Source organism: Amphiura filiformis, chromosome 15 (genome assembly GCF_039555335.1).
Source record: "Amphiura filiformis chromosome 15, Afil_fr2py, whole genome shotgun sequence".
NCBI lineage: Eukaryota > Metazoa > Echinodermata > Ophiuroidea > Amphilepidida > Amphiuridae > Amphiura > Amphiura filiformis.
The window spans coordinates 62,009,548-62,071,500 of record NC_092642.1 but is presented as its reverse complement, the minus strand read 5'-3'; the positions used below and the strand labels follow the sequence as shown (position 1 = coordinate 62,071,500).

The following is a 61,953-nucleotide window of genomic DNA, read 5'->3' as shown; positions in this document are numbered from 1 at the left end:
ATTTATGAAATCTTCATACATATAAATAAGTTTATTAGAGAACAAGCATCACTTCCAAGTCTTTTTGTGGTACTCTAGGGGTTTATCCTCAGAATCTCACATTTGAAAAAAAAAAAAAAAAAAAAAGGGCCTCATCGTTTCCTCGAGCACTGTTGGAGAAGACCGAAAACTACTGACAATGCTAATTTTACATTGAAAAAAAAAACCAAAAAAAAAACACCTCCCTCCCTCATCAATTCATGAAAATCCTCTGGACGAGAACCAAAACATTAATTTTATACGGCCTTATCTGAAAATAAAGTTTTGTCTTTCCAAAGAAAATTGTGTCTTTTCAAAAAGTCGGGTTCTACCTTTTGTTCTACCAAAATGAATTGAATAATTTCCGTTTTATTTTAGGGGCTGTGCAATAATTATGAGCCCTAGGGGAATTGCACATGCCACATTTTTGGGATCCCAATTTGCAAACCTTAAATGCTAGATATACCGGTATGTTGCGAGTGCAGCGAGCAAGAAAATTTACATATTAAAGCATTTCCACAGTTTTCCTGAGCCTTTTTAGAGCGTTTTTTGAAAAGGCGCCCCATGAATGTGTGCCAAAAATCTCTTGCCCCCCCCCCTCTCGGCTGGCCAAAATTGCTTGCCCCCCCCCCCACCCTTTCGGCTCGCCAAAAATTTCCTCCCCCAATTTTACCCTCCCTCACTAGGGCTCATAATTATTGCACAGCCCCTTAACAAGTATCTATTCAAATTTGACAAGCAAGATCTCCAACTCATTATTTGAAAATGTTTTCCATTTTATTTTGACAAGAGTCTGACAAGATAAACTACTCAAATTTGATAAGCTATACCGGTAGTCATTTTTGACAAGGCAAACTACTCAATTTGATTACTTCATTTTTGACAAGCATCTTTCTTTTCTTCCTTTTTTTTTTATCAAAAAGGGAAATCTGGTCATTTGAAACTCCCTCCAATAGCTTTTACTCGGGCTTTCACGATCAATGAACAAAAAGAGAATTGTTCAGTATTGAAGTGAGCCATTATAATTATTCAAGATTATTAGTATTATGATATGCAGTGGTTCACCATATATGGTTCTGCACCATGAATATTTATACTATGATATTTTCAATTAAAGTCCAGGAGCATGTTTCTAATTCAAACATGCTCCTGGAGCATGTACTTTAATTGAAAATATTTATAAGTAGTCAAACATATGAGCTCATATGGTGCAGGACCATAGTGGTGCAGACCATATGGTCCAGAACCATATGGCCCTATATAATCGGGCCAAAATCGCACAAAAGCTGGCGTGTCCAGGGGGGCTTTGGGGGGCTGAAGCCCTCCGCATCATTGTTACCAGCCGTTTGCGATTTTAGCCATATAAGCCCCCCGCATAACTCTGAAAGCCCCTACGGGGGGGGGGGCAAGGGGGCATCCCCCCAATATTTTCATTGCCCCCCACACTTTTGAGGCAAAACCCACCAAATCACGTAAATTTCTTTTTTTTTTGCGGCAGATATATTTACAATAAAAACGCCTTCAAAAAGTTGGTCGATTTCACATTTTATGTTATCTACAGAAGGTGGGAATTATCCTTCAAGCATACATCACTTTAGATCTGAAATCGACCAAGTAATAATGACACACGGGCAATTCTAAAACAACATCTTTTGCACAGAGTTCAATGGGATTTGAAAAGTAAAGTGGCAGTTGAAACTCTAGTGATAACACTTTTACAGTACATGATGGGGCTTCCTTAATTCATCCTCTGGATTAATAATAACATATTTTCAAAATTCGATTATGGCATAATAGTCTACTAAATATCAAGAAACATTATCAAGAAATTAAACATTTAGGCCTCTGAGGCCTATTTCTTTATTTATTTTTGCTATCAGCTGAAGATAGCAATACTGAACAGAACAAAATGATCTGACCAGGGGCGTAGCCAGCTTTTTTGGTCAGGGGGGGGGGGCAAATAAAATTTTTGGGACACAGACAAAAAAAAATTACAGTTGCATCATATACAATAAATAGAGACAAAAGGCTTTATTGGGACGATGTGCGCGCGTAGCGCACAAGAAATTAGTATTTTACGCTATTTTCGCCCATTATCAGGATGGAAAGGGCTTAATCTTAATCTAAAATTGTGTATTTTCGGGCTGAATTACCGCGGTAGAAAATGGCTCCTTGCCCCTTTTCTTTTCCTTTGCCCTCCTGATTTTCCCTTTTATTTTTTGTCAGAGGGGCACTTTTTTCTTTCATTTTTTGTCAGGGGGCTACGCTACTGGATCTGACCATATTTACCTTTAGCTGTGTCATGATATAATAATGCCCTTCCCTCATTTGACTCGTCTAGTCTGCAGCTATAAATGGCCATTTAATAGCCATTTTTCGGCAATTTCCCTATGAGATTTTCTAAAGTTTGATATCGATGGGGGGGACACGTGCCCCTCCCGTGCCCCTATGACACTACGTCACTGAAATTAACAATAAAATAGGTATGCCAGGTGAATTCAAATTTGCCATCAAACTGCATCATTTTATATATCAAATTAAAGCCCTTGAGTAAAGAAAGCCAACACTGAAAATCTTTTTGTCATAGCACTTTCCGTAGCAAAGTTACATCTTGTCAAAGATTGACTTTCATCAAAAAGATTCTGCTAGCAAAATTCCCCAAAACAGCATTACGGGGGTGTTTCTAGATCTTAGTCTCATCATCGGACGATAGCACCTTTTTTTAATGGAACTGCTATCAAAATCTCTCTGAAATTCCATGTGCGAGTCTCTCATCACCAAAAAAAATCATATATTTGGGTCAAGTGAAGTATAGACAACATATTTATGAAAGATGTTTTTGTTATCAGCTGAAGATATATAGTACCGTATTACTTTCTTTTGCTCCCATAAATAAATCGAATAGTTTATTGTTACTAATAATCTCTTTTAGATTGGTTTCTCGCTATTCAGCTGATCAATGAGTACCGTAGGACCTAAATGAATAAATAACAAATAAATCACAGCTAGCGTATTATATATGTGCACAAAAAAGAGAAATAATTAGTTACCGAAATGGTGTATTCAATTCGAGTTATCCAGTTTCCCACTTTCCCCGGAATCATGAATTGGACATAGCTAGCTTCACTAATTCTACAAAAAAATTTACAAGATAGCTTCATTATTTTAATTCTACAAAAAGCTTTTAGTGATTGCCATGTGTTGTCATGGAAATGCTTTTACCTGGCAAGTAAATTAATCTAATCTAATCAACATAGTCACAGCAAATAGCAAGCCAGTGGAAAATGAATCTGAGCTCGCTGCACTGCATGCACTGCAACAAAAGGGAATGACCCTTTAATAACTCCACTGCGCATGTTCAGTTCACACATAGCGCGTGGCTTTCCCGGATTCGCTGAAGTGTCATCGTAAAATACACGTCGTCTGCAGTGAAGGAGTTCCTGAAAAATCTCTTCATTTCTGCTACTCCAAAACCACTCATCAAGTCGTCAATAATATCTTAGTGTTCATTAAGTATCAGTTATCTAATATATGTATGAAAACAATGGCTAAGTGGAGTCAGGAGTTGTTTTGCACACTATTTTCGGTGTTGTTTACATTTGCAGTTTTTGGTCCTGAGCTTTCACTGTGTCAGAGTAAATGGGAACCAGATCCCGAAGCTGATGTCGACCCAGAATCAGGGTTTGCTTCGAAAGGAACGCTTTCTTTCAAAACTCCAGACTTAGATGACGAAGACCACTATTCGGAGCATCTACCAAGCGACTTAAAATGCGATGCATGCAATATTCTTGCATTTACGGTAAGAAAATGACACGCCCAGACTTTTAAGCTTACTTAAAAATACTTCCAAATTCGGCAGACATGCTATTAAATGTTTACATAAAATTACTCGACTGACTAGAGATATACATTGATAATGTTAGGATATTAAAATGGACATGCAAGATAGGGGCCATCTGTGAATAAATTTTCATTGCTGTAAATTGTAAAATAATTGTTTTCCTTCTCGTCCCTTGCCCCCGGCATCATTTTCTGGAATGGATGGGGTCCATGTTTGTTTGTTCTTTATTATTTTTTTTATTTCAAGCTTCTGTAATTCATTATGATGCATCATGAATCACTTGTATTTTTATAGTATTTTACTACCCCTCAGTCTTAAAATAAAGATTGCTTGAGAAGTCGAACACCAGGGGCGGGTGACTTTGCTGTCGGGCATTTAAATTTTCAAAATTACCTGCCCACCTGGACGGTGGGTAATAAATTGATGATAAACTGGTAATATCACAACCCTGAGCTGAACCACCTGAGCTAGCTCTGGGATATGATATCTGCACTTCTCTGTCGCTCTGCCACTGCAGTGAAATCACAGAAATCGTTCACTGTCAGTACAAAATGTATGGTTATATTTTTTGTGTAACTTGTGCTTTTCAATATACCGTACTCTATAAACTCTGGCATTCTGGCAAATGTCAGGCTGGCAACATTTGTGTTGGGCTGGTAACTTTTATGGGTTTATCTGCCTGACTGGCTAGTGGCCACAAATGTTAGAGAATACCCCTGGTCGTATTAAGCGATCAAAATCTAGTAGAAATCGATGAAGCGTGATACTGTGTTGAGTCAATGGAAGTACCAGTAAGTAAGTAAACATGATGGGTGATTTGTATCAAAATGTTGCTCAGATTAAACTTTAACTAAATTTTAGACTCAAAATAGGCATCATTTGCTCTAAAAGATACAATGGACTCATCAAAATAACCAAATTGAAACATCAGCAGAATATTCAACATTGCTAAAAATGTCACTTGTCATATACTTGTCTATTGTATGCAAACTCAAAAATTAATTAAACTCTTCCAAGACTTCCGAAGACTCATCAGCAAGTTTGGTGAAAAATCAATTACAAAAACCTAGCTTGCGGTGGGTGTGTATTAAATACATGTTGGTGGACACCGGAATGTCTCTCTGTCTTAAAGAGGAAGCCCAGTCAGAACATTTGTGACTGGTTATCATATTAATCAGTGCCAAGGTTATCTCTGAATTTGACCTTGCTAATTGATGCAAAAATATTAAAACATCAATTAGCACTTGTCAAATTCAGAGATAACTTGTCACTGATTAATTTGATAACCAGGCAGGTTTGGTTCATCCGGGAAGAACTGCTCTGGTTAGGTTTCATCTTTAGGTTCAGTTTTGCTAACCACTGAAGATTCGACAACTTCAACAACACCATGTATGCTTGATGGTACCGGACCCTGATGCTGCCCATCAGAGAACTGTACACATGTGCATAAATTAAAAATGTGTGTACATCTTAATCTTATGGATTCAAAGTCAATTTTAAAACAAGAATAAAATGTGATAACATTTTCTTTTCCAGTTTGCTGAGAAACTTCAGAGAGCTGTGGACAACCAACCATCTCTTAAAGGCAAACTCCCTGAATCACAAGTGTTAGATTTACTAGAATCAACATGCAAAGATGACTTTAATCAGTAAGTATGTGGGTACAAATAAAATGAGTATACTACTACACTGGAGGGCCGGAAATTTCTTTCCAGGTTTGGTCATGGAAGGGGAGGGAAATTGAATTGGGGGAAGGGGTGGAGCGAGAATATGTGCCTCTAATTCCCCCTTCCCAAATGGCATGAATGGTGGAATTTTGTATGATTTTGGACCAGAACAAAAATGGCAAATTCTCCATTTTAAAGATGGGAGGGGGTAGAGTGAGGAAATGTGCCTAAATTCCTCCTCCCCCTCCCCCCGCCCCCTCCAAATAGTGGAATTTTACATGGTATTGGACCAGAGCAAAATGGCAAATTCTCTTCCATTTTAAAGGTGAACAAATTAACAATCAATATGCATTGAAAAAATGCTGGTACCCCCTCAGACCTTATATTGTGTGGTTGGTAATTCTCCACATTGAGTTTAAAAAACTATTACCACAGGACTTTTACCCACCTAAAATGTGGGTACTGTTTTAGATTTTACTCATTCTAAAGCAATACCATCCACAACTCTGACGATGCATGCATCATACATAGCAATTGCAAGTAAACAGCCTTGAGGGATCATATGGTGGAGATTGCTTTAATAATTAACCTACAAATAAAATGAAATAAATTCACACAGAAAACACCATATTTTATTACGTTGATCTGTGTGGTGTTTTTTTTACAATACCAGCAAAATTAATTTCTATGAATATCATTATCATTTCTATTAGTCATGGTCAACTGATGATAACCCTTCCAGGTGACTATTTTATGACTGTACTCAATTCCCTGGCTCAAAAGATAACACTTGGTAGAACATCAGAAGCTCTATTTTTAAACAGGCATGAGAATTTTCAGATTTTTCCTGTTTTGTCATGAAAATTTATTCTCATGCCTGATTTAATATATAGGACCATTTTTTGCCGCTGTTTTATTTTTTTCCAATTCGACAACACAAAAATCTCACGAAAGATGGCATTGGTTTTTTAACTTTGGAAACCTGAAATCCTACTCAATTTTTCTGAGAAAAAGTAGTGATAAAGTCCTGTGTTTTATAAATGCTCAAACTTAAACAAATTAAAATTCCCAGCATTTTTTGGCATTTTGGACAACTTAAATGATGTATATGTGCATACATTGCTTGCCTGTGAAAAACTACCCTTTTTACGTGTTGAATGAGCATGATATATCGACACCTTGGAATACAAGTAATCACCTGGGCTTTCAGTTGAAAAAGAATGATTTACCATTCAACACCAATGTGATTGATTAACACACTTTATACAATTTTGATGAACACAGAGTCGGTATCAAAGAAGTGAAAGGTAAAAAGAGACTAGCAGGACCAGGTTTGGAGACTAAAGACATACCAGGTATAATGCAAGGAGGCGGTAAATGGCCCGGAAGGTGGGTACACACTGTTAAATTAAATCTTATAACCAATGTACATCTTATCAAATATCTTGAGATGTTTTCGTTATCCACAGAGTCGGTATCAAAGACATACAAGGTGTGAAGAGACTTTCTGGTCCTGGATTGGATATCAAAGAAATGGCTGGTATTCAACAGGGAGGGGGGAGATGGCCCATGAGGTGAGAGGTCGTATGGTTGTGTCCGTCATGATGCATGGATGTAATCCAGCTATAAATCCAGCATGAAGTGTTAGTGATTGTGCACAGCATCATTGATTATCCCGTCACCAGTGACTACCCACACTATAAACCGCAAGATATATTGTGTACATGTGACCCAAAAGTGGCAATTGAGAGTTCACTTGTCCACACAGGACAAGTTGTCCACTCAAGACAAGTTGTCCACTCAGGGCAAGTGCCTGATTCCACTTGAAATCCATACACCCCCTATGCCAATTTTCTCCGTAATTTTGAAACTGCAATGTCATTTGAAATTGGGAGTATGACCTGTAAAAGAATGCCTGATCATTTAAAAAGATGTACAGCACTTTTGCATCCCACTTTGAAATTAAAGTTGATCACAATTTGTGACAGTGCAGATGGTGATGCCTATAGACTAATGGGGCTATTTTAGTTTAAATCCATACCCCTATTCCACACAGGGAGTGAGTATTTCAAATTGGGTTACCTGAATGGATAACTCCATTTGAAATGTACACCCCCTGTGTATGTCTTCCATATGGGTGTATAGATTTCAATTGGAGAAGTCTGTGGTATGTGCACTACAACCTTCACATGGCACTGATTCAATAGCGTTAAGTATTTTCTATCATATGCATGCATGTTGATTAGTGAGTGTTGTAATATTGTGATGAAAGTACTTAACATATATCGTAAAAGGGCAACAAACAAACCATTAGTGAAAGACAAAGGGCCCAAGACTGATGGCTCTGTAACAGTGAATCACAGAATGTCAGATACCGTACTCCATTTGTGTTAGTTAGTACAAAGAACTAGCTCAGTTTGCAGATTGTGACGCCCTTCAAATAATGTGATTTTGGGTCAAGAAAGATATACCGGTCATTACCAGAAACCACTTTACACATACTTTGAAGTTACAAAATAGCCTCACTTCTCCAAATTCTTTTGCCCATGCTAATTATTATAACATTTAAATAAATCCAAGTAAGATAAATCATCCACAGTAAGAGTGTAGGTCGGCCAAGCCTGCTTGCCTGGCCTTCGTTTTCCAACAATGCTTTAATAAACCACCAAGTTCATTTTAAATATATTATAACATTTATACATTTTGGTTCATGCTTTGAATACCATTGTAAGGCTTTTGTATTAAAAGCTGACATATGGCATTAATGATTCACATTGGGAAGTCATTTTTTACAGCTGAATGGACAAGTCATATGTGACACATCTGTGCAGAAGTGAATTGCAAACCGTTTGTACTGTTCACCAGTTCATGTACTCTTATAGCAATGTCTTTTACACACCAGTTGTTATAATTAAATAATTTTGTATTCAATTTGTGATTTGCAACTATGTTGATGCACCCAGCCACAAATTGGAAATCAGGTACTTTACTTACTCAAACATGTATCCAATGGGATATATTCCATTTGAAATCCATACACCCCCTATGGAAGACCTAACCATAATCTTCCACACAGGGGGTGTATACTTGAAATGGAACTCAATTTGAAATACATGCATACTGTATAAGTATATATGTTGTATGGACTTCAAGTGGATTAGCCAAGTGTTAGCATTATTGCACAAGTAGTGCATTTTAAAAGACAAAACAGAAAGAAATAAACAGCACAAATTAACCACGGCTAAAACAAAACAGTACTAACCTATACAACAATAAGAAAACAAAACAAAATACAGGAATTAAAAGAAAAACAAAAGGAAAAAAATACAAGCAGAAATGAAACAAAATCGCAGATTCAAAAATAAAACACACTGCTTACTTTTTGAATCCCTTTCTTCTCACAGAATGCAGCAGATCTGTAGGTACTACCTAGGAGAGCCAGGTGATGAAGAAATCTTTGAAGCGTTCACAGAAGGAAATCTCAAGCAGTTTTTATGCTATGAAGAAGATAGAGATTGCAACAAGAAAACCAAAGCTAAGCCCAAACCCAAGAAAACAAAAACAAAGAAGGGGAAGAAGATTAGTAAAAAGGACAAGAAAGCAAAGGAAGAATTATGAAAATAATTCTGATGAACAAAACTCACTTAATTTTGTCACTGCTTTTGTTTTAAACTGTTAACTTCAGTATATTCATGCTCGGCCCCCAACTCAACACAAAAGTTGACAACCATGCGAGTTACCAAATTGCGCAGAAACTGGGGTATTATTTTTTTGCCAGTAGCAAGGACTGTGAAATTGGCAAAATTGAGAAAATCCAGAAATTTTATGTCAATATTTAGTGTCATTGATAAGGGGTGTTTGAAATTCTAATCATTGAAAAGGGGTGTTTGAAATTTTGGTCATTAAAAACTACAAAAAAGGGGTTGTTTTTGGCCAAATTTTGTCCTTGATTTTGCATGAAAAAAAGGGGGGTAAATTTGATGAAAAATCATTGCAAAGGGGGCTTTTGAAAGATTTGGTAACTCTCTAGGTTGTCAACTTTTGTGTTGAGTTGGGGGGCCGGGTATTTGTGTAAACTAAACACGAAGAGTTCAGATTCAAAATTCAAAGCATGATATACATGTTTCCAATAGCTCCTTTGTGTATTAATGTCATATTTCATCATTGATTCATGTGAAGATGTACTTCTATAAGAGCTAAATGGGAGCCATGCTTGATAGGGAATCATATATTTGTATCATTCTTGATACAATATTGAAAGCTGACTCTGAGTGATCCATTCAATATAGAAAGTGGTGTATGCAAGGGGGGAGGGGCAGCAGGCACAGTCCTCCTCTCTTGTCCTTGAACTTATATTATTACAATATTGATATTAATAATATCACAAGGCAGCTATCACATGGCATTACAATTTGCATCTGAACTTTTTGGTGAACAAACAATACTCACTTTTATTTGGTGTCTTCACTGATTTTAGGATGTTTTAACTAAAGTACCAAATATTGATTTTTATTGGGAAGTGGAATAATGTGTGATGTGATCAAGCAAGATGATTCAGGATAATGACCAGATGTAATTTTGACTGAATAAGTCACTTTTGTAATAGCGAGAGTATTCAGTAATAATAAGCATCTCGCAAACAATAAAAAGGTGACAAGCAGTCTTATACCTAAGGGCTGATGAACAGCAGGGTCATCTCCCACATGGGCTGAGGACCAACCACAGGTGATACCCTCACCCCTTCCTGCGGGCGACCACTTGCTGACATATGCCCAGCAATGGGAGCGATTCTTCCTTCATGTAAGCTTACACCAAATTAACCTATTGTCAAGACTTAATTCTGAGATTAGGCAGCTTTATTTCTGCCAATGAAGTCTGGCAAGTATTAAAGTCTGTGTATAATTACACAAAGGCCAATTACATGCAATAAGTTTGTAGTAGTAGCAAAATGCTACACAATTTTCATCATTCATAAGCATTAGCTCCCGAAATTTGGTGAGCATTTTTGCTACACAAATAAAATTGCTTAATGCGGACCCTGATTACATGATTGCCAGTGTCTCAGATTTAATTTCCACAAAATCTGAATCATTTGCTTGATCACATCCACCATTTGGTAGCCCAATTGGGTGACTTTTGACGATTTTCCTTGCGACTTTTCCAATTTCCTGTCCCATAGAAACCAATGGTTAAGAACAAAATTGGGTGACTTTTCAATGTTGGCTCCGGCGACTTGGGTAGTTAGTTACCTGTCCCCTAAAACCAATGGTTGACAAATTGGGTGACTGTATACCCAAATTCTCTTCACAACTTTTATATCATTCCATTCTTGTGATATGTGCACATGCACAATGAATTATGATATTGTACTTTAAATTAAAAGGACTAAATTGCCTCAAACATTAAAAACATGTTTGCTTATTTCTTTTAAGTTTGTTTTTTCAAATTCCTTTATTATTTCAGCCTTGACAATCACATGTTACTGCCATTTTAGTAAATTTTATGCAGTTCACTTGAATCTAATTTGAAATTTTTAATAATTTACTGTTTCCTGTTCTAATTTTTAAATTCCTAACCACCAGGCAGTTAAGCTGAATTTATACTCGATCGCTTTTGCAGAAAAGCGATTTTCACGCATGCTCAATGTTTACTTACATTTCCAGAGCGTCAAGCCGATCAATCGATTCAAATCGCGGAGGCAAAACGAGCGTCGCTTTTGCAAGTTGAAGAAATCTCAACTTCCCAGCGATATCGCTTGACACGTGAATGCGTCAACCAATCATATACAACCAACTGGATCTATTATTTTGCTAATTAATTTACCTTTCTCGATTTTTAACTTTTGGTGATAAATTAATTCAAAGCAATAATTATTGACAGCAACTCATGTTTTAAAAATGTATTTTGTGGCATTTAAAATATTTTAATTGTCGTCTGCAATCGCTATAGCCGTGATAAGTATAAATGCAAAAGCGACGGGCGATGCATCGCAAAATTCGGCGATTGCAAATCGCTTTTTCAAAAGCGATTAATCGCATCGCTCGGCGATCGAGTATAAATTCAGCTTTAGTCTTAAAATATCTAACTTAAAATCAACACCAAAACACCTTGATATTTGAGCAAGAAATTCTCATAACGTGCACAATTTATTCTAAAATGATTTCAATGGCAAATTTTGATTAATCAAAGAAAACAAGCAAAAACAGAATGTTTTGATTTTACATAATCATGTGTGTTAATTACATTCCTATTTTAAGCTTAGAAGGTGCATTCCTGTTTACAAAAAAAGAAAAGAAATATTACCTATCAGGCTCAATTTCTGAAGCTGTGAGGCCAGTTGCAGGCAACACAGGTTTAAATTTTGTTTCACCAGGTCAATCTCAAATGGCAAGCAATATGGGATGTGGTGTACTACGTGTACAAGAATACAAAATTGTATCCTATATTTTGCCATTATTGAAGGTGGGTGACCAGATTGACAGCCTTAACTCTGCTTTACCCCAATGAGATTTGTTGCATCAGAAGAGAGCTTTAACTTTCCTTGAAACCCTGGTGAAATTTTCTGCCAGAAATATGTTTTGTTTAGATGCTATAAAACAAACAAACAAGAAGTTACAATGGATGTACCGTTCTTTGGGACATTGCGATACACATTTTTTGTACTTAGGTCCAACTAGAACACAAAATGTATGCGATGTGTCTCTTTTGTGACAAATCAGACCATCCACCTTCAAACCCTACACCCTGTAAAACTATGTGATTGGGTACAAGAGACATTGCAAGGTAGTTGATTAAGCCCTGCAGTTGTCCAAAGCATCTTGCCCACTGCCTGTTTGATCTAGGTTATTATGCCTCTGATACAATTTTGTTTGATATTGTCAAAGGAATCAGGAATGCACCTTTGAGCTGATGCACTTCAGGAGCGTAGCAAGATCCTCGGGGGACCTATCCCTTACCAACTTCATTTTCACTATTGCTCGGAGCCCCTGAACCCTTGGGGCCCATGGACTTTGTCCAACCACTTGCAACGCCCCTGATGCACTTGTAAAAATGTTATTTTGTGCCTTGTATGATGGTAATTGTGATATTGATTATGTAATAATTTTTATGTATATGTGTATATGTCAAAGCAACAACATTGCCAGTATTTTGTGAATGTTATTATGTATTCCATTTTAGAGAAAATAGATTAATTTTCTAGACCATTACTGTCATGAGAACATCACATTTTAAGTAGATGTTAGTATATATTATGTACAAGAAGTTGTGAACACTTTAGTTTCAATCAAGTCTTTCTTTCTTCATTCCTAGTCACAATCTTTCTTTAAGCACACATGATTTCAATTTGAGAGTTGAATGCCAAATGCTATTCCATACACTCCCTATGGAAGACATGACCTTAATCTGGAGTTACTTGTTCAGGTAACCCATTTGAAATTTGCACTCCCTGTGTGGAAGGTGAAGGTCATGTCTTCCATAGGGGTGTATGATTGTCAGTTAGAATAGCCCAATAGTGTCCTCCTCCATCAGTTTGATTCCGCTGACTCCATCATCTGCCAATTTTAAAGTACAAAGCTGTTTCTGATTGGCTATAGACGAATCCAATTTCACGCATTCATACACCTCAATGGCTGCCAAAGTTGGGTCCCCGTCGGCTCCATCTCACCTAAAATGTGAAATGATGCGGCCTTGGAGGGTATTTTAAACTGCATTCTATCACCTGTGTTACACGGAGACAAAAGAATAATGACAGTGTACAACACAAAAGAATCTAACATCGAATTTTAAGCGGGTTTAATCCACCCAATTGGGCAGTCACTACACCAGTTTGGTGCATGCCGGGACCCGTCATGGCCGTCCAAATCCTGACCATGACTTGGCTCGTTGGATTCGTCTATACAGATATGTCATGAGAAAGGAACATCCGGGAATGATACTAAAATAGTATTAATAGGCTTTTATGGTTTATCATGGCACATGACTAAGCTAAGGTCGCCAAGTTTCAAGACTCGTAGTGGGCAAGGGTTCATAGCCAGTCAAAAAGGGCTTATGATGTTATTAGCAGATGGTTTTTGTGGAGTGTACAGGATCAAACTAGTGGTGGAAGAGATATGTTCGTAGTAAGTGAATAGCAATCAAAAAGTAATGATCAACAATCCTCTTGCATTAAGTGTCGAATGTAGCAGTTCCAGTTGAAATTCTTACACCCTCTGTGGAAGACATGATCTTTATCTTCCACACAGAGAGTGTGAATTTCAAATGGGGTTACCTAAATGAGTGACTCCATTTGAAATATAGACCTCCTGTGTGGGTGTCTATAAGTTCATGTCTTCCATTGGGGTGTATGAATTTCAACGGGAAGAGCCCATTTGGCTTGCTGCACTTTAAGGTCATGATTTTATCAGGTCTTACAGATAATAGATGGCTGCTAAAATCATGATCTTTGAACAACAATTATGTTTTCATGCAAATTCATTTATGCAATTAGCAAAATATTATAAAATGATTTAAACAGACTTCAAAAACAAATTGGAAATTCAGAATGGTCTACACATCTGTATCAAGAGTATACTGTTTAATGAAGAAGGAGCCCGCTCCTAACAAGAGATAATCAACATTGCAATCCTGAGGAGGACAGGTTTCCATCAAATCTGTTCATTATTTGATTTTCCAATTTCACATTCTGTGTCTGTTTTGTAATAAATGTGTTCAATAGAAACACAAACTTGTAAGTTCATTAGTTCTAAACTTCAGATTTAGATATATCTAGAATATGACTATACTATATGTTTTGTATTAGATACAATAATGTACTAAAATGATTGTACTTGATATTTTCACATTCTTTTTGTAGCACTTTGGTAATAAAATAGAGTATAAATAAATATACTATATGATATATCACACACAATTCAATTTACGCTTCTGCTTATAATTTATTGTTCTCACCTCATATACATTTGTATAATTCAGAAAAGATAATGTCCAACTTCCAACAGTTAGTTTTTGTAAATTCTAGGGCATGGTATCTGAATACTTTTGGGAATTGGGTGAGCAGATTTTTCTTTTGTTGAAAATTTGAAACATTTGCTATGCTGTCAAGCAAGAATTTGTCATGAGCCCCTCAAATTTTTTCTCCCCCAGCATGCCCCCCCCTAGTGTTAACACAAAAATCCAAAAATTAAACAAATTTCCACTTTTTGTGGCAATTTTGTGCAAAATTTGTTGATTTTGCCCCCTTTGCTAAATTCACTATGCCCCCCCTGCCACTGACACATCTCTCACAGTAGTTTCTTTACAAATCAGAACTTTACAATAAGTATTTAGTCAACAAAAATAGTCTTTCCAGGAACCACTATTAACTGCTTATGTACTTTGTCTCACCTGAAGTTCAGGAATGACATCATTGCTTTTCTCGTGAGTGCGTTACACTCTGCACGATTAATTTTACAGGTGCAATTAAATACTGTGATCAACAAAATATGTACCCAAGTCACTACCGAACTTGGGGTGAACCAAAGTTAAGTATTTTTACCCTTGGCAAAGCAATGATGCTAGACCATTGAGGCAGCCACTTCGGTGTGCGTATCTACGAGGCATGTTTAAATGAACATGTATATACACCATCACTTTCAAGATGCTCCAAATGAAATAAATGCACCCTGGAATCCAATTCACTAAACTTTATGAAGCTTTGTCTCCAAATTGTTTGTAACTTACAACTTGTAAGTTCCATATCACTGAACTTACGAATGGTACCCATCGTAAATAATATGGATTTACTACTGGGACCCTTCATAAAGTTACATCTAGTAAAAGGGTATTCGTAACTTACAAATGGTTACTTGAGATACGAAGGGTTAAAAGTTTAGTGAAATGGACTACTGATGTCGCATGGCTTACTCGCAAGCAGTAACAATACCACAGAAATATCTTGGACAGTGTATACTTTTTCCCCAACAATGAATCAAGTTGTTTTGGCAAACACAGTACGACTTCAGAGATCTTCAAATAACCTTGAATTTTCGATGTGTGACACATATCTTCATCAGAAGAAGTCCTATGATGTTATGTTGGACTTGCCCTTTTGTTGACCATTGGCAACTTTTGGTCAAATGGGGATGTTGTACAAAGGGCAAATCCAATACATCATCATAGGACTTCTTCTGTGTGTGACACATCAAAAATTCAAGGTTAGTTGAATTTGTTGTGCCGAAAGTCAGTTTAAACCTTTAGCAGGGTTCCCGCAACATGAAGCTTTCAAAATTCAAGGATTTTTCATGGACTTGCAAGGTCCAAAAGCATGATTTTCAAGGACTTACCACAACACAAATATCATGATGTGGCACATATTAACGAAAGTGACAGCTCCTCTCCACTCCCCAAATTTTGTCAAAATTATACTTTAGGTAAAATTCCAATTTTTAAGGACTTTCAAGGACCTTGTGCAAATTTCCAAGACTTTTAAGGCCTTGAAAAGGTGTTTTCAAATTCAAGGACCGTGGGAACTCTGTTTTAGCAATTGTTTATCACCAGCACATATGAACATGCATCCGAGTTCAAAGATCATGCCTGTTGACAGCAAATTACAATTTCACCTAAAATTTTACAATCCTGAAGATGATTCCATTCCTACTTGACCAGTTTCTTTGAGGTAAGCTAGTAGCTGTTCACATGTTGTTTCTGCTGCGCTTAGACACCCGTCAAAGTTAGAATGTGTGAAGGCATCACCAGTAGCAAGTATTGCACAAGAGGGAAGCTTAGTGAGGAAGACACAACCCGGTGTGCCTTCTACTGGTGTAGACACCTGAAAAATACAAGATAAACAAAGAAGAAAAATTATTGCAAGCCCTGATTCTTAAAGTAGCAATCCACATGTTCAATTTCTGGAAATATTGAGCAAGCAACTTGATGAAAATTGATTATGATTTTCAAAAACTAATTATGCTTGCCAGGTAATAAGGCTAGTAAAAATGGCAGTATCTAAACAATTAAGAACTGCTGTGCTGCTGCAGTCTCGCCTGAATTTAACAGTAACAATGGGAATGTATTATTTGCTTAAAACTTTGTTATTAATTTGGCTATATATATGAGTTGACCTCAATGTTTATCAACAAAGGCAAGGGAATGGCATATCAATATGCTTGAGTGAACTGCATACAACCACTACACATAATTCTCAATAGCCTTATTGTCATGTGACGGTAGTTTTAAAAGCACGAGCCCTGAAGAAATTATGATGTGCACTCATAAAACAATAGAAATTGTGATGATGCGTGCGCATACTGCCAGGCAATGATGTCATAGGTCAACTCATCTATACGGTACATAGATACTTCATGTAGAGCGGTTGTTGCACCTCAAAGCTGGACTCAGCTAGGCTTCCACAGCACGGTTCGCACTTATTACCACCATAACCTTACAGGTTAGGTAGAATTATAATTTTGAATTCAGACACACTTTTTTAATGTTTATGTGTGTAAATTCCAGTGCCCCCACCAAAACAAAAGTTGCAATATTCGCTTACACATTATTTTGTGTATCACTTCTTATATCATGCTTGAATCTAAAACTTTGTTTTACTTTGAAAGAAAGATTTTGTAAAATATGTATAATAAAGATAAATTATCCCCAAAATGGGCCTTTTTAGTTGACATCCATACGTACACCCGCTATGGAAGACATGACCTTGATTTTCCACACAGGGAGTGTGAATTTCAATTGGGCTATACCAATGAGTGATTCCATTTGAAATCTACACCCCCTTGTGTGGAAGGTTAAGGTCATGTCTTCTATAGGGGTGTAAGGATTTCAACTGGAATAGCCCATTTCATGCCTAATACTTACCTGTGAATATCTCCATTTTTGGCATTTGATACTGGCTGGTTCCGGTAGGTTTGGTACCAGGTTTCTCAAGTGTTCCATTACGATACCTTGCACTTCATTCTTGTCTGTTTCTAAGTACTTGATACCAAAGGGAACGCTAGTGTGTACCACCATGGAAGCACCCAACTCACTGGATTCTGATGAAGATAAAAAGAAGCAAAGACAATTTAGGGTAGGACTGGTTTACTCTGGTTTACGAGCAGTCAAGTTAGCTCAATCGATAAGGCGTTCGACTATGGTGCGAGATGTTGCGGGTTCAAACCCTGGTGGTGCCTAGTACACTCTTGTAGAAAATTTGAGTTAGCTCAAAATTCCCCCAGACAAGGAACTTACTATTCATTGTCTCGTTGTAACCGTAACTCGGGGAGCTGATCCTGGTTGCGTAGGTAATATGTGGAATTTCGAGGGTGTGCCCTCTTGCAGCAGCAAAGTCCCTGTATTGTTGTTAAATGGTTTACGGAATGATGTGGGGCCGTAGTGGTCAGCAACAACCTGTAAAGTGTGCTGATCGAGGATTGTGGATCAACGTCTATAGGCATTGTGTAGCACACTATAAATCACTGCGCTTTTTTTGGTTGCATGGTATTCTGGAAGGAGGTGTAACTAACATGAACGTGTCTACAGGATAATCCTGATATGGCAAAATGGTGTATCAAAAACTTTGCTGCACTGTTCTGACAAATACACATTTTATATGGGTCTCCTAGTCACATAATATGTATGTAACATTGTGTCAACTCATAATGACCCACCTTTAACCCCTCTCTTCCTGTTATCTACTGCCAGCCATCGTATACATGGGTCTCCCGTCACATATGTTGCATCCCATGGTACATCGATATCACTGCCAGGACTGAAGAATAAACCCAGAGCATATCGACTGGAATAACAGGCAGATTCTAGTTGCTGTTTTGTGTCTGGATGTTGAGCTGTTCGAAGAGAGAAAAACAACACGGTATCACTCTATGAAACAAACACAAGTTTTCTATCTCCCATTCTCAGACATCTGTTTTACCCAATGCCCTTTGAGCAGTGGCAAAGCCAGGACTGTGTCCAGTTTGGATAGGAAGTGGTCGAATTCTACATCATGGGGATCGAGGCAACACTCTGGGATACACATTGCACAGCCCCCATGGGATTACTGTTTAACAACTATACTTCTTGTTGATAGATTTTTCGGTTTTTAAATGTATCTCAGCAGTACAAACCTAGATATTCCTGGGTGGTTCCCGGAAGTTTCATCAGCTGAGGTAATGGCATAGTAAGAATGACAGCATCAAATGGCTTGACTGAGTCCCATGTGGCATCTGGGCTCCCTTCCTTATGACCACTTGCATATAACTTGACATCAGACAAGGACTTGTCTTCTACTGTGTCTAGTTTGGATAGGAAGTGGTTGAATTCTACATCAATTCCTGTATGTACAGAAAAAATAATGCATGTTTATTAGTTGAAGTGAATATGATAATGTTAAAATGGCTTTTGTCTAGTAATTATATCCTTTGTTTGTTTGTTCAAGCAATGTTTTTTGAGTCCCAACAGATATCCTAAGTTGCTCACAAAATGAAACGCAGCCATCTTTAAATCCTCTTGGACAAGGACCTTTTCTATGGATTTTCATCGCTTTACTCATTGGAAAACCTTCAAGAGCTAACTCTGGCTTTGAAAGTTAATCTAGATCCATGATCATTGGGACAAGGTCCTTGTCTGTATAGTGTCAATGATCATTATTGATGTATACTGGTCAGCAACTATAAACTTAGGACCTCTGGGTATCTATACGACCGCTGTGCCATCATGGGTCTTGAAATAATGAGGCATCTGAAAAGCATCATCAATAAAAAATAAACATTTGAACAATTATTTAATATGCCTTTTGTGCATGTGCACCAAGTTATGGAACTCTCTTCCTCTGGGCATTTGCGGCTGTATTCAAGAAAACTTTCCTCTTCAAAATCTACTTATAATGTTCTTAGATGAATAATGTTAGTTTGTTGTATGAAGGTACCATATTTATTTGATGTTTTGTAAGTTGTGTTTATCTGTACCGCATCTTTGAATAGGCTACCTAGATAGATGGCACATTATAGTCAATGGCTGACCACTGACCTTCAGACCAGTTAGAATCACCGAGCTATATTCCAGTTGAAATCCATTATGGAAGACACAGCCTTAATCTTCTACACAGGGAGAATTTCAAATAGGGTTACCTGTATGGGTGACTCCATTTGAAATCTACATCCCCTGTATGGGTGATTAAAGTCATGTTTTCCACAGGGGGTGTATGGATTTCAACTGAAAATAGCCCAATACGGTACCTGATTGTTTGATGAAATGCTTGACCAATGAACTGATTCCTTTAGGTGCCACATAATGCTTGGTTCCTGGCTCATAACTATCACTCTTCATGCCATCAATTTTACTGGTCAATGGCTCCAGTAGACCACATGTAGTCAAATCTTTATAATATCTGCAGAGAAAAAAAATTAATAAAGAAAACGATGTTGTACTCACCTCACCGATTTAAAAGGAATCAGATTAAAAACTTTGGTTTAGTCAGTCTCAACTATTTCTGGGCAATTACATGTCGTGAAAAGAAAATTTTGCTCAGGAAATTAAAATTGAAAAAGAAAAGGGCTTGAAGTTGATCCAGAGGGTGATGTTCGTGGGGTAGTAGCATTTCCGTATTGGATTTGATGCATATGTTGGGCTCCCCCTTTATCAGTATCACTTTCACACAAAGACCATATTAAAAACAACAACAGAATCACTTGCTCTGTCAGCCAAAGACCCTTTCAATCTTGGATCTATCAAACCCCATATCTTTTCTTTTTTTTTCAATTTGAATAGCAACATTCATCTAGCACTGTTTTAATTACTTGCTTTAAATAACAACTTAATCTATCTGAAGTCATTTACAAGTATAGGCAATATATATAATTCTTGATCATGAGAGGTGGTACACCTTCTGAGTAGCCTACTGTTCAAAGTTGGTTTCTTACCTTGCATGTTTCTCTGCATATTTTGGTATAACTGTGACATACTGAGCACCTAGGTCAGCTACACAAAGATTATTGTCTGGACTACGGCTTGTACTCATCCGCCCTCCTATATGGAAAAAAATGGGGAAAGATCAAGACATTTGAAAAAAACAACAACATTATTTTATTTCCCCTTGTCTCTGTTCATAGTGGTGTCTGTTTCCTGATGTAGCTTCAAGAATCATTTATCTACATTTGTAATGTCTATTGCATCTAGCCTTATTTCTGACCAGTGGCAGTACATGATATGATTATGAGACCAGGATAACTTCAAAAACATGTAACAATTTTAAGCTTACCTGTTCCTTTGGATTTGTCCCACATAACCAGCTCAACATTTTGAAGCAATCTCTGTCGCAATATATTTGCACAAGCAGCACCAGTAGCTCCTGCACCTACAATTAAAATTCTAGGCATCATTACTCACAAATCCACCTGCGAAACTGAAGTAAAGATCACAAGTTGTTGTTGATCAATATTCTTGTGGCATGTTACATGTTGTTGATACCTTGACCTTGTAAACAAGCGTGGAGAAAATAATTTGGCTGTTTACATTTTCTGTATAGGGGTAAGTAAATAAAAATTACTATTTATACTACATACAGAAAGTAAAATTACAACATTATTTTCATTTTATTAAAAAAATTATTTATATTTAATATCTTGAACAAGAATATGTAATGTCAGTAAACACGATAAAATATGAAATTAAATTTATATATGGAAGAAACCCCTAAATATAAATGAATTAGTCTAATCTGTATGTCAAAGTTGAAAGGGCGTGTTAAAGGGCGTATTATAAACTCTTTTACTAACATACACATTTTCACTATTATTCGTTATAAGTTGGTATTCAATTGTAACTTTGATAGTTGCTGCAGAGGGTACTTTATTTCCTGATGTAAACTCCACGTATTTTCCCGTGACTTAATTTTGAGTACTCTCCAAAAATGCTCCGAAATTGCACCATTTCCAACATGTTGATTCAATAAAGAACTGTAGATAGCATCCAGAGAAATGGGGAATTGCCTAGGAACTTGTTTTGGCCAGACCAAGAAAAAGTAAGTGATGTAGTAATTTAAAACATCTAGCTGGCACGGTGAATTTCAAGTAAGCTTAAAAAATAACATCATCATCATCACATGATCATGATTATTTTAATAAGCTTACTTATTCCAGTACGACAGCAACTTAGCTCACTTCCGGTAATTTTTACCGGCGTGACCTCTGCTGTTACGTAACGCAATGTTGAAAATCAGGTGGCAAATACGGTTTTTCAGAAAACATCAAAAAAATGGAATCTGAATCTGAATCTGAATATATACTGCATAACACTCCTGGTGGAGTCATACACGCAGGATGAGGTGTGCGCATGAAATTAACTAGTCTTGTTGGTTGAGGTGGCTTATGACGGCTGTTTTAAATTGCTTGGTGTCTTCTATGGTGGTTACTGAGTAGGGAAGTGAGTTCCAATCTTTGACTGTTTGGGGAAAAACTGTATTTGTGACAGTTCTTGTTAGATGTGATGAGTTGATAGCAGTTGGGATGTTGGTGCCGTGACAGGCGTCGGACCGGCAGAAGGAGGTCATTCACCGGCAGGGCGAGGAGGTTTTGTCTTGACTTCTGGAGAACTGATAATCTGCTTACTGTCCTTCTGTTCTTGAGTGAGTTCCATTGAAGGTTGGTGAGAATTTCAGTAACACTGCTGTGTCTGGAGTAGTCATTGACGACAAACCTTGCGGCTCTGCGTTGAATTTTTTCTAATTTGTTAATAAGATCCTGTGTATGGGGGTCCCAAACTGAAGATGAGTACTCCAAGAGTGGGCGAACTAAGGTGAAATATGCATTTTCTTTGATGGATTTGTTGCAAGAGTAAAGGTTCCTTTTTATAAAGCCAAGAGATCTATTTGCAGAAGATGTAATACGGTTGATGTGTTTATTCCAGGTTAGGTTGTTAGTAATATCAACTCCAAGATAAGCGTGACACGCCCGTGGATTCCAGTGGGGATTGTCCTAGGGTGTAATTGTAGACCTTGGGATTACGAACATGTGTAATCCGCATGACAAAGCACTTTTTGGTGTTGAAGTGCATTTGCCAATCATCCTGCCACTGGGCCAGGGTGTCAAGGTCATCTTGGAGTTGATCCTGGTCAAATTGATTAGAAATATTACGGTACATAACACAATCGTCATGAACAGTCTAACTTCAGAAGTAATATTATTGGGCAGGTCATTAATGAAAGCTAAAAAAGCAAGGGTCCCAGCACGTACCCTGGGGAACGCCAGAAGTCACCTCTGTCCAAGTCGAGTGCTCACCCCGACAACGACCCTCTGGGTGCGGTGCGTGAGAAAATTAGAGATCCAAGTGAAGGTTTTGTTTCTAATACCATATAAGTTTAATTTGTGAAGGAGACGTTTGTGGGGGACGGTATCAAATGCTTTTGAGAAATCCATAATAATCATATCAATTTGGGATCTGGAATTGAGGGAAGACTTAAGGTCATTGACTGTAAGTATTAATTGAGATTCACATGAATGGTGTTTCCTAAAACCGTGCTGTTTATTGGTGAGGATGGAATGTTTATCAAAGTGAGACATTATTTGGGAATGGATAATATGTTCAAGGGTTTTGCAACAAATGGAAGTCAACAAACGGGCCTATAATTGGAAGCAACTGAGCGATCACCTTTTTTTGAAAACAGGGGAGATGTTAGCACAAAGCCAGGAAGATGGTAGGTTACATGTGACCAAAGACTTTTGGAAAATCAAACAAAGAGCAGGGGCCACCTAATCAGCAGCGAGTTTGAGAATTTGGGCAGGTACACCATCTGGGCGGAAGCCTTATTTGGCTTAAGATCTTTTAAAAGCTTAACAACTCCCTCAACTGAAATCTCAAAGTCGGGCATGGATGGAACATTTATACTGGGTGAAGTAGGAGGAGCGTAGCTTTCTCCTGAGTGAAAACCTTTTAAAAGTATCATTGAGTATGTTAGCCTTCTGGATATTTCCAGAAACAATTACACCATCCTTTTTCAGGGAGGGGACTCCACAAGAGTCATTTTTTAGGCTCTTTATGAATGACCAGAATCTTTTTGAGGAGTCAAGACACACTGAATTAATATATTTCCTGTATGATTTTCTAGTTTCATTATAAGTCACTTTCCTTTGGTTCTGAAAATTTTCAAAGGTGTCAGGTGTTGGTTGTTTACGCCAACTGTTGTATGCCCTTTGTTTTTTTTCTATGTAAGCGCTTGATACCTTTACCAATCCAAGGGGTCAGGTTCTTTTTGCTGACCATTCGAGCTGGTACATGGGCATCCATGACATCTTTGATTTTATTTTCAAAATCCGTATACATACTTTTCGACAGTTGAATTGGAACTATCATTGGTTGTAAGATAATTACTGAACTCAAGGAGGTCAGCTTTTATAACACTGACATCAGCCTTGTGATAGCTGTACACTTTTCTTGGTTTAGGTTTAACAGTTATGGGTTTTGAGTTTACAACAATCAGGGGAATACCGTCGTGATCCGAAATGCCTGGTATCACAGTTGAGCTCTCCACTAAGGAGGAATTGGTGGTAAAAAAGAGATCAAGGATATTATCAATCCTGGTAGGCTCGGTGACAATCTGATCCAACCCAAACTCAGCTGAAATCTCCAGCATGTGATTAGACAGGGCAACATATTGGGAGCCAGGTGGTATTGATTGGGTTAGCCAATCAACGTCAGGAAGGTTGAAGTCCCCAGCTAAATAAATTTGGCTGTTTTTGTTTTTAGTAGCTTTACAAAGGGACTCACGTAACTGATCAAAATACTCAACAGTGTTACCATACAATTGGGACCGATAGAACGAACCAATGATAATTTGTTTAGCTCCTTGAAGTTCAACTGAAACCCAAACCGCCTCACACTCCGAGTCAAGGTCCACTCTATGAGTGGCTATGAGGTCGTTTTTGGTTGCTATAAGCACACCTCCTTTGGCAGGACCGAAATTGCGATCCTTTCTAAAAACCGTGAAGTTGGACGGAACAGCTCAGAACTGTTCACAGAATCATTCAAATGAGTCTCAGACCCTATGATGATATCTGGGTCTTTATCATCAATACAAACTCTCAAATCCGCAGTTTTGTTGCGGATGCCCTGGAAGTTTACAACCAGGATTTTTAGGCTGTTTCTTTTTGGTTTGGAGGTAGGTCTAGGGTTCTGGTAACCCTTGGATTTGGTGGATGGAGATGAGGAAGCCAAAGGCGAGCTAGGAAACTCACTGGTAATGCTGTCACAATCAGGTGATAAACAAGAAAAACTGTTTGACAGCTCAATGTCTGATCTTGAAAACAGAGAGCTGGAGAAATTTGGAAGGCCGCATTGGCAGCAAATCCAAGATACATTACTACCATCCGCTATGTTTTGATACACTACCGAGTTCATGTCCATGCAATCTGCATGATACCAGCCTTGGCACTGATCACAAGCCACTGCACGCTGGCCCCATTTGGCTGCTTCACCACACAGAAGACATGGGAACTTGGGTTTATAAGGGCCGGGATGCGGATGTAAATCACCGGCTTGCATAATAATCAACAAAGAAATTACTGACATGACAAGTTTGATAGGTTGGTTACTTTTGTGTAGCCCAATTGACTGGGCTTTGTACTTGTAGGTATTAAGTAGGTTAACAAGACCTGGGAAATACTTGGCATAGTATGTAGGAACCATATGGATATTAAGTAAATTTGACTCTTGCTTATACACGAGTCGTTCCTATACTGCGTATAGGAATACACGAGTCGTTCCTATACTGCGTATTGCTGTATGGAACCAGATATAAGTCGTTCCTCCCTTCTTTTCCATATTGAGTAGGTATCCTAGGTGAATTCAAATTTGCCATCAAATTGCATCGTTTTATATATCAAATTAAAGCCCTTGAGTAAACTAAGCCAAAACTGAAAACCTTTTTTTCATAGCACTTTCCGTAGCAAAGCCAAAGTTATATCTTGTCAAAGATTGACTTTCATCAAAAAGATTCAGCTAGCAAAATTCCCCAAAACGGCATTTCGGGGTGTTTCTAGATCTTAGTCTCATGGCGATGGCAGCTTTTTTAATGGAACTGCTATCAAAATCCTCTAAAATTCCATGTGCGACTTGATTATCACCATAAAAATCATATATTTGGGTCAAGTGAAGTATAGAAAACATATTTATGTAGGTTTCCTTCACCCACCTATTCTCGAAAAAATTCAAATTTCTATGTAAATATGCATTGTGTTGGGGCCCGGTCTCGGCGAATTAAGCTGACTAGTAAATGTGTTAACTAAGGTTTGCCTAGGACACCTATATTGAGCCCATAGATAAGATATGAAACATGAGTATAAGGCAAAGAATAGCGTGTAAAAGTTGAATTATTGTGGAAAAAATGAATGCTTTTGGGCCAAGTAGCCTAAAAATGAGAGAAAATGCATGTCACGATCACTAAAATGGTTATATCTACAGCTTGGAGGAAACGCCGGTCTAATGCTTTTCTGTTATGATAAACATTAATTAACCAGAGCTTGTATTAAATTTTCAGCGAAAATGAGCGGTGGAACAACCTAGTCGTAGGTTGAAAAGTTGTGTTCTTTGAGTCCTCAAGTCGTACCCGAACGTTGCAAGTGTGACGATGCATCACGAAATGGATCCCAGCCGGCGCTGTCTATTTATGCATGTTATATTGATCAATATAGCAATTAAAAACGTCTATTGTTATATATTTTATTAATGCAAAATACTCTATTGTGTAACAAAATATTGTAGTCGTCAAAGAAGGTAGTATCATCTCATTTAACTGAAGTACAAGCAGTTTTAAAAAGACTGTTGTTGAGTGAGATACCGTGACATGTTGAACGAGAAATAACATAGCACAATAATACCCGTTGCAAGAATAAGATGCGATGGCTTAGTGGACAGAGCGAAGGTCTGCAGTGCGGAAGGTTGAGATTTCGATTCCCATCATGTTCTTCTTAGAATTTTTCAGTTCGTTTTTATTTCTTTTTTTCTCTCCCTTTTGTCTTTAATAATATAGGGTCATGTGTCTTATGGTGGGGCACATTTGCGTTACAAGCACTGATTTTGATCATTTGTCTTCCTTTTCACTAAAATTGATACATATCTAAAACTATACATCTCACACCAACAAAACTATACATTTTTGGTAAGCTTATGTTCCAAGGAATCCAACTATGCAAAATTGAAGTTGGTATACAGGGTGTGTAAGAAAATATATAGGGTGATATCATGAAAATTTTTAATTTTACTGGTAAATTGGTAATTTATTGCATTTGCTACTGATATGGAATACCTCAAATGAAATCTTATTTGGTGACAGGCCACACTATGAACTTTAATAAAATGTACACTTTTGCTATGTTATGATTGACCAAAGTGGTGATACAGGGTGCGAAAATTTACGTAACTTCATGCACCAAATGTTGCTTACATTTAAAAAAATATTTTCTTTAGAGTGTATCCTACATTTATTGTAACTGCATATTTAGATTCCTGGGGTAAAAAGCTTTCCAAAAATGTATACTTTTCCTATCTTAGGGTGTATAATTCTCAAGATACAACAATTGAAATCCAAAATGCATGTTGTGACTGAAAATTTTGGCATTTGTGTGTAAGTGAATAGGAAAAAATTGTGGTTCTTGTGACTTGCGGTTCTCAGTGAATACTTATAAACACGATTAGATAAAATTAATTGCTGAATATGAATAATGAATGAACAAGCTTTCATTTGAGGTATGATTTGCATGTATAGCACACAATTTGACAATGATATAATTTAAAATTCAAAAAGATATCATGTCTTCAAAGCATTTGCCATAGAGATTGTACATACTCCTCTACCACTTATCCTCTACCACTTATCCACCAGGTTTATCTTCATTAAAATTTTAATATTTTTCACTAATTAAACAAATTTGAATTCCAAATTGTGAAACATATTTGAAAATTAGAATAATCAAGCTGTATAATGAGCCCAAATTTGATGCAATTGGACCAAGAATAGCTTTGTGACAACAAGTTAAATCAGAAAGAGGAGAGAAAAATGTAACGCCACCAGGTATTTTGTGGTCCCACCATAAGACACATGACCATAGGCCTAATGAATGTCAGCTTGAAGGCCCACCTTTTTCATGATTTATTTCTTGTTGCTAAGTATTTCATATTTAGGCCTAATCCTACATTCGATTTGATATCTTTTTTAAAAATTGCATTTAAGTTCAGTAGCTTTCAATATGAAATAATTTCAAATAAAGCATGTCAAACTTAAGTAATTTTTAAGTTCAAGAATATATACTCGGAGTATAGGACTATAAAGGAACATCAACACAGATTTTCACGATTTTTTAATTGGACTAGACCCCTCCCCTATCGACAACATATTTTATGAGCTTTTATGCATACATATTAAATCACGAAAAGCACGAATTTCAAACCTAATATTTTGGCATATTTGTCATTTTTACACAATGTCCAACTTAGGCCTACACCTCGGATTAGCCCTACACCTAATTGGAATCAACCAAGTTCGTTTTCCAGAAAGAGCAACTAACTTTGATGTCTTATTTAATCCCCCATAGAACACCACAGTTAAGCGGTCAAGATATTAGGTGTTTTCTTTCATTTTATCTCGCTACTCCTGCTTCAAATGTAATGTGAAAACCTTCCTGACAGTTATTTATTAATATTATAAATATTGTTATCATTTTTGGAATAACAACACTTCAAATTTAATAAAAATATGAAAACTAGAATTTAAAAAAATGAGTTAAAATAAAATAATAAATTAAAGAGAGGTGCTAGCGGGGTTCGAACCAAGATCAAACTTCCAAATTTTTAATTTACCCCTGGTATTTACCACCAAGCCATACCACTGATTTGATAGATACGGTAATAATAGCAAAGTTATTCCCACTCATGGCTCACTCGTGAATTCTATTTCTGGAATGAATTAACACCGTCCAAATAATGCAACACAAACCTTTATGCTGACTTTTAAATTGTTTAAACGTTGGGAGTATTATTTTCAAGGTAAATAACCAACAATGGACAATTGACAATGCAAGTTTTTTGCAGGAAAAACATCGGCCTTACAATATATTGCGTGACAGTAGTCACGCACAAAGATAAACATTTCAACGTGTTCAATATACGACTAAAAATATACCCCAACCAAAATTGATGAAATTTTCAGGCAAGCTCACTTTAATTATTCTATAACATGACACCCATTTTTGATTCCGGCGCTTTTTCGTGCTTGATGATATGAACATTTTTGTGTTCGTGACATGCAATTTTTCTCATTTTCCGAGCTACTTTGGACATGTTCAAGCTTCTTTATTGTCCATTTAATTCAACTTTTACAAGTTATTTGTTGCTTTACACAATGTTTGATATCTTACCTGTGGTTAGGGTACATAAATGGAGCAATATACGACCCGTGTCTTCCATTTCTGGAGCTATTTTGATAAAACGTGTTTGACGGCTAAAATTTCAACATTGCGTTACGTAACTCGTGTTCACCAACCCGTATAAATTTTCTGTCGAACAAAAGAGGTCACAAAGTTGCCGTCGTACTGATTCCAGATGCTGAGCAGACGTTGAGTAATTGAAAAGTTTAACATTTATATATGAAGGCCTGTAGAATACTGTCTGAAGAAAAAAATCTAAACCCTAATAATATAGAAAAATTATTTAATTTGTGTACATCGTGGTCGTGGAACATACTCTTTTGCGTGGACGGTTAACCGGTTAAAAGTGCGTAGTAAAATTGTATGCAGATAACTTCGCATATATATATTATATGGACGTGTAAAGTAGCGTTGTACGCTCGTGTATTAGCATGATTAGTCGCGGAGTAACAAGCGTAGTTGAATGTGCCATGATGATGTACACAAATGAAATAATTTTTCTAGAAAGGACTTTGCTATACTAGTCAAAACAACAAATTCTCGATCATTGAGAGGATGTACCCCGTGGGTCAGCATACTTTTCATAGAATAACACGATCACGCGACCTGCATGACCGAACATTGAACTTGCCTAGCAATGACCGTGTAATTGGTCAATTCTCAGAAGCTGCGTTTGCACCGACCACCGTAACGTAAGCGCTGGTATAATTGCGTAGTACGCTTGCGCAAATAACTGTGCGTACCCAAGTTGGCTCTCATGATCGAGAATTAAATTATTTTGGCTATATAGCACTGGTGGCAGGGTTCGATTTAGGACAGGTGCAAGCATGCATGCACCAGTGCATGTAGATTTTTGCATGTGCATGTAACTTTTCTACAGTACATGCATGCCGCCCATCAACCACTTCAATATAAAATCGGGCCAAGTGAGAAGAATAAATAAAGTTTGTTGAATATTTTACCAAATAATGTGTGAATGAAGGTGTTATTTCATTTCGTAAATCCACAATTTTCCTCGCAGCAGATTCAGAATCAGGAAGCTTTATACGTACTTCATATCGCTATTTTTAGAATCTGAAGTACGGTAGGCCTACCCAGAATTTGACTTTTTTACGATACCCTCAAAACAACTGATGTGCAGTTGTTGCGATTTTCACAGTACAGTCATTAACCTCTAATTAAATGTGCATGAAAAGACGCCATGCTTTGATCAAGTGTGCTGTGCAATTTTCCACAGTGTTATGTGAGTCTTTTACATTGAAAATGAAAACCAGGGTTTTCATAGATTTTCAATTACATTTAGTTATGCCACACCTGAACAAAAAACAATCATCATCATCATCATCAGTTGGCTGCGGAGCAGGCGACTACAAGCTTTCTCCAACTACCGTGATTCGTCCGAGTCAGGGTTCCGTTAAGGGGTACTACACCCTGGCCAATTTTGTGCCTATTTTTGCATTTTTCTCAAAAATTATAAGCGCATTGGTGACAAGTAAGATATGTATATTATAGGGCAAGGACTACAACTACTGCACTGAAAATTTAGCAACTCAAGGCAAGTAGTTATTGATTTATTGATCAAATATTGGTTTTCCCTCATTTTTGACTGTAACTCCACAACTGTTGTCTGTGCTGAAATAAAATTTCCAGTGCAGTAGTTGTAGTCCTTGCCCCTATAATATACATATCTTACTTGTCACCAATGTGCTATAATTTTGAGAAAAATGCAAATATAGGCACAAATATGGGCAGGGGTGTAGTACCCCCTTAAGGATTTTAAAATGTGCGTCATGTGTGACGCAAGTTTGCTGACAAGGTTGAAAAAACTTGCGTCCAAACATGTTTTTGTGCGTCCATCTGAAATTCACGATCAATCATACTGGGAAATGCAGCGGAATTTCATGATCAGAACGGTATGTAGCCCCTTGTTGCTAACACACGTACCGTACCCCGGGTCTACACTTCATCACTCCAGCAAGCTTTGTAAACAAAGCATCAATGGGGACTTTCCCATCAAACAGCGATCGTACGAAAAAAAAAAAAAAAGTGCACGATTTCCTGACGTTGCATTTACAAATATTGCAGAATTTACTACAATTCTTAAGCAGGTGGGTCAACATTTTGGGGCTTTTATTATCTTAAGGGGGTACTACACCCATTGGATTTTTTTGCGGGTTTTCTGCATTTTGTGGAGAAATGAGAAAAAAAAATTGGTCAAAGTGGTATGCAAAATGAAGGGGCAAATCTTCTCGTTCTATTGGTGGCATCGGTATCAATGTAGCTTACATGCTTTTAAAGGTAGAAGCTCGGAAGAGGTACATAGACCTCGATTCACAAAATCGAGTTTCTTTAGAATTTCAGAATTGATACCGTTAATCCAATCACTCACACTTGTTAAGCATTTGTGACAGGCGCTAAAAAGTATAACAATTATTTTTTGGGGAAATTAATTAATTATGCACAGCTTTGAAAACATTAATATGCATCAATTTCATGTTATCAATGAAATTAAACTTATTCCCCCCTTTTAGTTGACAATGATATGCAAAATTTGTGTTCGCAAGGCAGCATATTTGTTTCAGGTTTGATAAGGTTGAAATTAAAGAACAGTAAATGCCTTGGTTTTCAGTATTAGGTGAATTTTTGCTCAGTTTTCTGAGGAAATACGGGAAGCTTACAAAACATGATTTATAATGCATTTGTAATGTGAATCGGTATGTTCATAATGATAACAGCTAAATGGGACACCCTACCAGTTCACGTGTATTAACAGTTTCGTCACTTACCTGTACCGCATGCTGAAATCATTCCACTTTAAGAAAATCCATTATAAATCCAGTGTAAATCCATGAAACTCACTGTATTCGCTTCCCGAAAGACTTCCGCATACATTTTTGTACAGGCGCCATGATTTGGTTTTTCTAGCGGTGGGCGATTCGATACCATTTTGGTATCGGTCAATTTCCGATACAATACTTTTATTTTTATGGAACGTACAACTGTAGGCCTATTGAAAACAAAAATAATTATTCGAAAATTGAAAACAAATATTAAATAAAAAATCTTTCATTCTCTATTAGCGACTTCAGGTAGCGAATAAATTGTGTGTGGTAGGCCTATAGGGACCGTCGACCGTTCACAAACACTTGCTGGGGGGCGAAGCAAAAAAATTCATCACAAAAATATTTGGGGCCCCTTTAGCCTACAGACTTCCTATCATTCACATTTAAAAGTGTATAGAAACTAGTTTACGCTAGGAATCCTCATTTCATACAATTTTTAACAATGTTTCACACACCGAAGTTTTCGTGTTCTTGAGCATTGTAAAGTTGCAATGTTGAATCCAATCAAAGTAGGCCTAATTGCAAATCTTTTACAAAATATTTTACAAACACCACGGTTATATGTTATGAAAGATTTGAAACTATAGCCAATGTATTGGTTTTGTTTAATGTTTACAATTAATTTCAACACAAAAATTGTGTTAATAATGTTTTAAACTTAAATTGTCAACAGAAAGAGTCAGCTGATCATCAGGTTTTATGTCTTCTTTTAACATGAGTGGAAACAAAGGAACCCGAAGAATGTGCAAAGTTATTGACTTGACTAGCATCTTAAATTTAAACTCTGAGTCAAAAATAAGCTTTGTTTCATTAATTAAAAAGAAAGTTGTAAAGTTGTTGTATCTTGTTGGTAAAGTGAAGTTTGCTACTGGTTTTATTATTACCTGTGTTGCGATTGAAATCCCACAAAGAGTAAAAAGTTAGTTATTAAATGTGGTAGGCCTCAGTACCCCCTCCAATCCCCAACATAGGCCTACACATGGACTCAATTAAAGGCTGGATTCAGGTGGCTGACGCCCCCCCCAAATAAATAAATAAAAGAGAAGAGAGGGGAAGAAAGGAGAAAAGAGAAGAGAAAATGGAGGAAAGGAGGAGAGAAACTAAATTGCACGTAATTGAGTAGGCCCATGTAAATAACCGCACAGTCGGGACGATTGGAAGTAGGTCCTATAGAGGCCTGCGACGAGGCATTGCTTGAAGGCGGGTCCTCGTCCTAAAAGCACGTGAAAATTACTGCGGGTCCGCCGATATGCAGGGCCCTCACATTTTGCCACCAAAGTCAAAAATTAAGAGGCGGACTCCATAACGACTTCATCGATTTATGCATGCTTTAGTAATTGCCAATCTCAAGTTTTGCAAATTGATTTGGGCCCTTTTTCTGTTTAAAGCAATTGATTCAGATAGTAGTGTAAAAACAATGCACCGAATGGCTTCAATTCGACCTTCATTTTGCAAATTTTTTCAAACTTCTCAGGGGGGAACATCCCCTCAGACTCCCCCTCGTAGTGGATAAACATATGATCATTTTCGCTCTTCTTCCAACATTTGCAAATTTAAGCCCAATTTGCGGTATAGGCTTACAGGGAAAACTTGTCCAAGGAAGGTTTCATGGACCATCATTTTACAAATTTGCGGGTAAAATTGTACACACTAGTACCAAAATGGTCCACCAAATCACTTCAATTTAGTCTTCATTTTACCCTCCCCTGCGTAATCGATATAGGGGGGCCTACAAGTGGCCATTTTCGCTTCTGCTTTCGCCGATTTATGTTTAAAACAATTTATAGGCCTACGATAATAGGGAATTGAAACTTGTCCACGAAAGGCTCTCACAAATTTTCGGCCGTAAACTAAAATTTTACACTAGTATATAGGCCTTGGCATAATAGTGCCAAAATTGTCCACCAAATCGCTTCAATTAGATCTTCATTTTGCACACGTTTTTTTTTTTATTTCTGAGGGGAACACCTCCCTCAGACAATCCCCTCGTGCGCATAAGCGCTCGCATGATTTTTTTTTTTTCATTTTGTTTTATTTTTCTACAAATTCGACCCAAACCCCTGACTGCTCTAGTTCGACAATGGGTACCAAAAGCTGGTATCGCCCATCCCTATGAAGATTGACTACGTACTCTCGCTAAAATAAAAAATCCCTTAAAAAGGGATGAATAAGCGTCCTTATCAACCAATCAACTTTTAAGACAAATAGGTGAAAAACGATGTTTTTTCATAATTTTTTTAATTTCACATGATCCGTGCATATATCGCCTAGCTATAAATGAAAAAATATTTTTTTAGACCAATCAAACCAATATATGGGTGTAGTACGCCCTTAAAAATATTAAAGAATAAAAATGTCTTATTTTTATCATCAATTAATGATTAAATTTCGAAGTTATGTCTGCGTCCACATGCATGTGTTATGGACGCAAAATACTTGATTAGCCATTTTTGAAAAATTTCAGAAATTGTAAAAAAAATAATAATAAAAAAATTTCAAGATATTTTGTATTTTTAATATGAAAATTGATAATTTGTATTCATGTCATTTTTTTTTTTTAGGTCAACCATGAATGATCCTAGCATCTAGGTCTAGGTCCAGGGACACTCCAAAACCGGAAAAAATAAACTTTAAAAAAATAAAATAAAATAAAAATAAAAAATAAAAAGCGGGTGGGACTATACTCGGACCAATACGGTATTGCGATCTTAGGCAAGCGAAACAGTTTTGTTTGGCTGCAGCATCCCTTCAGTATCTCCCAGGAGGTGCTGGACATACTGTAAGTACATGTACAGTGTGCGTGGCATCCTGGTTTCCTCTTCCCATGTGGTGGAATATAAAGGGCATATTCTTTCACATGCTCATTGTCTTCAAGACGCAGTATGGCCGAGAAATTTGAGTTGGTAATTCTTGACTTTGGCAACCAGTGGAGTGATGTTGGTCAGATTGTAGATGGTTTCATTTGGAATCTGATCCACACACACAAGGCATTAGCCAGAGGGGTGTTCAGGTGTCATTTGGACACCCTGTTTTCAATTTGGACACCCTAAAAGTCGGATTTTTATAATGGAGTAAATAGGAAGTGGAGACCCTGATTTTGTAAAATAATTTTGGTCTTTGGACACCCTAAAGACACCCCACTGGCTAATGCCTTGTCCATACTCTTTTAATGTTTAACATGCCTCTGTAGCAAGATGTTGCATCTAGGCATTGATCTTGTTTTCCATGTCCTTGGTGATTACCAAAAACATATACATGAGAAAATAGACATCACAAAACTCCATAACTTTAGAACCAAGTATGCTAGACATTGGGTGTTTTCAGTACATGTATATGCTAGCCAAAAATTACTTTTTACAATAGCAACTCAATTGTCAAAAATGCCTCATTTGACCTCCATTGACCAGATCATGTCACATAATTGTAACATTTTTTCCAAACATGTTACAGATCATTTTGGGACACCCTGTATGTTCTGTCAGAATTGGTGGATTTTTCTCCCATTTTGCAGATCAAGTGTCAGACATTAAAGGACCAATATGACATGCGACCCCAGACACAAGTTTGGCCTACAAATTCCTAATGAAATGCATTTCACCCCAGATGAACTTTTGTGAAATCTTTCATCCCAATTTAATTATTTTATAGGGTTTCACATATGTAAATACAAGGAAAATACGGTCTTAGTCAAATATCCTCCTTTCTGATGAAGAACAACTGGAGATGAGATTGTTGATAGGATTAGTTATTGTACCGAATCTCTAAATTGCTAATCATGTTTTAAAAGAATTGATTTGTGTTGTTTCATTTGTACAGAACAAACTACTTTGTTGGCCGATACAAGGATTACAATGTTGCCATTGAATTTGAGAATCTTATTGAAGATGTAAGTATCATAAACACAAATACTGCCACCTGGTTTGGCTTTCACCAGACGTGTCAATATGCTGGTTGACACAGGCCTGTTGGCCCCAGCCAGCACTCCCTAACAACCGGCACGTTTTGTAAAATTTTGTTTGTAATAAAAACTACTAATATTAATGTAAACTATTAATATAATTTCATAGGCCTGCAGTTTGACACATATATTTTGGCACACCACCCCCCCACACACACACCCTACACATGTGCCAGTGTAAAGGGCCAATGTCCAGCATACATGACCCCAATATTTCTTTTTCCTCCTCCTCAGTAAGTGTAATCACTGCATGATGACAGGCACCAGGGTCTTAGCTAGACATTGAGAGTTGCCTGTCATTTGAATAAAATTGCCTATACAAATTTGACCTTTAAAACATTTACCAGACGCCTATAGCCCATTGGGGGTTCAAAGAGTTCAAATATGTGCTGATATGGCCTTGTTCTACAAATCTGGTCTACTAAAAATGTCAATTAGCTTCTCAAAACATACAATTTATAATATAGCATCTGTCAAAGGCATTAATTTTGCCCGTCCCATGAGCAAACTCCCCGTCTAAAATGACGGCCAGACGGGTGTAAGGGTGTCTACGTTTTAACATTTCATGTGTAACCGTCCGTTAAATGCACTGTCCGTTTAGAAGAATTGCTAACCGTTTAAACGTAAAAATATATATATATTTTCTTACATGCAACAGTTTTTTTCATGCAGGTTAGAAGTTTGATAAATAGGTCATAGGTCATCATATATACAAAATGCATGCATGGACCTATTTACAAAATGTATCATATTTCTAACCTGCAAGAAAAAACCTGTTGCATGCAAGAAAAAAATTCTTACCCCAGAAGAAAAAAACTTAAATATATTTTTTTTTGTATTTTCAGAATTTTAGAATTTTTTTTAATTTCCAAAATTATGTGAAAGGGTTCTCCTTCCTATAATTAGCCATAAAAATTGCCATTTTGATGAGATGAGGCTAAATAAAGTAATTGAAACTTAATTAATATATATTCTTAATGCATTTACTAAACATGCTAATACAGGTCCGATTTTGGGGTTCCTTTTGGGGGTTGGGGCAAGGGTGTTAGGCTAGTTGGGCTTGGGTTGGTTTGTATACATGTAGTTAGGTTTGGGAAGGGGTTAGAGTTTGTGTAAGGGTAGGAAAAACATTATAAAACAGGGATGTGAGAGCTGATTTCCTCTTTTTTTGTTGCCAAAATTTATGTGGTTTTTCTTTTATTTTCAGCCCATATTTGGTGTTTTTACCTTGATTTTACACTGTTTTTAGTGATTTTCCTCGTTTTTGGTCTGTGGCCTCTCACACCCCTGATAAAACTTTTGTTAAAAATAAAAAATAAAATAAAAATTACACCCCTAGACGGGTGGCTAGCTAAGACCCTGACAGGCACACTTCAAGTTGGGCATGTATAGAGGGCCAGGAATGCAATTTCAAAACAGCAGTGCAAAATATGTGTGCAGTGCGATGTGTGATAAAAAGCAGCTCTCGGTGGTGGGATATTAGTAATGCAGAGCCCCTGATGCAGACTTAACCTCCTGAGCACTACCTGCCGATCTAACATTGCCTCTGATTGGTCAATTATGTGATATCTTCACTTTAATCACCAATCAGAATGGAGCAATGTTGCTGATTGGTCCAATCGATAAAGAAAACTTCTTTTTGGCCAATCGGCAGGTAGTCCTCATGGGGTTAACAGCATTGGGAGATGGTGAGCTGGATGGATCTGTCTGAAGAAGGTTAAAAATCCTTGTGTTCTGTTTGGAATGGGTCCATGCAATTTAATATCCCCTAGATAAATATGGTGTATAATTTTGTTTTGTTCTCTTCCATAGGAGAATACTCCCTCAAGTGATAACCCTGTAATCACAGATACAGAGAGACAGTATCTATTGAATAAAAAGTTCACTGACCTTGAGAAGGATCAACGAGTTAAGAATGCTGAATTGGATGCAGAGGTGAGTAGTACTTTCTTTGATATATAGCGGTACAGGCTCTGGTTCATGATAGCAGGGTTGCTGGTTCAAACCCTGGCGGTACTATATCATGTTGTGCACTTAGAGAAGCCCTGTAACCTCTATTGTATCTCTTCACTTATACATGTATGGTGCTATACCTGGACCTGGTACTTAAGTCCGATTCAGTGTATGAGCTTGGCGGTGAAAATTCTCATCATGTGGTGGAATTTTGATTGGGGTGTCAATGTAGCCTATAAGCTTGAAGGTCCTAATACTTCTCCCTTCCATACCAATCAGTTTTGAATACTACTTTGAAGGCGGACACAACATTCCCCAATCCAACATTGATCAGGGGAAATGGAGACCATTTGAAATAATGATTATTATTGAGAAGATAAGTATACATATGAACATTTTTTAACAAGATTGTAGGCTAATGCTGAGAATGCTTACATAAAGCAGGGACTGTCTTTTGGAATTTGCAGGAGAGCATTAAATAGTTCTTCTGAAGCCTTCAAGGATAGCTGTTTAGAGCATTTACAATAGAATGTAAGGAGAACCAAAAATCACTCTCCTATATCAGATTTAAGGACAGCAGTAGAGAGTGATTGCTCTCGCTCTCCTCAAAAGGCAGTCCCTGATGAAGGTGACACCCATCTTGAAGGCACTAGTCCTTTTGCAGGTGAAGTCTTACAAATTAGTTTTATTTTAGTTTTATTTTCAAATTCATTGCATTATTGTTTACAGCTTCGAAGGCAAGAAGAGAATCTGAAGATTGAAGAAGAAGCGATGCACGAAGCCAAGAGGGAAGCAGCGCGTCTTGCCAGGCAAGCCAGAGTTCAAGAGCAGGACAAAAAGAAGAAGAAGAAATTAACTGCTAATGGGAGTGTCAATAAACCGTCATGGTTGGGTGACGATGATGATTGGGATGTGTAAGTAGTAGTAATGATTTTTGTGATGTCGTATGCAAGGGTGAAAATCCCAGGGGGGTGCTCAGTACAAATTCCAAAACAGGGGTGTGCCACAAACATGGGTAGCATGTTCAGCCTTTTGGTATACCAATGACCCCTTTTTCTAGGCTAATTTTAGTATATTGATGGCTCCTTTTTTCCAAATTTTCTCAAATATTTTGAAAAATAATCCAATTTTGTCAAAATGTTTGAAATTTTGCCCAAATTTGGGGGATAATTTTTCAAAAGTAAGACAATTTGGGTAGAAGTCAGCTGAAAATTTTGACTTTTGATATATCGATGGGTCCAAATTTGACTTCTGACTGAAACTCATCATCACAAGGAATTATAGGGTTGACAAGGTGGTCATTAGGTGCAAGGTACATGTTTAAAGTTAATATCCAAATTGTAATTTCTACTAATCATCAACTTTTAAAACTTGTACAATTTTACAGAGCTGGAGGTGAAGATGACTTTGAAATGTTTCTAGATTCCGTCAAGGCAAGATCACAAGCCGTCAGAGCAAATGGTAAGGAAGGAGTATAATAATAGATGGGAATTACATATACATTATACAAACTGTAGCAATTACTATCGCAATATATATCGGTTTTCTCAAAGGAATTATATTAAACTAATGTGTCGCTAGTATGATATCCAATGAATTAAATTTATGGAGAAGGTTGACTTCCACCATATTTGTAGATCACATGTGGAGAGGAATATGGACTAATTAGTACACCTCCACATGCCTTCCATATCTCATTCTCAGTCTATTCTATGGGCAATGCACAATGTGATTTGTACACTTTATATCAATTACTTTCTACATGTAGGAAGCCAATGTGATTTCAGCCTTCTTAAAGATAGGGAATGAGGTTCTCATGTGGCTGAACATAGATAACCAATAAACCAAGTGTGCATTCTTTAGACAAAAATATACAAATCCAAAAATGAAGAATTGAAAAAGCAATATAGTATATATAATTTCAATACTCTGATCAGCTCGTAATAGGCGAGACTCAACATCATGGGTTGATATACGATGGTGTACATACTGCTGGGCGCAGTACCCACATGGACTACACTTTGCGTATTGTATGACTGATGCATGCTTTTGTGACTTTGTGTGGCGTAAGTTTGGGACTTAATTGACTCGCGCAGTAGCAAAAAACAAATAATTCTTGCTTTTTATGAGCTGATCATTATAGTATAATGTTAGATATTAAAATTACTGACAATTGCTTCAAAGCTGGGTGGTATCACTTAAAATGAATTGCCACCAAAACCAGTAATAGTATAGTAATTGTGCAAATTGTATAATGAACAAAATTAAGACAACTCATGTTATAAACATCTCAAAAAAGTAACTAACCCCCCTTAAATAATGGCCATTATTCAAAAAGGGGCTATTGTATTACAAATCTGTAAAATGCATTGGAAGCAGAATTTATTTCTGCGTATTTTGACACCTCATTTGATACGATATCCCAGAAAACAATAAAACACCGGTCAACTTAATGTAGTGAGGTCCAGATTTGAAAGCACTTACATACAAATTTTAACAGTTTGCACATGTTGACATACTGAAATGAGGAAGTTAAATTGCCACCATAAGAGAGAACAGCTGCTACAATTGCTGTCTGGTATAGCAGTTATTATATTAAAACTATAATTTACCTTAACAGTCACACCCATTATAAATACACACCCCTTAACTGTCCTAGACCATGCAACACAGACATATTTTTTTATTTGACTATCTAACCATGGACATTTTGAGCTTTCCGCGTCATACGTGTTTACGCAAAAAATTAAATTATACGCAATTTATTATGACATATTGAGACTGATTTTTATGTCCTATAGATAGGTGACACACTCACAAATTATGCACTATTAGATTATTTGGTACCCATTACATATATGGGAACCAGGAATGGTCCCTGGTTCGACAAACGTCCCCAGTTGGACTGTAAAACTTCATAAAAATGCTTTTGTTTCGAGGGCAATTACATACACCACACCCACAACCCACCCCTACATCTTGTATGAGACTTGCAATAGCTGCATTTGTTTGATACAGTAGACACACCTGCTGTAACATATGTCACCCCAATATACGCCATTTAGTAATTATGTAATGTAATATATTGCATGATAGCTTGTGTACTAGTCTTAGCATTATATTAGTATCATTTTGTAGATGAGGTGGCCAGTGACATCACATGTTTACATCCAGAGTACCCTCTGTTGATTCTCACACTAGGCAAAAAAATATACAGGGTATCTATGGCAAAACACATCAAATCCTTTCAAAACCCAACTTGCAAAACTATATTTTGTATATTATATATGTAGCTTGTGGCACTTGTAATCAAGTGTGATAACAATTTTGGCATTATACTAGTAATCTGCTGCAAAAACATAAACTTTATCCATGTAAACTATACCAGGGACTGTCTTTCAGAATCTGCAGCAGAGCATTAAATAACTCTTCTGGAGTCTTCAAGGAGAGCTGTTTAGAGCATTTACAATAGAATGTAAGCAGAGAAAAGTCAACTAAGGAGAGCTAAAAATCACTCTCCTATGACAGATTTAAGTAGAGCAATTGCTCTCGCTCTCTTCAAAAGGCAGTCCCTGCTGTACACTGAGTCCTTTGCCTGGCAGTTGCCCATCTCAGACCAACAGAGAGTGTACCAAATGCCGCCTCATCTATACCATTTTTTCTTAGTATCAGTATGATGTGTCCCTTTTATTTTGTGCATTGCTTGCATGGATTTTGTCAACTCAGTTGCTTCCCTTGTGTCTGCTAGACCCGCTACTAACCTACAGAGCCAACACAAAGACAGCACAGTAACCATGGTAACATCGTCTTCTAACAATAATGACTATGATTGGGAGTATGAACAAGGTAGTACATGATGAGATCACAAAGTCATTGTCATCATTTGTTTCATAAACCATTTGGGAACTTTGCTTTTGATTCCTAATCATGTAGAATAGTCGGCTATTCCAGTTGAAATCCACATACCCTCTATGGAAGACATGACCTTAATCTTCCACACAGGTAGAGTGGATTTTAAATGGAGATACCTGAATGGGTGAGTTCATTTGAAATGTACACCCCCTCTGCGGGGTAAAGGTCATGTCTTCCATATGGATTAACCCATTGACCCATTCTCGTGCTGCTTTATCTTTTTTTTTCTCACCTGTGTTGCTTTTGTTCAAGCAGTGCATTATAGTGCTTTGTTCAAGCAGTGTACAACAGTGCTTTGTTCAAGCAGTGCACTATAGTGCTTTAAAGGAAGTCGTCGGCAATCATAACATTATGTCTTGTAATTATCAAGCACGAATCACATGAGTTTATAGAATATTCCCAGGCACTGAAATGGTCTATTGCAATGACGTCATGGTTAATTGTGCTCAATTGTCGTCAGCCTTTGTTGTATTACTGGCATGACTGGGACATCATTGCCCTAGACAATTTCAGCGCCCGAGAATTTTGAATGCAGCGCGTTAAGAGAGGGCTGTTTGTATGCCTTTTTATGATCAATATGAGTTTTTTTAAAATAAAATCATGTGATAATTATTTTTCTAACATGTATATAAGGCATAATGTTGTGATTGCCTGAGACTTCCTTTAAAGGCACTATCCATGTTTTTCTTAATATCTTAAAAAATTGTTTGCATTAAAAAAGAGAATTAATGGGTATGCTTGCAAGTGATGAGACCCAAAATAACCTAGTAATGGTATAATGGTTTATGTATAAGTCAATATTGGGGGAGGCTCCATAAAGATCCTTGAAGAGGAAAATTACATGCAACTGAATGGAGCTTCATATTTATCATCACTGTTTTTTTTTTTCCTTTTTGCCAATTTGTTAATGAAAGAAATGACTAACTACAATTTTATTGACTAATTATTCCTTCACTTCAAAGCTATTTCCTACATCTACTTGGATCACAAATAGTGCCTTTTATTATCAGAGTTCATGTACATCACTAACATCACATGACATGTAAAGTCAAGTTTCAAGTCTAGTACTAAACATATCCTGTTTGTAAACATCATGTATCAAAATCCTCATCACCAATACCCACCAGTTTCTAACTTTTATGGAAGAGAGTCACTTGCACATTATCACATGTGTTAAAATCTTCATCAATACCCCATCAGTTTCTAACTTTTATTGAAGAAAGCATCACTTCCAAAAGTAACATTTAATCTATACTGCACAAAAAAAGTTTCAGAACACTTGGAAAAATCCTAATTTTAAACCTAAACCATATTTGTGACCATCCTCCACAACTGAGCCCGGATATCGCCAGTGCCACTATTGAGATATGCTCCATTGAACTTAACAATAAACAATAGGAAACAAAGGATTTATTGACTGTTTTATTGATTTTCACTACTTAAATGTCAAGTACTATAGACATGATATACATCATTTTAAAGCTAATTTTAAGCAGAATATTTTGGTTGAATATCTCAAAAATGATGATTGGCGACTTCAGGGCTCAGTTGTGCTGGATGGTCACATTTGATTAAATGGATTTTTTCAATAGATGCAATTTCTTGTCATTGTTTCCTTTTTTTTAAATTTAAAAACAATATATAAAAACATTAAGTGTACTGAGTGAATATACTTATTCATGGTTGCAATACACATTATCATGACCATACACATTACACATGCTCTGTGTCTGAACTAAAGGTTGCAATAGTGTGATGCATTATCTTTCTTTTTGGACACATTATTTGATGTTGATTTTTGCACAAGTAATCAACAACACTGTTATAACATGGCAATGTACTGGATCTCCTATGTCTACTAATCTTATTTCTCCTTTTATAAGTTCCTTGACGTGTTCTCCTTTTAAGTTCCTTGATGTGAAATGTATAAAATGTATGGAATGGGATGCAATGTGAGAATGACGGTGCTTGTAGAGGGGATACAATGTAGATGTACTGGGTTTATACTCCTTGCACTGGGTTAGTGCAAGCTTGGTTTTTAGAGGGTGCTTTAGATATTCACAAGTCTGCGTATTATTATAATTTGTTTGTGATACAGATGAGGATGATAGTCCTGCTGAGGAATTATAACACAAAGTGCATCAGGTGACAGATCTTTCCTTCTATGGTCTTCTTTCTATGATATCTCTTAAGCATGGATATCTGTGGCATGCGTTGCACCACTATGCATACTTTTTTATGTGTTGTCTTGTGGCATGATGCACCTCAAATTCTGTGACAGTTTCTTTCTCTTTATCTATATTATCTGTGATTTGATTATTAGAAAACTAACCAGGGTGTGTCAGATGGTTGTTTTTAGATTTTCAATCAGTGCCACTTTAGAGAATATCATTACCTGATGCAGATTACAGATGCTTTTCCCCACTTATCAGAAAAGTTATCTAAATATAAGATTTCAAGGGGAGGGTTTGCATGAGTGGTTACAATGTACAGTATCTTTACACAGCTCTAGCTAGTGCCATGGCAAAGGCCATGTACTACCAGTACATATTCAGTAGCCAGAAGTAATCAGCACTCTTGATGGTACTGTCTTACTACACACTGTGTGGCTCATGCTTCATAGGAAGCTTATAGTCAGTTATGAAGAGTAAGGTTATTCTACTGGCTATTTCGGCTACTTGGATATATTCACAATTTGAATATTTGTAATAGTTGCACCAGTGGCTAATAATTGCACAGCCCGTTAAGGTCACACTATATAAAACAGCAATATGAGACATTAACTGCATAAAGAAATGCAGAAAAAAATAGATTATTGCACTTAAAACCTGGATTGTGCTGTGTGATAATATTTGAATTAATGCTAATAGTCTGAGCTCAGTCCATTTCTATGTTAACTCCTAGCTTGTCATCAATGGTAAATATGTATAATTTTGCAGTGCAGGTTTCTTTGACCCAAAAAAACAGAAGTTAAGAATGTTCAATAACATTTGTACTGGAGAAGTACTAACAGTGTAATGTTTTGTGTGAAATTGTGTATTCTCCATGAAACGGGTAAATTTTCAATTATGGGAAGGCGTTAATTCAAACCACACTGTAAGTGTGAATAGTTTGCAGTATTGGCACATAATGAATGTCGCTGATAAATGGTAGACTGTGTGTGTTCAATTTATGCCTCAAGTTAGCATTATAGATTCTTTCCTCTTTCTACCTAGCTTTCCTTTCTCCCAGCACCAAGTCTCAGGAATGAACCATGTCTTAGCTCAATGTAGGGTATTACATGTAATATAGGTTGCCTCAATGTAGGGTATTACATGTAATATAGGTTGGCTCAATGTAGGGTGTTTAATAAATCCATATTATTTTCATTATTATCTTTGCAAAAATTTGACAAAGACCTTTTATTTCAATTAGTGAAGAAAGTGTAATTTTGCATTTCCTGTGTGAATTAGGCCTACCTAATGCAAGCTTGATTTAGACGCAGCAATCCTATTCATACAATGTATAGTTTCCCAGCTTACAAAATGGTTCAAATTCTAAACTGGTACAAAGTTCTTTGCTTCCTTGGGACATCGTTGATCAGCAGATGAAACAAGGAAATGACTCCTTCCGATCTTTACGTAAGATCACCAAAGTTTTTTTTTCTCGGTTTATTAATTTTAGTTGGATTTGATCTTGTATGCAGATGCGCACCATGCACTCCTGCACCCAAGCATCCCACCACATCAACCACCCCTGCACATCAACCACCCCTGCACATTTGTAGTTTGCATGTCATGTCATGCACATCTGCAAACTCATCAATAGGGTGCTTTTACTGGTAATAATATATTCGGACTGGGGATAAGTGGGGGATCATATGAGGCATGGGCTATTCTAGTTGACATCTGTACACCCCATGGAAGACTGCATGACCTTTATCTTCCAAACTGGGAGTGTGGATATCAGTGGCATGTTACCTGAATGTGTGATTGCATTTGAAATCTACACTCCCTGTGTGTGGAAGATTAAGGCCATGCCTTCAATAGAGGGTGTATATGGCTTTTAATTGGCATAGCCCATTTTATCCCCTTCTGACTCATAAGGGCATCCTCTTTTTAGGCCTGCCTTAGACCTGCTCATCCTCCTTGAGCTTTCTTTAGGCCAGCATTTTTGTAGCTCATACCCTTGGCATGAATTCAGGCTCAGAAATTCAGAATCCCTTCTCACAAAGATTCTCATGTCACTTTTTGTGTATATTTGTGAAAATTTAAGTAGATTCTTGTAAACAAATTTAGTTTATACACTACACTTTATAAATAGGAATTTCCAAAGCAGCACAAGTAAAAATGTAATGAACCACACAATTTTAGAATAAGTTGTTCCATGACCTAATCCCAAATAGGGATTAACCCAATCCCAACCTTTATCCCAAAAGTCTTCTAAGCATAGAGTCTTGTGTCTGTTAATCTAACCCCTTGTGTTTTCTTATATGTTGCTGTTGCACTTTGCAAAACTGTTACTTGGATTTCTATTGAATTTGTATTGAGAGTTCGTTACCCAAACTTTTGAGGTGATGCCACCATTTGCTAATAATTTTATTCTACCTTGCTATTATTTCAGGATTTTCACAGCCTTATCAGAGAGGAGCGAATATTCTTGCCAAATCGACATCCAAGACAACTCCATCGATGACGCCAACATCCTCTCAACAGGCACCCCAGCATCAGGGAGGAACGAAGGAACATGAGTCGGATTTAGAATGGGACAGTGATTTTGTAAGTGCAGATACTATAGAGTCTAATCCAGTGCCAGTGTCAGGTGGAAAGTCATTTGGTGACTCTGAGAATAAGCAGAGAACTAATGAACCAGATGTTCAAGTGGTGTCTAAACAACCTGTTAAAGTGCAAGTGTCGCCACAGAAAGGGAAAGACCAACCACCAGGGAGAGTAGCAGCTAATGTAACTAAAAAGGCTGCTAACACAAAGAATACTGGGAAAGCTGTGTCTGGCAATGTTGCCACTGCAAAGGGCTCTGGGATAGGTGTGAAGCCTGCTGTGAAATTACCAAATAGCACATCTGTATCAAACAGTAAACTACCAGACTCTATGTCGAACCAGGTTTCATCACCTGCTGAAAAGCATGTGAAAGCGCAGGTGTCACCACAGAATGGTAAAGATGTACAACCAGGCAAAGTAGCAGCAGCTGTGGCTGACAAGGCTGCTACTTCAAAGAATGCTGGGAAAGCTGTGACTGGCAATGGTGTCACTGCAAAGGGTTCTGGGATAGGTGTGAAACCTGCTGTGCAATTACCAAAGAGCACATCTCAATCAAACAGTAAGCCATCTGACTCTACATCGAAGCAGGTTCCGTCACCTGCTACGTCAAAACCCCAAGTGCTTTCCAACTCGGCATCTGTACAAGAGACTGCTGCAACAAAAACGTCTACCAACTCAACAAGAACTGAAAATCCTGCAGGAGCAAAAGGTGTTGGGAAGGCTGAGGACCAAGGGTTATCAACCAAAGTAGTTGAAGATTTCACAGAGAGTTTAGATGAGTTTGATATTGATAAATTCCTTGAAGAACTAGATTTTGATACATGAGAATCTAATTTGTAGTCTGCAGAATGCAAGAAACTGAGTTGGAAAGGTATACCATATTTACTCTATTAAACGCCCCCTTCTGTTAACTGACCCCATCTGTTTTCAAAGGAAAAGTGGCCGAAATGCAGAAATTTTCATGCCATAGCATGTAAGAGTTGTAAGTAAAAACAGACATGTCATATGATCTCGAAATTGCATGGACAAATCCTATTCTAACTTACATTTCCATCCAATTTATCACCACATTATAGTAGGAGAGTGCTCGTATATTTAACTAAATAAATCGCATTCTTGAATAAAAATGCACTTATAGATCATAGTATTTTCCGATAATATGTCTTCCCTGTATTTCAACCCAGAAGTTGTATTTGGCAAGTTCTGGAAGTCATAGCTTACTAGTTTTTCCATTGAATATTCGCTTCTAATAAACACCTTTAAAAAAACAATTGCAATGCCCTCATGGCGTTTAATAGAGTAACTACGGTAGTAATTACAAAGCACTCACTACTGTCTTGCATTTAAGCATTGATAATATGTTAATCAAAGATCTAAATATAACCAGTGGTGGCACCATGATGATGGGGGCATCCCCCTCCCATCTTGGGCTTCCCCAGTCAAAATAAGAAATTTGAAAAATGTTTTTTTTAGGCCAAAAATGCCCCGGAAAAATGCGCAATTCTTGGCAAATGTTGGCAAGTTTTCAGCCCTAAATTTGTCTTGCCCCCCTCCCAGACTAACAATTCTGGTGCCGCCACTGACTTGACTATGATTTTGAAATGTACATTTTTTCCCAGATGTAATCAATTTGCCAATTAACAATTTTACAGATTTCTCATAAGTAAACAAACATGTTTATGATATGATGTGGTTTTTTTTTGTTTGTTTTTTATTTGTTACTTTTTGCTATTCCCATTGACAGTAATCTTCCACACAAGTACATGTACATGTAGTATGAATTTCAAATGGGGTTACCATAATGGGTGATTCCATTTGAAATCTACACCCCCTTTGTGGGAGAGTAAGGTCATGTCTTCCATAGGGGTGTATGGATTTCATCTGGAATAGTTTTAATTGATATACTATAGTATGCAGCTCTATGATAAATCATCTTGGTATGTGGGATCATTAGGATGCAGACAAGAAATCATGCTATTTTTGTGTGTCTTCATTCAGAGATGCCACTTAGGAAATTTTGAAGAAAATTGGCCCATTTTTGTGCAAAAGGATAGGGAAAAGTGCATTTTCAGAATATTTCCATGTTTTTCAGGAAATTTTTATATAAAATTGGATCGATTGAGCCCATATTTATTGGTCGAGCTGTGAGTTTTAAAATATTGGATGAGACATAGTCGAGTCCAATATTTTAAAATTCATAGCGAGACCAATAAATATTGGGCGTAAAGCATCCAATTTTATCATTATTATGTTTGGGATCCAATATTTACACACACTTGGACTCTTTAAAACATAACAATGACCTCACTAAGTGGCATCTATGTTCATTTAATATAGAGATTCCGTTTTGATTGCTCAAATGTGAAAACTTTATCAAATCTAAAAAAATCATGAATATTGATATAACAGCTAGGTTCTAATTCATAATACTTGCATCAAAATCAATTCAGTTATCTGTGGTCAATTTTAAAGTAAGCTCCAAATGCATGACCCCCCCGTTAAAAAAACATGGAAAAGAAAGATTTGTCCATGTTATATTCAATAATCAAGACACTTTCGTTTCCTTTTAAGCAATGAAAATTGAGTCCAAGTTATATAAACCCTGTTAAGGTAATGGGGAAAAAGCTTGTTCTACGGCCCAATCAACCCGGATTTTTAAGAAATGGGGAATGTTTTTTTGTGTGTATCAACCAAAACTTCAATAATATGAGGACATTTTGGGGGTTCAAAAATTGCCAAATATGTACAGACTGTCCGACCCTACTCGAGAGTTTGTCTGTCATAGAAAAGGTGTTTTTTTTTGGGGGGGTTGGGGGTTTTTTGGTTGCCTAAAAGGAAATTTGTGTTATTTGTTTTGTAGCCTTACACTGAGTGTTATTATACTTGTTTATATTGTATCATGTTTGTTGTATTATTTGTACATAATGTAAAATAATATATAAAGTAGATATATTAACATTTAATTTCATTTCATTATTTGATTTTTTCATGGTATTAAATCCATTTGTGCCAGGTTGGTACCTCTGTCATTTTTAGACATGTCAAAGAAGCTTGCTGGATGCTTGTACACAGCTTAGACGATGCTCATGCAATAATATAACAACAGGAGTTCTCACAGTTAATTAACTTGCTAAAAGAAACAGTTATGGAATACTTATTCAACTTCAAAATTTCAAAATTTAAAACTTCAAAACTTCAAAATATTTTTTGAACAAAATAGTTTGCCTTGCTGCAACAATTTGACAAACAAGTATAAAAATATTGCAAATAACATGTTCTGCAAGTGATAATTTTATCACCAGCATGATATAATTACATGATACATGGAAGTGTCCAATTAAAATGCAGCTTCTAAATATTTATCCTCTTCAGCCCTACCAGCATTCTTACCTCGATGCTGATTGGCTCAATCAATCATAATAGCCTTTTAGTAGCCAATCAGCAGGTACATAAAAAGAGATAATTGAACGAAGCCAAAAATGATTTATGAGGTGACAACCTGGCTGAGCCCTATTATCAGTCCAAGAGAACGCCAAATATGGATCAGGAGTATTACATAATAATACCCTGCTATGACAATAGCTGCACTAGGTTAATCGTATAATCTCCTTATGTGGTTAGCATGGCTGGGCCAGGAAATCCACAAGGTCAGCCAATGTATGTACATGTATTGGTACATGTGCCGTATCTTTACAATGGGTGATAAATTTCTGGTTTGTTTTATTTCAAAAGCGCAACATTCGATATTCTAAAGCTTGGTCCAAATCCAAGAGAAGAACCAACTCTAGTAATTTATGTGGTTTCAAATTATATCAGACGTTGCCTTTTTGATAGAAATGGTGTTTGTTGATGTACACAGTTTCCCATTAGATCATAACATGCTGTTGTACATCCAAGGTCAAAGGTCTTTTAATCCATATTTGGCGTTGTTCTGGGACTGATTATAGTTCAAACAGTACTTGTTGCACAACAGATAAAAAAAATAAAGAAATTTATAAACACAATATTCCTATATTCTACTCTATAAATTCACTAATGTATGTGCAATTTGTAGAATAAAGTGGAACCTTAAATATTATAATATAAAAGTACATGTTTGGGACTGAAGTATTTTGTGTTAGGATTTTGTGTTTACAAATTCTGTAATAACGAATTTCCATTGTATTTGATCTGTTCATTTTTTGACAAATGATTGTATAGTATTATTTTTGTAGGGCAAATAGAAAGAATCTTTAAAAGAACAAAATTATGTTGTGCAATACTAATTTTCCTACCCTTTTACACATTCCAATTTGGATGACATGTGGAAAATCAGTGTCTGTGCAACTGTCTTGCTATTCAAGTTGGTAATCTAAAATACTGTTTAATTACAATTAGTCAAAGGCCAGTTCATTGTGAAATGAAGGGTAATCATGGTAATGCTCTAGCCTTAAGAGGTATTGTTGGTCGAAGCAAACAAAAAATATTGATTTTCATTATCTGAATCAATATATTCTTGAAAAATAACACTTTGGTGTTTTGCAAAAGTTCATTCTACAAATTATATACTTTCAAAACTTGCTTAATTTATTGTTGTTAATGAGTTATGTACATTTTACAAAATGGTTGTTGTTTCAGCCCTCTTTACAATGTAACTCAAGAACCACAGGACCTACAAAAGTATATCTGTGATATTTGAATTATTCTACACGCTCGCTATGAATTGAGCAATGCAGTTTTTGCTAAAGCTCACTACCATTCGCAAGATGCTGTTAACTTTTTTTTTTTTGCTGCTTCGACCAACAATACATTGTATACCCTTAACGCCCAAATAAAGTGTCCGAGGCAGTAGAAACATAAATAATGGGTGAGGCACATTCGAACGCAATATTTAAAATGTTTTTATTGCTGAGGACACATTATTTGGGGTAAGGCAGCAACCTTTATTTCTATTCTTTTACTGCAAAAATAGTGTGATTTAAAGAGAAAATGTAACTTTTCCCCCCAAATATTTGAATTACATCAAGGTAAAGCATGTATCCACAGTGCAAGTGAATGTGTGTATCGCGGGGAAATGTACGCATAACCTTGTGTCTGCTCTGGGTAAATTGGGCACTCTTAATTTGTTCCATACGCATGCACCCAGCAAACACAAAATGTTTTCGACATCATTTGCAAAAGGTTGTCAGAAAGCGTTTCAATATCGGGTTTTATAAAGGGTATAGAAAGGGCATAAAGCGTTTTCATAACATTCAAAAACATTTTTTGATAAATCTACTGCAAATATTTTAACATAATGTTATTAGTGTTGACAAAACAAAAAAAAAAAAATGTTTGCAAAAAACAACCATTTACAATAATATTTTAAAAATATTGTTTTTTTTTTTTTTTCATACAAAACGTTTTAAAACGTTTCAAGATATAACCCGACATTTAATTAAAACGTTTTTACCTAAACCAAAACCCAAAATATAACTTGATTAAAACGTTTCTAAAACGTTTTTGTGTTTGCTGGGCAGAGTACATTATTTCAAAAATAGTGCTTTAATGTGACATGTTTTGGCAAATCAGTGTGTGATTTTCAATAATCGGTTGTGTGGGTAATAGAATTACAAAATTAGTTGAGGTTAATGGTCAAAAGACCATATAATCAAATGTGAACCCAAAGAAGTCCAGTACAAGGGACCATATTGAGCTGAATATTACTCATCATTACTCTTAAAAGGTGTGTTACCGGATTGATATTCTCAGTTTCCTAGACTATAGTTTAATATGACTGTGTTTCTTTACAATAATCTTAACTATTATACAAATATTGACTTCCATGAGGGACATGGTTAAAATTATAGGCCTAAGGTGATCTCAAAAACGTGCTATGACCCAAGGCATCAGTGCGTAATACACACTACGCCATCGCGTGCGTGTAGTGTTTGATCGGAACGTAACCGGTCCATAGTTCATTTCCATGACCGGTTCATGGTTCATTTTGAAGAAATTCTCTCAAATACAGGGCATAGTTAAAACAATGCCCTCACTTTTAACCAATCAGATGACAGGAATCTATATGAGGTATATTATGTAAGCTATTTACAATGTCAGAGCATGCATCTTGGATCATACTACTTTGTTACAAAATGGATACAAAACTTGAAAATCCAAATTTGCTCATGATAAAGCCTTCTTTCATAATGTAATGTAACTTGAAGCTATTTCAAGAGCCTTCCATTTAAGAATCGACCTGTTACAACACTAGGATCCACAACATGCTCATCTATCAAGCCACAGTTCTTTAACCCCAATACATTTGTACATTCATTGAATGACCTTTGAAAATTTGAGTACAAAAACTCTACTCTGCAAAAAGTGGGTAATGGTGAATCCAACGGACGAGGACACAAAACACATCAAGGATCAATAAATGATACAAGAGGATACCTTGAATATAAACAACAGAAAGGAAAACGAGCAAGGTACACCAACTTGATGTGGGGAAACAAGTAAAATACAGACTAGACAATATGCAGAGTAGGCACAAAACAACCGTAAACTGTGCTTCATTGAAGTAAGACATGCTTATTTTGCTCTGAGCTTATCTTGTTTGCTACTGAGTTCTATTTGAACTTGCCTTCAGTTTTTGACTTGAATTTGTTTTTAAATTACAGCATGTAGTTTTCGTTGTTTGCTTTTATATTTTGTTGTCTGTCCCTGAAGAAGAGCAGTTTATCTGCTCGAAACGTCGGTTGTTTTTTGTCTGTTTAGTGTTTGACTGCTATGTACACAGTGATTTTCATCACTTGCAGTGTACTGTTTTCCTGACACTTTTGTGGGCTCTGGAATTCGCAATTTTTGGCCATCGAACTTTGCTTGTTTTGTGCCTACTCTGGATGTTTGGTTTAGCGTGTCTGTTTATATGCACAGTGATTTTCATCACTTGTTCTAGTGCAATTTTGTATTGCCATTGATCCTTGTTGTTTTTGCAGGTTTAGCACTTTTGTGAGCCTTGGAACTGGTAATTTTTAGCTATCGAACTTTGCTTACTTCCTATGCCTACATTTGCTGCTTTTGCCCCCCCTGCATATTGTCTAGTCTGTATTTTACTTGTTTCCCCACATCAAGTTGGTGTACCTTGCTCGTTTTCCTTTCTACTCTGCAACTTGACATCAAATTTTGCACTATGATTGTTTGATTGAGGCTATTGAACTATGCCATTGAGATGAGGCCATTGTGGTCCATAGTGAAACCAGTCATTGGGAGATGATTCCAGTTGAAACCTATGCACCCCATATGCACTCCCACACAGGGAGTGAATAATTCAATTGGAGCCACCCATTCAAGTAATCATATATGAAATTCACACTCCCTGTGTGGAAGATAAAGGGCATGTCTTCCATAGGGTGTGTATGGATTTCACCTGGAATATCCCTTTACACAATCAGAATCTGTTTATGAACTCAAGTTTGGTTTGGGTAGCAAGGTGCCGCTGAGAATCTAAAAGTGGATCCATAACTACACCAATTTTTCAAGAAATTTGGACCCATCGATATACCAACGGCCGTAAATGTTGGCCAAAAATGCTATTGGTATCTACATGTCATGTCTTTTGTCACACTCTCATTCCAGAAATTAGTAACTGACAAAAAAGTCCATGATTTGCCTATTAATATTACAATGTTTTGTATTGTATGGTGTGTAAATTTGGACCTAAAATTGTGAAATAAAATTTCATCTGCCTGAAAGGCACTGTAAATGTAATAAATAAACAGTACAAATCCAATTAAAATATGGAAGAAATGTATATCAAACTCGTGTGGTTTTTGTATTGTTGCAGAGATGATTGTTTTCATGTTGGATTAATGGTTTAATCCAATTGAAATCCATACACCCCCTTTGGAATGACATGAACTTAATTTCCCACACAGGGGGTGTAGATTTCAAATGGAGCCACCCAGTCTGGTAACCCCATTTGAAATTAATGTTGTGTGGAAGATTAATAATGGTTATGCCTTCCATAGGGGGATGTATGGATTTCAAATTTTATGCAATAGCCCAATTACAATGTAAGTCCTGATGTTTGTGGCCATAGATTGTTTTAAGGCTCCACAATTAAATTCAGCACCTATAACCCTTACACCAGTAAAAACCACAAAATACCACGATGAAAAATTCATAACATGCATGCATCCCAGGGTCTGCGATGACACAATCACCCGAAGTGTGATATGCTCACGGAATTGCTGGCGGGCAGTAATAACCGTGCAGCTACCGGTCCATGAGCGTGTGCTTGGCATGCGGGGTGCCAAGTCAAAAATTCTTCTTCTTGAAAAATTTGGATCTTCTTTGACTTCCGATACCAAAAAGCATGGGTCAGTGTTAGGGTTAGGAGTAATATAATGTTGTTTACACTGAGTGAGGTCAAAGGTCATCCAGAGGTCTTTGGTCATTTAACTGCTGCCTGATATTTGTGTTTCTTGAAGCACATAAATTCTAGTGAAATTTTAATTGATGCTGAAAGAGTAATATCTACTTGAATGTGAACTGTTGAACAATATGTGACCCGCTCTGACAAAAACCAGGAACAAGTCACATTTTTGACATTTCATGATTTGAATAAAAATTTAAGCATTAGAAATTAAGCTTTAAAAGGGTACCAGAATTATATAAATATCTTCAATACTTTTCAAGATATATCCTTTTGTAAATGATACCTTAATATTTGTGCAAAATTGCTATTCTGATTAATGTACCAACTAGTTTCCTGCCTTACACAGGATTGAATAGGGATTATCATAGTTCACAACTGTTAATTATTGATTAAATAAAGTATTTTCAAGGATTTGAAAGTCCACTTAGTCCCATAGTCAAATACCATGAAATTAAGAATTCCAAAATTTGATTTTTTTTTTATGGGAATGTCGTCTTTAAAGGCTCATAACTTTAAAAAATGTCTGCCGATTTGTTCCTGGTTTTGTTGGTGCTGGTCACATATGTAAAACAGAAAGGAAATGCTATTACTACTACTGCATGCATGCAGCCATCTTATTCACGTCTTGAGACACGAGTCAAAAACGGTTGAGGAGAATAGACAATGCCATTGATTCCTTCAAAGGAAAGTGGTGGGGCATCGTCTGGTTTCTTGAATGTGAATTTATGAAGAAGATGTGTAAAAAAGATGAAGAGCTCCATCTTAGCAAGATGCTCGCCAATGCAAACCCGACGACCTGCAAGAAATTTTAATAGAAATTACAAATTAGGACATCTGTTATCAAAATAGAACAGTCGTTGTTAAACATTTACATGGCGAATATTGGAATTTATTGATAAAAATAAGTAATTTGGTCAAAAATTGGCATATTATTGGACTTTTAAAAAGCCTTTGATACTATTGATCACAGCCTTTTACTACATAATTAGAAACATGGATTTAGAGGGGACGTTTTAAAATGGTTTGGACATTTAACAACAAAAATATGCGTTATAGTGGAACCTCGTTAACACAAAATTGTCAGGGCCTTGGGCTTAAGGGATGGGGTATGAACGTTTGGACAGCATTTATTGTGGGACATTAGAGCACATCAGACATATCGGATTGCATTCTGGAATATGGAGAATGTCTTCTGATATGAAATAATTTTGATTTTTTGAAATTCGCAATGTAATACACATTTTATGGCAAATGATTAAAAATTGATATTTTTGATATTTAACAGTACTCGAAGTAAACTTTATAAATCTGATGATTTATACTTAAAAGTGCATGTAGGTGGGATGAAAACAGAAAAGCCGACGATCAATTGAAAATTTTGACCTTTCGTATTGAAGATATGGACACCAAAAAAAATTAGATAAAAAATCCATATCTTCAATATGAAATATCAAAATTTTCAATTGATCGGTGGCTTTTCCTCCCAGCTACATACACTTTAAGAATATATCATTAGATTTATAAAATTTACTTTGAGGACTGTTAAATATCAAAAATGTGAAAAATATCAAATTTTAATAATTTGTCATACAATTTGTATTATATCGTGAATTTCAAAAATGAAAATTATTTGATATCAGAAAGACATTCTTCGTATTCAGAATGCAATTCGATATGTCTGATGTGCTCTCATGTCCCACAAAAATACTGTCAAAACGCTCATTCCAGATCCCTTAAGTTTGTGTTAAGAGGATTTTGTGTTATCAGGTCATTATAATGTACAAAGGCAAAGGTTTGGGACTCATAAAAACATTTTGTTTTGACAGATTTTGTGTTAATGAGTTTCCACTTTATAACATGCAGAGTGCCCCAAGGTTCAATCCTAAGACCTTTGTTATTGATTGTGTATGTTACAATGCCTTGGCTACATATTCAGTTACACATTCAGTTATAGGTTCATAAAAATCTTGTGGAACATAATATTTTCTAAGTTCTTTGGGGCACGATCAAAGCTTCACCATGTTCACATTCCTTTTGAGCGTGGACAGACTGCAGTATGATCATCGCATTGATATGTAAATATACATTTATATTTTCCATCCTTTCAACAAGAATTTTTATCATCATAGAAAAGTAATTCTAAGGGGTGGTGCAATAATCATGTGTACCCTAAGGTAAATTACAGGGGGAGATTTTTGACAGGTGGGGGATTTTTGCCGGTTGAAAGGGGGCCAAAGAATTTTTGGCAGCTCAAAAGGGGTGGGGCAAATATATTTGTAGCACATCAAAATGGAGGGGCAAAGATTTTTGGCAGCACCTAAATTCTTGCAGAAAATTCAAATTTAAGAAAAATAAATAAAATAAATAAATGGCACCTGTACCTATAGAAAATGGAGTCACTTCCTCCCTATCCATGACGTCGCCATAATCGTCCAGAAATCTTTCCGGGTTGAACTGGTCCGGATTCGGCCATGTTTCCGGGTCATGATGAACGCCCCACAGATTTGATATAACCACGCTGCCTTTAGGGATTTTATATCCTGCAAGAGTGGTGTCGTTACTACTGTAATGGATAAGTCCTAAAGGGACAATGGACCCAATACGCTGAACCTCAAGAAGGGTTGCACAGGTGAAGGGTAATTCGGTCTTGTCAGCAAGTCTTGGTAGACGGTTTCTACCAACAACTGAGTCGAGCTCTTTTTGAACCCGTCTCTGTATTTCAGGATAAGCCATCATGAAGAGTATTCCCCAACTCAATGTGGCGGAAGTGGTATCGGTCCCTGCTCCAAAAATATCGGCAATTACAGGTGCTAAGTTATGACGATCAATGAAGGATTCCACACTCAATTTTTTAGCCATTTGGATCTCTTTAAGGTAAACATCGATATAATCATTGGGATCATTTTCCGCATCAAACTCTTGTTCATGCTTCTCGATTGCATTATCCATAAACTCAAGATACGTGCTCAAGCACTGTTTTAAACGTTTATAAATAGTTGGCAGAAAGTACTTGGTCGTAGGGAAAAACACGCGCAAAGCACTCGATCCAGCCAACTTCATGCCCTCATGTAGACTGTTCAATAAACATCGGAACGTAGAATCAGTGCACTCAAAGCGTTGACCAAAAAGAACACAGCATAAGACATTAGCGGTAGCATTGGTTAAATAACACTGTGGATCAAAAGATGTCCCTTCTAAAAGGGTGACCTCTTCTAATAGATATTTCGCTTCTTCGGCAATATTTTCTTCAAAGCTTCTTTTTCCAACGCCAAAAGAACGTAACGTGGTGAGTGCAAAACGTCTTTGGTGCTTCCACGGCTCCCCTGATGCTTGTATTAAACCTAACAAAACAAAATAAAGATAATAATATTAGAGAAAAGTCAATCAGAGGTGCCGAAAATTACCATTAATGACACAAAACTGTTTACCCTATGTGGACAACGTTTTAAAATTACCCTACTTTAAAAACTAAAGGGATCATGATATGGCAATACTATAAGATTGGCAAAAACTTTTAACAAATGACATATAGAAGCGACGTCGCGACGCTTACTGTGTAGAGGCAGGTCAGAAGGTCCTCATTGAAAGGTTCCAAGATTGAAGAATGACACGACAGGCGAATCTTTGTGTAGACTCCGGAAGGTTTGTAAGGGATATGTTCAGAGGATGCCAAGAAGTACAACTATACTCCAAAATGGGGCGACCAAGAGCCAGTGGACTTCGGTTGTATTATATAAATGCGCATATATAAATGCGCACGTGACCAGATGGCCAGTGCCATGTTCGTGTTACCTCACTGTCAATCACTGAAATTGCGACCACAGTTCCAGGTGGTGGCCGCATTGCATTCTCTAAATTCAGTAAATTTTCATCGTCAACCGTGTAATTGAATGGGATTATTTTGAAATTTTAAAACGCTTGAAATATCACAAACAAATAGGCCTATGTTGATAAATAATATAAATACAAGCTAAAACCGCTGGGGTTCGATAATGAACCCCACAAAATTAACCGACTATAGAGTGTATGCACTATGCAATAAACCCAAGCGGAACGAGAGTTGCTAAGTAACCGCTAACCGAACCATAAACACATGCATGATCAGAGAGCGAGTCTTCAATTTCCCCATAGCTTCCCACGTTGTACACACGTCAGTCGAATTTGGCGGTGTTCGTTTGTTTGTCCTCCAAGTTATAGCATATTGTTCACTTTGTGTTGAACATTGTAAGTGGGCCTCACTAATGACATAAAGGTTACTTTTATATCATGTCAAGAGGCCACTTTCATGAATAAGCTAAACAGCCTATGTGGAGGAATTGTATGCATGAGCAATCACACCAATGACGTAGTAATGAATACCCTCTAGGCCTATATTGGAAAATGCCATACGGCCGGGCGGTTTCACAAGTTGCCGGCTCGATCATGTCATCCGCCGCCTGCACAGTTCTGACCTTGTCCCCTTTCATACTTTCATGTCGTTGCGACAAGAGGCATGACTTATCAGCCATTCACAAGTCTTGATTGTGTCTGTTTGTCTACAATGCGCGTGTGTCACGCCGCTCGGCGACAAGCAGCATGATAGTATGAAACCAGCACTACGTCATAGGTATGGCCAATTGGCACGCCCATTTAGCACGGAAATTATGAAATATAAGTTTGTAAATCAGCTATATCTAGCTTTTCCGTAGTTAATTATTTTTTCCGTGATGGAAAACGTTAATAAAGAGTTTATCTTTCGGGTCAAGTTATTTTACCCTTTGCAATCAATGCCACTATTTTGCAAAAGCAATTTTCCTTGCGACCTGTCATTTTCCCCTATACTTTTGCACGGGGAGTTTATGTACATCCGGGTACCTTATATCGTTTAATACGGTATGGCGACTTGTAGATGTCACGTGCGCATTTATATATGCGCATTTATATATGCGCATTTATATATACAACCGAAGTCCACTGAGAGCTAGGTACTAAGAGTGACGGATGCTGAAGGGGCCCGATTGCAAAGTTCTATGAATGAAGCCAATGATTTTGAGAGCTTTTTGCAGGTATGATCGATGTGAAGACCTTGTCAGACTCGACAGCCAGACACTATAAAGACATTTACCAGAAGACACACGTTCATTAGGCAGGATGTTAAGAGTGGCATTGAGATCCACCTCATCCACTTTGTAATATCCCCATCCCCAGGGTTGACGACATTGGCATAGCAAAACAAAAGTAACAGTTTCCATCCAGAGAACATTGACAACGAGCTACAATAGGCCTATATGCCCGGGACAATGCCAATCAAACAATGGCCGCATTTACAAGTTGCATACATAACTATGAACTGCGTCGACGTAGAATAGTCATGATTTTAAAGTTAAGATGGGTATAAACACCTGGACAAAATTGGAAGACCAATGTTCTTGCTTGCTCGTGTCCCTAAGAGAGGCATACCGACCGGGGGCAAGTTGCTCTTGGCTCGAAATACCCAGACAACATTGACCAAGAGGTGTAATGTGCATCTACCTTTGGCCCTGTTTTAGGTCAAGATTGTTCTCATTTTGGTTCATTTTCGCGCGTATTTTGTCCTAATGGTCAACTCATTTTAGTAGCAAGTAACGATTTGGAAAATTTTGGCAGGTTTGCACCCTGGTCTCTAAACACCCTCCTATCCTCATCAACATAATAAAAAAAATAGACAAAGGATCAGAAGTAGGGGGAAATGCTGATCGACATAAAACAGATCGAACTGGTCAATTTAAAATAAAGGGGGGTCATTGGGTATACTCGACTTCAAAAAGGGGACCTATTGACGGGCACATACCGTAACCTCTAGAGTTGAGTTGGGGGGGGGGGTAGAAACTACACCAATGTATTCCTCTCATAAGTATTCAGAAAAAAACTATTTGACCCATCATCACCGATTTGCAGTTCTTGAGTCAAATGTTCCACAAAGGTAAAAAATATAAAAAATGATCAAATTGGTCTCAAGTTGTTTCGCTTGAAATAACGTTTTAGCAAAGAACGATTTCAGGTGTTTATTTTTAATACCTGGGTAACATCACAAAATAGGCAATGATGATGCTTATCTGATACTCACCTTCGCCTAACCCCATATCCTTATAGATTGCTACTCCGGGTCTGTCACTCAAGTCCGGATTGTTGAAAGCCTCTTTCACCGCATCGTGCTTGTCCAGAACAACCACTAAATGTCCACCTAAGTTCATGCTGAACACTGAGCCATACTTGCGAGCTAACTTAGCGAGAAACACATAGCTTGTCAGTCCAGAACGATAGATAGATATCACAAGATTTGGTAGATATCCAACCAGTGGCCAACCCCATGGTCCTGGTGGCAGATGCTTTGGTCTTCGAAGCCACCAAGAGACGATAAGGAATGCAGCTAGACAAAACAGTGCAGTCTGAATGTCGAGGGAAGCTACACTGAAACCCATGTTGGTTTATATTTCTTTGACAAAGAACGGATTGTTATCAGGCATGGACAGCAAGAAACTATATGGCATGTCGTTGTTTCTATAATGCTCTCCTTCGTAAAGTGACCTAAAACAAGGCTTTTTGTATTTGACCCAGGGACGTGACGTACTTGACCCAAACTCTTAATGCCATAATAAACTAATGAAGGCTAAGAAACACCTAAACCATCCAGGTATGAAGACAATCAGCCAGTCACTACTGCCTGAGGATGGTAACAGATCGTTACCGAAAATATTTGCAAAATGAAAATTTTCCTTCATTAGTTTCCGTTGAAAGTTTCAAAACTATATACTTTTGTTTATTCAATCAGCCTTCACTCCAGCCTTCACTGCTGAAGGAAGGTTAAATTTGCGTCATTAATATTCATAGAAACGCTGTTCAATAAAGCGCGGAGCCCGTAAAATCGTTCACTTCAAGAAGTCACACACAATTTATTATCAACTTTTCCAAGAATGATCGTGTTTTTTGTATCTTAAAAGTATAAGCTACAGACTTGATAATTTCAGACGAGTAGGACAAAAGTACATTTTATCATGTCTTAAATTTAAATTTTAAAAATGATATTAAAATTTTGATATATGATGTATATACAGGGTGTATCAAAATTAAGTATACAGTTTGAAAAATGCCGCTAGATTAGAAAGTATGAGGTTTTTGGTGAAAATTCTCTAGTTGGTACTTAATTAACATCTTGTCCTCCTACAGATGAAAAATCACGGGCGTGTGACCATTAATATGGATT

The 61,953-nt window shown here is 37.0% G+C and overlaps 4 protein-coding genes across 5 annotated transcripts; 2 read left to right on the top strand and 2 right to left on the bottom strand.

The window, feature by feature from the left end:
• Window positions 1–3,418: 3,418 nt before the first annotated feature.
• On the top strand, window positions 3,419–9,973 carry LOC140171931 (marginal zone B- and B1-cell-specific protein-like). The gene is made up of 4 exons (XM_072195277.1): window positions 3,419–3,817; window positions 5,396–5,508; window positions 6,811–6,915; window positions 8,931–9,973. Exons 1-4 carry the CDS (start codon window positions 3,554–3,556, stop codon window positions 9,142–9,144), a joined length of 696 nt encoding a protein of 231 aa, XP_072051378.1. The 5' UTR covers window positions 3,419–3,553; the 3' UTR covers window positions 9,145–9,973.
• A 6,159-nt stretch (window positions 9,974–16,132) lies between these two features.
• LOC140171930 (renalase-like) lies at window positions 16,133–20,962 on the bottom strand. The gene is made up of 7 exons (XM_072195275.1): window positions 20,753–20,962; window positions 20,415–20,520; window positions 19,731–19,882; window positions 18,621–18,827; window positions 18,165–18,341; window positions 17,374–17,549; window positions 16,133–16,333 (listed from the first exon to the last, which is right to left on the bottom strand). The coding sequence occupies exons 1-7, from the start codon at window positions 20,871–20,873 to the stop codon at window positions 16,133–16,135; spliced, it is 1,140 nt and encodes a 379-aa protein (XP_072051376.1). The 5' UTR covers window positions 20,874–20,962.
• A 372-nt stretch (window positions 20,963–21,334) lies between these two features.
• LOC140171929 (uncharacterized) lies at window positions 21,335–47,801 on the top strand. Of its 2 annotated transcripts, XM_072195273.1 has the most exons (7): window positions 21,335–21,514; window positions 35,567–35,636; window positions 37,521–37,643; window positions 38,391–38,575; window positions 39,049–39,122; window positions 41,388–41,507; window positions 46,176–47,801. In XM_072195273.1, the coding sequence occupies exons 1-7, from the start codon at window positions 21,471–21,473 to the stop codon at window positions 47,153–47,155; spliced, it is 1,596 nt and encodes a 531-aa protein (XP_072051374.1). In that variant the 5' UTR covers window positions 21,335–21,470; the 3' UTR covers window positions 47,156–47,801. The 2 variants fall into 2 exon arrangements, with proteins under 2 accessions (XP_072051374.1, XP_072051375.1); XM_072195274.1 differs by lacking the exon at window positions 41,388–41,507 and having other exon boundaries at window positions 21,336–21,514.
• Window positions 47,802–55,345: 7,544 nt separating this feature from the next.
• LOC140171095 (cytochrome P450 2U1-like) lies at window positions 55,346–61,171 on the bottom strand. The gene is made up of 3 exons (XM_072194264.1): window positions 60,817–61,171; window positions 57,113–58,072; window positions 55,346–55,527 (listed from the first exon to the last, which is right to left on the bottom strand). Exons 1-3 carry the CDS (start codon window positions 61,169–61,171, stop codon window positions 55,346–55,348), a joined length of 1,497 nt encoding a protein of 498 aa, XP_072050365.1.
• Between the last annotated feature and the right edge of the window lie 782 nt (window positions 61,172–61,953).

Coding starts and splice junctions, on each gene's coding strand:
- LOC140171931 (XM_072195277.1), top strand. CDS start 3,554: ATGAAAACAATGGCTAAGTGGAGTCAGGAGTTGTTTTGCACACTATTT. Junction 3,818..5,395: donor GCAATATTCTTGCATTTACG/GTAAGAAAATGA, acceptor TTTCTTTTCCAG/TTTGCTGAGAAACTTCAGAG. Junction 5,509..6,810: donor TGCAAAGATGACTTTAATCA/GTAAGTATGTGG, acceptor TGATGAACACAG/AGTCGGTATCAAAGAAGTGA.
- LOC140171095 (XM_072194264.1), bottom strand. CDS start 61,171: ATGGGTTTCAGTGTAGCTTCCCTCGACATTCAGACTGCACTGTTTTGT. Junction 58,073..60,816: donor GGATATGGGGTTAGGCGAAG/GTGAGTATCAGA, acceptor TTGTTTTGTTAG/GTTTAATACAAGCATCAGGG. Junction 55,528..57,112: donor AGTGACTCCATTTTCTATAG/GTACAGGTGCCA, acceptor AATTTCTTGCAG/GTCGTCGGGTTTGCATTGGC.
- LOC140171929 (XM_072195273.1), top strand. CDS start 21,471: ATGGGGAATTGCCTAGGAACTTGTTTTGGCCAGACCAAGAAAAA. Junction 35,637..37,520: donor TTGAGAATCTTATTGAAGAT/GTAAGTATCATA, acceptor TCTCTTCCATAG/GAGAATACTCCCTCAAGTGA. Junction 37,644..38,390: donor ATGCTGAATTGGATGCAGAG/GTGAGTAGTACT, acceptor TATTGTTTACAG/CTTCGAAGGCAAGAAGAGAA.
- LOC140171930 (XM_072195275.1), bottom strand. CDS start 20,873: ATGATGCCTAGAATTTTAATTGTAGGTGCAGGAGCTACTGGTGCTGCT. Junction 19,883..20,414: donor TATGCAGAGAAACATGCAAG/GTAAGAAACCAA, acceptor TTTTCTCTGCAG/ATATTATAAAGATTTGACTA. Junction 18,342..18,620: donor AACCACCCAGGAATATCTAG/GTTTGTACTGCT, acceptor CTCTTCGAACAG/CTCAACATCCAGACACAAAA.